The sequence below is a fragment of the Cucurbita pepo genome, chromosome 3 (genome assembly GCF_057944985.1).
Source record: "Cucurbita pepo subsp. pepo isolate OVF chromosome 3, ASM5794498v1, whole genome shotgun sequence".
NCBI classification, from domain to species: Eukaryota; Viridiplantae; Streptophyta; class Magnoliopsida; order Cucurbitales; family Cucurbitaceae; genus Cucurbita; species Cucurbita pepo.
The window spans coordinates 9,032,115-9,104,203 of NC_141800.1; the positions used below are offsets into that span (position 1 = coordinate 9,032,115).

General features: G+C 34.3%; 1 protein-coding gene and 3 non-coding genes across 4 annotated transcripts; all 4 read left to right on the forward strand.

Moving 5' to 3' along the window:
* The first annotated feature begins 11,423 nt into the window (after positions 1-11,423).
* Positions 11,424-11,495, forward strand: TRNAL-UAG (transfer RNA leucine (anticodon UAG)). Its single transcript has one exon. It is a non-coding gene; the product is annotated as a tRNA-Leu (tRNA).
* A 14,113-nt stretch (positions 11,496-25,608) lies between these two features.
* TRNAP-UGG (transfer RNA proline (anticodon UGG)) lies at positions 25,609-25,680 on the forward strand. Its single transcript has one exon. It is a non-coding gene; the product is annotated as a tRNA-Pro (tRNA).
* A 19,149-nt stretch (positions 25,681-44,829) lies between these two features.
* LOC147793193 (uncharacterized) lies at positions 44,830-46,130 on the forward strand. Its single transcript, XM_087121877.1, has 3 exons — positions 44,830-45,273; positions 45,706-45,775; positions 46,096-46,130. The coding sequence occupies exons 1-3, from the start codon at positions 44,830-44,832 to the stop codon at positions 46,128-46,130; spliced, it is 549 nt and encodes a 182-aa protein (XP_086978003.1).
* A 6,778-nt stretch (positions 46,131-52,908) lies between these two features.
* On the forward strand, positions 52,909-52,980 carry TRNAP-CGG (transfer RNA proline (anticodon CGG)). Its single transcript has one exon. It is a non-coding gene; the product is annotated as a tRNA-Pro (tRNA).
* The last annotated feature ends 19,109 nt before the right edge of the window (positions 52,981-72,089 follow it).

Sequence of the window (72,089 nt, forward strand, 5' to 3'; positions counted from 1 at the left end):
ACTTTATTTATTTTTAATTCATAAAGTATGTAATGGTCAAATTGACCTGGTCTTTGGTGGAGATTCAAGTGGATTGAGATTAAATCCAGGCCACTAACTTCTTTTGTGGGGAGACTATATATATCCTCAAATTATTATCTACAAATCAGATTTTAGAGGAATGAAATTGATCTCTGAAGTTCAGATGTTCCCCTTAAAAATCAGCATTATCTCTCTCATTTCTTAGTTTCAAGCAATTGTTGGGGGTAGAATTGCGTTGCCGGTAGAATTGCACATGAGTCTATCAAGTTTGATTGCGTGGTTGAGTGAAATTCTCAACCTTCTACTTATTTTCGGGATTTCTTCTCTTCCTATTCATTGATAATACAAACAAATTTATTTTTTCGGGGAATGTATTAAGCACATGGGTTTATTAATTACTGTAAACTTTTATTTAAAATGAAGTAAATACAAATGGAGTAAGTATTTAAAATGTATTAAGCACCTGGGTTTATTAATTATATTTACTAGCACATTTTTTTTAAACATGAAATAGAAGTAAACTTAGTAATAAAAAGAAACTAAATAAACTTAAAAGCATATAAATATTGTTAAAGGGTAGCAAAGAAGTAGTTTTGACATATCTAGGTTTTGACAACTAAAATTAAAAACTAAAAAAATTAATAAATTAAAAATTAAAAAATAAATATAAAATAAAAGTCGTTTTCAAAAACTTAGTTTGTGGTGAAATTTTACTTAAAATTCAAATGTATTGTTTCAATATCTATCCCAAAGGAATGCATATGCTCTAGTGGCAATGCAACGGAATGCATATGCTCTAGTGACAATGCAACTTCAACCAAAATAATTTGAGTTGGGTCATTCATAATCGCAAAGGTACACGGTAGGAATTATAGGATATGAACTTTCTTTATGTCAATATTTCTTAATGATATTAATTGAACTACATCCAATTGATTTGAAGAACAAATTCTATTATGTGATGGACAATGTGAAATTAACGTGGCAATAATAGTAGGTTCTAAAGCGCAAAAAAAAAAAAATACATGGATAAATTTCAAATTTTGAGGCACACAAAATACATGGACTAGCAACTAAAAATGATTGATCCACGTCAAAGGCATTTGGTTTAGTGGTATGATTCTTATTTTGGGTGCGAGAGGTCTTGAGTTCACAATTATATCAAATTAAATAGTTTGTTGGTTTCTTTGTTGGGTTGTTGGTTTATTTGATAACTCCTTGAATATTAGAATAATTCAATATTAACATGTCTTACTTACCATCTTAGGAAACAAAAATTAAGGCGAGCAACCTAGTGCTTTAATAAATACTCTTCCTTATGATTACATATTAATGGTTAGATTCTTCCTTATGATTACATATTAATGGTTAGATTATCTAATCTGGACAATGAATTTCATTGGATTGGGGGACAGATAGGTGGCACCAATGTTGTCACGCCACATGCTATAGGCGATCAGGGACAGATTGGTGGCACTAATGTTGTCACGCCACAGGCTAGGCGATCGTGCTTGCGAAATCCCGAGCTCACGCAAGAGGACTTGGATCCAGGTTATGGATCCAGGTTAATTTGGCAGTGGCATAAGCAACCGCCTTGCGAGAAACAATCGATTATTTCCTTGAACTCTTGGAGATAAGATTGCCACCAAAGAAGAGCGGGACAATAAATCTTGAATGTATTTATGTTGTGTTAGAACAAGTCCATTGGAAGTATGGTAGATCTCAATCCCAAGAAAATAACTCAAAATGCCAAGATCCTTGATGGCATAATCATCCTGAAGCTCTGTAAGAAGTTTCTTAGTAGCCGTAGAAGATAAGCTGATGATAATCTTTTTCAACTGTGTTCATTAACTTAGTAGCCGTAGCAGATAAGCTGATGATAATCTTTTTCAACTGTGTTTATTAACTTACCCTACAGCTAATTGTGTAAGACCCATTAAACGTAACATACCTTATAGCTAATTGTATAAGACCCATTAAACGTATGTATCAAATAAACATACCTTAACATACCTTAGTAGCCGTACCAGATAAGCTGATGATAATCTTTTTCAACTGTGTTTATTAACTTACCCTACAGCTAATTGTGTAAGACCCATTAAACGTAACATACCTTATAGCTAATTGTATAAGACCCATTAAACGTATGTATCAAATAAACATACCTTAACATTCCTTAGTAGCCGTACCAGATAAGCTGATGATAATCTTTTTCAACTGTGTTTATTAACTTACCCTACAGCTAATTGTGTAAGACCCATTAAACGTAACATACCTTATAGCTAATTGTATAAGACCCATTAAACGAATCAATCTCTAGATGAAGAATTTTGTACTCAAAGTTCTAAATTTGAAACTTAAAATGTTTACAGAAAGTAAACCGATGGGTTCCAATGTTCTGAGCCTCCATTTGCTTATTTTTCTTTAAACTCTCCTAGAAAAACTACTTAATGAATCAATCTCTAGATGAAGAATTTTGGACGCAAAGTTCTAAATTTGAAACTTAAAACGTTTACATAAAGTAAACAGATGGGTTCCAACGTTCCGAGCCTCCATTTGCTTATTTTTCTTTAAACTCTCTTAGAAAACTAACTATTTGGGCTCTTGAATGTTGGATATGGAGGCTGACTATTTGCAGTAAAAATCTGATAGAGTAGGCGATCCATTTGCCTAATATATATAAATATATATACTAAATATTTATATATAGTAGGCGGTTATATCTGTTAAATCTATATATATATAATAAATTGAAATCATATATATACCCATTAGTCGATGCTTTCAAAATGTACATTTCTCATTCTTCATACCCTCTCTTTGCATACTTCATTAATACAAAACTTTTAGTCAATATATCTCCTTACATTTTCTCTATCATGTTTTTTGTGTTCATTTAGATCGAGTGTGTGTGTTGTTGTGTGATCCTAAGAATGGGCATTAGAGCGAGGCGAGATTCACCGCAATCTATGAGGATGGAAAGTTCAAAGACAATAATTGAAAAGTTTGATGGATTCTATATCAGTTTCTAGAAGATGTAGATTGAAGATTATATGTACCATAAAAATCTTTAGAAACCCCTTTTGGGGGTGAAGCCAGATACCATAACCGCGGAGGAGTGGAAACTCAAGGATCGTCACACCTTACGGTTGATCTGGTTGATGCTGTCCAGGAACACGACGTTCAACATCATCAAAGAGAAGATGACATCGGGCCTATTGAAGGTGTTGTCGAATATGTACGAAAATTCGTCGGCTATGAAGAAGATGTTGTCAAATATATACAAATGTCTGAAGGTAGATTTGTTGCAGATCATATAAATTAGTTCAACGTGATTGTCAGTCAATTGAGCTCAGTGGAAATTATGTTTAAAAAATGAAATTAAAGCTTTAATTTTGATGTCATCTTTACCCGAGACGTGGTATACTGTTGTTGCTGCAATCAACAGTTCACGAGAATCTAATAAACTTAAGTTTGATGAAATTCGAGATGTCGGTAGTATTCCCAAATGGGAAATTAGAGATTCATCTGGCAATACTCTTAGTGTTGATCGAAGGGAAAGAAGTAAATCAAAGAGCCGAAGGGAAAGAAGTAAATCAAAGAGCCCAAACAAACATGGGCGATCAAAATAAAGGGATCGAGAAAATTCTCCAAACAAACCAAACATAAAGTGTTAAAAATGTGGAGAAAAATGACACTTTCGGACAAATTGTACAAGATTGAAGAAAAGAAAAATCACAATATATTATTTCTTTTCAATTTTTTCTTATTTACGACATAATGAGCCCGGATAATTGTGTGGATGTACCCCAGATGGTAGAGCAATTATTTTGCATGCGAGAGGTGCAGGGATCGTTACCATGCATCTCCAAAGAATACTATCAATTGTTAAATATATTATTCTTTTCAATTTTTTCTTATTTATGACATAATGAGGAGAGATAGTTTTTCATTTTCACTATTTAGTTTTTCATTTTCACTATTATTGATGACGGGACCTATGAGTTTTGTGATGTAACAATTGTGAGGATGTAGCTAAGATGGTAGTGCTCTCTTTGCATGCGAGAGGTACGGGGATCGATTGCCCACATCTTCATTAGTCTTCTTTTACCCGCATCTCCATTAGTCTTCTTTTATTAATGATCAATCAGTAGAATTGATTGTATTTGTTGGGTTTTATGTCCTAAAACTCATAGTTTGAATTTATTGAATAAAGTGAATGTTACGATGATTAATCTAAATCCAATAAACTAAGAACACTCGAGCTATAGTATGATTACTTGAACTATATGTAGATACACCAGAGTGGATGAAGTTCAAGTATATAGTCAAATCCAATAAACTAAGAACACTCTGGCTATTGTATGATTACTTGAACTATATGTAGATACATCAGAGTGGATCAAGTTCAAGTATATAGTCAAAATGATCTATAGTACAGGGATAAAGTTGAGTACTTTATTCTAGGGACACTATGGATGCGGCCCACTTTTGTATATGATATAAACAATGTGATCACTAAATTGTACATGTGGAGACATGTGAGTGGGGGCGTCCTATGCAATGAGTATTGCATAAGATCGGACCATGAAGAAAACCACTCACAACTTTATAATGTCGTTTATTGTTGAGACTAATTTTTTCATTCGATAACCTAGGTAACTCGATCTTAATCCTAAGCTAACTATGAACTCCTGTTTATTCGGAATTATCCTTAGATTTGCATGGGTGAGAGTGGCCCGAGTTCGCCGACTCAATAAGCCTCCCATTTCAGGGGTAAGACTGGTGAATAGTTGGGGACATAGAGTGTAAGATGAAATTCACTCCTACCCGCCTTTAGGGATAATAGAGAGGTTGTTCACTCAAGTACTGACTCCAAGTCTTGAATAAGGGGCCCCACCCTCTCACTGGCCCAAGAGGGGTTTGGTTTGGTGGTTGGACCACAAACCAATTGTTCATTAGATGATCAGTGGGACTCAAGGAACAAGAAGTAACTTTAGGGGTAAAATAGTAAATTGACCCAGCTCTAGTTACGAACAACCTGTGAAGGATCGACTTACTAATCATGGAAATATCAATTGGACAGAAATATATATAGTGAGGGGAGTGCAACTACTAGGCTATAGTGGAGTGTCCTAGTAGTTAACGAATGTTGGTTAACAAGGTTAATGAGTTTAGCCAGTTAATCTCGGATCGTTAGAGCCCATGATCTGTAGGTCCATTAGGTCCCCCTGCTAGCTCATATCGGACTGAACCTTAGAACAGTGTGACGAGTGAGTTCGAAGTGTTTGAATTCAAATTAGGGAATATACGCTAAATATATACGATATATTTAATCGCATTTTGTTTTATTTATGAATTAAACAAAAAGAGAATTAGAGATTTTTAAATAAGATTTAAATATTTTAATTATGAATAGGGATTCATAATCAATATAATGAATATGTGCTGGAATTGATTGGGATTGACATTTTATTTAATGTAAATTTTAATTAAATTGTTTAATTAATCATTTATTATTATTTTTATTTGAAATTAATTATTTAAATTAATTGTTGAATTAAAATAAAGAAAGTCAAAATGTTGACTTCACCCAATGGAAAAATCCATGTTTGAGTTAGTGGAATATCGAGTATCAATATATGGTTTAACTAAACTTGCATGTTTGCCACATAATCCCACAAATTTGAGTGGAATTTTTTGTGTCAAAATTTGGTTAAATCAAACTTGCATGCTTGCGGTGATCCCACAAATTTGAGTGGAATTTTGAGTGTCAAATTTAGTAATCTCAAATTTGCATGAACATGCAAATATGACTCTATAAATTGATTAAGGTACATGGAAAGTTTGCTTGAAAAACTTTGAGAAAATCTCTCAAAACTCTCTCTTTACATATACTAAATTCCTATCAAGTTTAGTCACTCACCGGATTGCACAATCTCGTTCTAAGGCCGAAGAATAGTAGGGAAGACATTAGTGGTGGTTCGAAACCGGTTCGTGAGGAAAAAGAAATTTGAACTACAAAAGGTTAGTATTCAAACTCATTGAGTTTTAATGCTTTTGAACATGCTAGCTAATTTACTATAATTGTTGTACTTAGAGTGCCTAAGATCCAAATTTCTTCCGCACGTGTTATAGCAACACCATCAATTGGTATCAGAGCAAGTTTTAGGCACTTCATTTACATTAATTTGAACATGGTGGGTACCATTTCATGAATGAAATTTTGTGGTTGCTAAAGTGGATGTTTTTTTTTTTTTTTTTTTGCTTGCATGGTATTCAATTATAGTAATTGGCCTAATGTATATGGGGTTAATGAGTGAAGAAAGGTCTGTAATTTTTATGGAGTCATTAGAATCCATTTTAGGTTGATCGAAAATGGAAGAGATAGCAAGCTGAACTGAAGAAGATGGAAGAGGTGGTTCGGGTGTTTTTTTCTGCTAGTTAGGGTCCGGTTCAACGTTTGTAAGGGTTGGTTTGGCCTGTTCCTGATCCTTGGGAGCGGTTCAAGTTATTATTAATTATTAATGTAATAATTTAGTTAATTGCTTGCTTTAAAATGCCAAAACCAATCCACTTTAGTGTGTTTAATTAATTATGCATTATGAATGTATGTTTTAATTAATAGAAAATGTATGTGCATAAAGTATGTCATATAGATTTAAAATCCCACCATAGGCTAAGCATGTTTCATGCATTCCAAGTATGTTGTAAGTGTTATAATGTATAGTATGCATGTTTAGGGTTCCATGAGATAGATATAAATTGTTATATTATTGCATGGAATGGATGATTATATAATTGTTATATAAAGCATGTTGGAAGAATGTTATAGGTTATTTTCAACGTCATAAAACGAGATAGACGTTAAAATCTATAACAAAGATAAATGCATACTCACTTAAGGTTAACAACCAAGCATGATGAATTTTAATAGTTAAAATAGGTCGATATCTTGTAAAACTGTGGGTACAAGAAAGCTCACCTGACATGATCTTGTCTAAGGCTGGAGGTACTTAAGTTGACGGTTTACGGAACACCTGCTACCTGGAGATCGGGTCAATACTTGAGCTTAGTTAGTCCAGTTTTAATAGCATGCGTGAGTGATGTAAGGATTTAAAAAAAAAATGAAAAATTACCTAGACATCATAGGTAAAAATCGAGTATAAATGTTATATTTGGAAAAATCACCTAGACTTAAGTTATATTTAATTAGCCGGAATATACTAAGTAATAAGTATACCCAACCGTCTAAAATACTTAGTGGGAGGAAAAAGGTATATGAGATATATCTTTTTCTTTTTACGCTCTCTGGATAATTCACACCGTGAGATTCATGCTCGGCCTCGTGTCACCCGAGGAGCGTCTCCATTCCGAAGGTATTTGCATGAGTCAATAACAAGGTGAATAGAGAAAGTATTTATAGTAAGTGGGAGAAGGAAGTATATCAACACATCCTATGGTCTCCACCACTAGGTTGCATCGTGAAATTCCCATGTTCCGCCTGCATGTTGCCCTAGAGCAACTACCCATTCAGAGGGTCGTAACATGGGAGTCGGAACAACGCAAACTCTAGAAATTGATAGGATTTCTTAGGTCCATTCCTAACTTTGGCTTTTTAATTTGATAGCATTGTTGGGGCCGATCTCTGAGGTCTGAAAATGGTGGGTCACACTTACGAAGAATTACTAAGAGTTAGTATATTCTTAACCAAAGTAGCGATAACTAAAATACTATAGGAATAAGAGTTATTCAGGGATTAGTGTTTAAGTCAAGAATGTCTTGGTTTAGTGAAGGAGTGATTGAGTGCCCCTCGGTAGCAATTGCTCTAACTCACTAAAGTATCGTTGTAAATTAATAGTTTTTGGGTATATTATTACATTTGTTAAACTTGATTGGATTAAAAAGGATTAAGTCAATTCGCTAATAGAATTTGTTTTAAATAGAATTTGTTTTAAATCTCAGCATGTCAAGCTCAATAGTACAATTACTCGCTTCTGAGAAATTAAAAACAATTACGCAACAAGGAAATCAAACCTAAACACAATACTTGCAAATGATGATTTTGATGGTATTAATATAACACATGCGGAAGCAATTTGGATCTTAGGCACTTTTAGAACATCAATTATAGTAAATAACTAGCATGTTCATAAGTATTAAAACTTAATGAGTTTAGATACTAACCTTTTGTAGTTCAAACTCTTTTTTCCTCACGAACCGGTTTCGAACCACCACTAGTGTCTTCTCCATTATCCTCCGGCCTTAGAACGGGATTGTGGAATCCGGTGAGTGACTAAACTTGGGAGGGATTTTGTATATGTGAGAAGTTTTTCTCAAGGTTTTTCACCAGGAAGAAGAAGACCTTCCATGTACCATGATCACTCTATTTAAAGAGTCATGTTTGCATGTTCATGCAAATTTGAGATCACCAAATTTTGACACTTAAAATTCCACTCAAATGTTTGGGATTATGTGGCAAGCATGCATGTTTGAGTTAACCAAATTTTGACACTTAAAATTCCACTCAAACTTGTGGGATTTATTTGGCAAGCATGCAAGTTTGGTTAAACCAAATTTTGACACCTCAAAATTTCACTAACATGGAATTTTTCATTAAATGGAGTCAACATTTTGACTTTCTTCATTTTAATTCAACAATTAATTTGAATATGAATTTCAAATTAAAGTAACATTAAATGATTAATTGAACTATTTAATTAATATTTAATATTAATTCAAATGCCAATCCCAATCAATTTGAACACATAATTGATTAAGATTTTAAATCTTATTTACATATCTCAGATTCTCTCTTTTTGTTTAATTCGTAAATAAAACAAAAATGCGGTTAAATATATCGTATATGTAGCGCATATTTCCTAATTTGAATTTGAACACTTCGAACTCACTCGTCACACTGTTCTATGGTTTAGTCCGATATGAGCTAGCAGAGGGACCTAATGGACCTATAGATCTTGGGCTCCAACGATCCAAGATTAACCGGTTAAACTCATTAACCTTGTTAACCAACATTCGTTAACTACTAGGACACTCCACTATAACCTAGTAGTTGCACTCCCCTCACTATAGATATATTTCTATCCATTTGATATAACCATGATTAGTAAGTCGATCCTTCACAGGTTGTTCGTAACTAGAGCTGGGTCAATTTACCATTTTACCCCTAAAGTTACTTCTTCTTTCTTATGTCTCACTGATCCTCTAATGAACAATTGGTTTGTGGTCCAACCAGTAAACCGAATCCCTCTCAGGCTAATGAGAGGGTGGGTTCCTTGTTCAAGACCTGGAGTCAGTGCTTAAGGGAACTACCACTCTTCTATCCCTAAAAGTGGGTAGGAGTGAATTCCATCTTGCACCCCACGTCTCAGCCATTCACCCTGTCTTACCCCTGAAATGGGAGGCCTATTGAGTCGGCGAACTAGAGCCACTCTCACCCATGCAAATCTAAGGATAATTCCGAATAAACAGGAGTTCATGGTTAGCTCAGGATTAAAACCGAGTTACCTAGGTTATCAAATGAAAAGAAAATCTGTCTCAACAGTAAACGACATTATAAAGTGAGAGTGGTTTTCTTCATGGTCCGATCTTATGCAATACTCATTGCATAGGATGCCCCCACTCACATGTCTCCACATGTACAATTTAGTGATCACATTGTTTATATCATATACAAAAGTGGGCCGCATCCATAGTGTCCCTAGAATAAGGTACTCAGCCTTATCCTTATACTATAGATCATTTTGACTATATATACTTGAACTTGATCCACTCTTATTTCTCTACATATAGTTCAAGTAATCATACTATAGCTAGAGTGTTCTTAGTTTATTGGATTTAGATTAATCTTCGTAAAGTTCACTTTATTCAATAACAATCTTTACTGAATAAACAACAATAATAACTTTATTGAAAATAGAATATGTTTTTGTTTACAAACTATGAGTTTTAGGACATAAAACCCAACAGATTTGAGGTTTGTTTTAACTACGGAATGTCCCCTAGACCCCTGCTGAAATGCAAACCGAATAGTTTGGGTTGCATTTGACAAAAAGGGTAAGGGGAAAGATAAGATTCCTACTGACCACAAACTTAAGGTTCAAAATGCAGATAATGGAAAATGTTTCCATTGCAATAAAAACGGGCACAAGAAAAGTCACTGCCCAAATTACCTTGCAGAGAATAAAGCCGAAAAGGCACAACAAGGTAAATATGATTTACTAGTTGTAGAAATACGTTTAGTAGAGTATGATCACTTAACTTGGATACTGGATTCAGGGGCCACTAATCATATTTGTGCTGTTTTTTCAAGAAACTAGTTCCTGGAGAGTGTTTGCAGAAGGCGAGATAACACTCAGGGTTGGAATAGAAGAAGTTGTCTCAGCAAGATCAGTAGGAAATTTAAATTTTTTTTCGGAGATAGATTCATTATATTAGATAATATACTTTGAAAACTACCTAAATTATGTCCTAAAAATTTGAAAACATAAGTTGTAATTGATAATTACACAAAAATTTCCCTAAATCCATGAACTCGTGTCCAAGTAGTCAATCCTAAAGATTGTAACTAGCATAGAGTAATTGAAGCTCCACATGAAGTAATTTAAAGTTCCCGTTACTTAACTAAAGTATATTCAGCTTTAAAGAAGCATGAGTTGCACTTAAGTTCATGAAATGCTTATAGACTCTAACTCTTAGTACTATTATTGCCAGTACGTTTCATATGAGTCTTTCATAAATGAAACTAGGTGCATTCAATACAACTTTATTTTCTTGTCATACGAGGCAAAATGGAAGAATTAAATCAAACAAACTGATGTACTGAACCGAATCAATCCAACCCAAATTGATTAGTTTGTTTCCTTTGTTGGGTTGTTGATTTATTTGATAACCCTGGTATATTATAACAATTCAACTTTTCATTTTATAGCCGTCCAACCACTCGGAGAAAAATATATTTGAATAGAAGCTAATAATATTTGTTTTGGTGGTATGATTCTCACTTAGAGTGCAAGAGGTTTTGAGTTCAATTCTTGTAATGCCCTATGTCTAAATTTTTTACTTATCAAAGGACTTCATATTAATATAAACCTTTTGTTCCTATTATCAAACATACCTCTTAACTTTTGTACACCAATTGTTGGGCAACCAATAGTAAAAAGTCTTTATTTACATCCCAAGACTTTATACTTACCATTTTAGGAAACAAAGAAAAAAAAAAAAAAGAAGAAGAAGAAAGCTATCTGTTCTTATTATGTTCTTGTTTTGTTCTAAACGACATATTCTCATCAAGGACTTCATGTGTTTCCTACAATACAACAAAATACGACCTTAATACCTAGGCTCAAGAATTCATATATACGTTTCAAAGTGCATAACAAGGGCATTTGGTCTAGTGGTATGATTCTCGCTTTAGGTGCGAGAGGTCTCGAGTTCAATTCTCAGAATGCCCCTTTAAGAGATTGTAGAATTAAAGATATTTACGAAGTAAATAAATACACATTAAAATAACATAAGTTAAATACAGAGGTACGGGGATTGTTACCATGCATCTCCACTTCAAAAATGATTAATGATCGTTACCATGCATCTCCATTAGTCTTACTTCAAAATGATTAATGATCAACAAGTACAATTTATTAATTAAGAATTCCGTGTATTGGTTGTAAAGGGTTGATGATAGTATTCTATAAGTTATTCATGATTGAAATGCTCAACAAAATGCTTTTAGCCACTCCCAACAAATATATCAAGTGAGAGCTAAAAATGATAGATGTTCAAGAAGGGAAATTTCGTCTAGTGGTATTATTCTTGCTTAGGGTGTGAGAGGTCATATGACAATAGTGAGATTGTTCATATCATTATGATTCTAATTTGAGATTACATTTACTCGCGTTTTTTCTAGCATGAGATTGCAATCCCATTATAAATATTGTTAAATGGTAGCATTTTTCTAACATGAGATAGCAATCTCATTATAACTATTGTTAAATGGTCGCAAAGAATGCACAACGTAGTAAAATTGTGAAAGGGACGAAGTAAATCCCAAAGGAATGCACATATGTTTTAGTGGCAATGCAGCTTCAACCAAAATAATTTGAGCGGAGTCATTCATAATCTCAAACGTACAAGTAGGTTCTAAAGCACAAAAACATGTGGATAAATTTTAAATATAGAGGCGCATAAAACATATGTTCTAGCAACTAAAAATGAAAGATTCTTTACAAGGGCATTTGGTTTAGTGGTATGATTCTCGCTTCGGGTGCGAGAGGTCTCGAGTTCGATCCTTGAAATGCCCCCTTCAATTATATCAAGTTGTACAAAGAAATAAAGATGTTTGAAAAAGGAAGAAGAAGAAGCTATATTTAATCTTTTTAATTATAATTTATAGGAGGGTTTGAGAAAGTCTTGCAAAAGAAGATGATGGCAGTACTATTTATTTTCTATTGCAGAATTTTGATAGAGCATCGACCCTAACTTCAAAGGCATTACACCCTTGACCCTAACTACAAGGGCATTTGGTCTAGTGGTATGATTCTCACTTTGGGTGCGAGAGGTTTCGAGTTCGATTTTTGAAATGCTCCCAACAATTATATCAAATTGAATAAAGAAATAATTCACATGGATGTTTGAAAAAAAAAAAAAAAAGAAGAAGAATAGAAGACTTGAGATTCTCTTCCAATCATTTCATGAGGACTTGAGATTCTTTCAGCAGTGAGACAATGATTATGCGCCTCAACGAACAAGTCAACTGTGCAAAATTCAGATATGAAATGAGCATGCCAAGACATGCAGCCATAGACAACACGCCATGGGCAATCATGACCGTGACTTCTGTCCCCACACAATTTATTGATAACCAACTCTTCATATACTCAGCATTGTAGGACGAGGCTGATTTTAGGTCTCTCGATGCGCTTCCAGCTGATCTCAGAATGAGGAGTCTTTTCCAATCTACTAGGAGCTGTTGAAAATCACTTCTCGGTTCGTTGACTCTTCATGTCTTCTCTATTGGTGTCTTCCCTACTTTCTTCTCATGAAAATCTTTCTTCTTTGCATGACGTCATACCAACTGCTTCTACTTGATGTCTTCTTGGTCAGAATAATAACGTTTCAAGTTACTGACGTGGACAACAAGGTTAGTCCGCATCCATAAGAGCAATTGGATCCTATATGAGGTCTTCATAATCTTATGGATAACTTTGACTAGTCCATAGTATTTTTGCACTAGTCTTTGGTTCTTGTTGCTTTGAACTCAAATTTGATATGACGTTAACTTATATAAACTCTCTATTTTTCTTGAAATTGTTATTGTTGACGCTTCCGACTGACCCTTCTCTTCATCCATCTGGTATTTTTGTGTGAACATGTGTTGCTTCCGTGACTTGTTTTTTTTCTTCCTTCTCCAATAAAGGCGTTGGCTTGGTGTCTTTGCCGAGCATTTGAGTGATCATTGACAAGAGCCTCTGCGGGTCTAATAAACTTGACTGTTAACAAGTCATTTAGCTTTTCATAGAACTTAGCTAGCTCAGGCTCAACCGCATGACATTTGTTTGTGGCAGGCGATCTTGACTGCAACATAAAACTAATCTTGTGATTTATCTCTCCTGGTGGGGATAAATCCATTATCTGACCTTCTTGTTTTGCGTTGTGGTGTTCATGTAGTGGCAACAAGGTTGCTATTGAGGTTTGCTCACTCGAGCTCCCCTTTCAATTACAACAATAGCAGCAAACGTAGATTCATCGTGGCTAAGATTCTTTCTCAACTGTAGTATCGACATCATTTTCACCCCTCTTGGTTGATGGATGTTTTTCTGAATTATCGTCGAATTAGACTCCATTACAACTAGGCATTTTGCTAGGGACATGTAAATGACTTTGTGTTCCAGTAGGACGTTCATCCCTAACACGACGTCGAAGTCATCCATTTCAACTATCACAAAATGATTTGCCTAGTCCAAGGTTCCAGCTTGATTAGAGTTCTCATTGTGACTCTTAAAACAGGTAAAGCTTCCAATTTGACGGCGTTCATCTTTCCTGTATCTCGATGCTGAAGGATGTTAAAATATTTTGCATTGGTCTCGATAATGAGTTGTGGGTGGTTCTAGAGTCGACAATGGTGTTCCTTGCTACTTTGTGCTTTATCCAGACCTTGACATACATAATAATATATATATATATATATATATATATTCTTTTAACTATAGCACATATGGTCCATGAAAGAATTGTAACTCTTATGCTCATTAATATTATAATGGTTACCACCTAAATTATAACGTAAAGTTAGAGAATTGATGTCCAATTAGCCAACCCTAAATTTGTAATCTTGGTAGAGTGATTGAAATTACAATGGAAGTAGTTTAAACTCCTAGTACCTTAAATGAAGTTGATCTCTTCTAATAAAACATGAATTTCTCTTTAATATCGTTAATACAATTATGCTTCATCTTGAACCTTTCAAACAGGAAACTAAAAGTAAGTTCAATTGAACTCCATTTTATTGTCATCTTGAATGATGTGTAGGATATATTCTTGATTTACCTTGATATTTCATATTAGTTAAGCTTTTTGCAAAATCACAAGTAGACCACAACAACAACGAGCTTGGGTCTGTTTATTATTTTAAAGAAATTTTTATTCTCCATTCATCTGTAATAACTCTCCAACTAAATTCATATTATGCAACGAAACAAATTTTTTACTCCTAAGAAATAAAATATGCACTTTAACTAAAATTTCAACAATCTTATTGCGATACAACATAGATGACAACTATAGCCTTCAAATAAATACAACATAGATAGAAACTCTAGTGTTCATCCATAATATAACACCTACTACCTAAATTATGACCTAAAAATTTGAAAACATAAGTTGTAGTTGAAAATTACACAAAACAATCCCCTAAATCTAAGAATTCCTGTCCAATTAGTCAATCCTAAAGATTGTAACTAGCATAGAGCAATTAAAGCTCCACATGAAGTAATTTAAAGTTCCAGTTACTTAACTAAAGTTTATCTCCTCTTTAATGAAGCATGAGTTGTACTTAAGTTCATGAAATTCTTATAGACTCCAACTCTTAGTGCTATTGATGCAATTATATTTTATATGAGTTTGTCATAAATGAAACTCAAGTGCCTTCAATACAACTTTATTTTCTTGCCATACGAGGCAAAATAGAAGAACTAAATCAAACAAACTAATGAACTGAACCGAAAATCTAACCAAACTGATTAGTTTGTTTCCTTTGTTGGTTGGTTGGTTTATTTGATACCCCTTATAAATTAGAATAATTCAATATTACATGCCTCCTTACAAACGAGTAAAATACTAGACCATCAACTTTTTGTTTTATAGTCAACAACCCCCAGGAAAATAGATTTCAAACTTGAGAGAAAAAAACATATTGAGTAGGAGCTAAAAATGTTGTGTTTTCTAGTAAGGGCATTTGGTCTAGTGATATGATTCTCGCTTAGGGTATGAGAGGTCCCAAGTTCAATTCTCAAAATGCCCTTATTTCTTAATCTTTTTTTAGTATGAGAATTTATACTTACCATTTTACCATCTTAATAAACCATGAAAAAAAGAGGAAAAACAAAAGTTAAGGCAATTAAAACTATTATGATAATGCTCTTAATATCGCAATCCTGTAAATAATTTCATAATTAATCAAACCCTAGATCTAGAAGATATCGTAACAAAAGAAAATAAATGAAACCCTAGATCTAAAAGATATCATAACAAAAGAAAATAAATGAAACCCTAGATCTAAAAGATATCATATAATCTTTTTTTAGTATGAGAATTTATACTTACCATTTTACCATCTTAATAAACCATGAAAAAAAGAGGAAAAACAAAAGTTAAGGCAATTAAAACTATTATGATAATGCTCTTAATATCGCAATCCTGTAAATAATTTCATAATTAATCAAACCCTAGATCTAGAAGATATCGTAACAAAAGAAAATAAATGAAACCCTAGATCTAAAAGATATCATAACAAAAGAAAATAAATGAAACCCTAGATCTAAAAGATATCATAACAAAAGAAAATAAATGAGACCGAGTAAATAATTTCTAATAACAAAAGAAAATAAATTAAATAACGATGATACATTCAATAAACAACTTAATATAAAGTCCATAATAAGGGCATTTGATTTAGTGGTATGATTCTTGCTTTTGGTGCAAGAGGTCTCGAGTTTGATAACCAAGAGTGACCCAATTCACTCCTCTCGGAAGAGAATGTTTGCTCTTAACATCATTTTGTGTTTCTCACTTTCAATTGACATACCTATCTAGATTTAAAACTAATCTTGTGATTTATCTCTCCGGGTGAGAATAAACCCATTATCTGACCTTCTTGTTTTGCGTCGTGGTATTCATGTAGTGGGTTGGTTCACTCGAGCTCCCCTTTTCAAATACAACAATGGCAGCAAGCATAGATTCATCATGGCTAAGATTCTTTCTCAATTGTACTATCGTCATCATTTTCACCCCTCTTGGTTGGTGGATGTTTGTCTGAATAATCGTCATGTTAGACTCCGTTATTACTAGGCATGTAACTTACCAAGAAAATTAATTCTAAGAAAATTTACCAAGTCGGGTTAGACTCCATTACTACTAGGCATGTAACTTACCAAGTCTCTAGCTTGATAATGAACTTACCAAGAAAATTAATTCCAAGATGCTTGTAGTTTGAACGATTGAGAGCTCATCTCCTCTTGATTTCTTCTTCAATTGTGTTCCTTAACTTACCCTACAGCTAATTGTATAAGGCTCATTAAATGAATCAATCTCTAGACGAAGAATTTTGGACTCAAATTTCTAAATTTCAAACTTAAAACGTTTACCGAAAGTAAACTGATGGGTTCCAACGCTCCAATATCTTTTAGCCTTTGATTTCTTAACGAAAGTGTTTCCTCTCATAGCCATAAAGTTGTACAAATTGGTTTAAAAGGATGATATTCATTATGGATGAGTAATTTCGCGATTTTTAAGAATTCTTGGCTAAAAGTTGCATAAAGAAATTGAGAGCCTCCATTGGCTTATTTTTCTTCCCACCCTCCTTACAAACTTACTATTTGTGCAAGTTAGATATGGAGGCTGATTATTTATAGTAAAAATATATACTAAATATTTATATATAGTAAGTGGTTATATGTATTAAAGCTATATATATAATAAACTAAAATAATATATTTACCCATCAGTCAATTCTTTCAAAATGTATATTTCTCATTCTTCATATCCTTTATTTGCATACCTGAAGTCATTAATACAAAACTTTTAGTCAATATTTCTCCTTACATTTTCTCTATCATGTTTTTCTTGTTCATTTCGATCGAGTGTGTGATCCTAATAACTGGTGTCAGAGCGAGGCAAGATTCACCATGATCTGTGAATATGGAAAGTTCAAAGACTGGAATTGAAAAGTTTGATGGATTCGATATAAGTTTCTAGAAGATGCAGATTGAAGATTCACCATGATCTGTACCAGAAAGATCTTCAGAAACTTCTTTTGGGGGTGAAGCCGGATACCATGATCACAGAGGGTTGATTTGGTTGACGCTGTCCAGAAACATGATGTTCAACCTCATCAAAGAGAAGACAACATTAGGCCTATTGAAGGTGTTGTAAAATATGTACGAAAATCTGTCGGCTATGAACAAGATGTATGTAAGGACCGTGCTGACACGATGACTCAAAAAGGCGGGTAAAATTTTCCTTCTTGATAAAACCATTAAAATTTAAAACATAATTTTCATTATACCAAAGTAGTGTGCGCACATTACTAATTTAAAATACGACGTAATGATTAAAACACAAAATAAGAAACAGACACAAAACATTTTAAAACAAAGGGTTGAAGACGACGGGTGAGGTTTGTCTATGGCACCTCCTCCAGACTCCGCTTCCGTTCTTGACCAGCTCCTTATCACCTGGAAAAAAAAATGGAGAATAAGGAATGAGTACAAGACCCAGTAAGTAGCCTACTTGTAGGCTCTTAATCGTGTCCTTGATATGCTAGGGTACCACATTCTTTGTTCTTGCTTGTTCTTGATCTTTTTCTTGTTGTAAGTACTTAGGCCCTCTAATTTTTGTTCTTGACTTGGGGTTCTTATCTTGATCTTTCTCGAGGACCTTGGTCCTTGAATCCTAAAACCATGGTTTTCCTTTAAGGGCCTTAGTACTATGGTTTCTGGTTCTTTGTCCTTTGTTCCTGATTCTTGTCCTTAGAACTAGGATCTTGATCCTTGTTCTATTCCTTGATCTTTCTCTTGTTCTTGGTACTTCTTGGTTCTTATTTTGTTCTTGATTCATTCTCCAAGACACTCCCCCTAGGATTTATGGCATTAGACATGCACCTGAAAATCCTGTGTCCAAGGCTTCATGCGTTTCAAGTGACACAGCCTTAACCTACGTCCAAGGCTTCATGCATTCCAGGCGACGTAGTCTTACCGAATCTTAGGGCTTGCCCTTCGATACGATCTGCTTAATCCTATGCCCAAGGCTTCAAGTGTTCCAAGCGGCATAGTCTGAAAACCTACATCCAAGGCTTCTTACGTTCCAAGCGATGTAGTCTTAATACTGCATCAAGGGCTTGCCCTATAATAGAGTCTGTTTAACCTACGCTCAAGGCTTCATACGTTCCAAGCAACATAGTCTAAGTCATGAGCATGATGTACCGTGGGAGGTCTTAGGAGGTTCTTGATTCGTGGCTAAGGTAACGTACACTCTTCTTGTTCCTCTGTGACTTTAGAGTACTCCCCTTAATAGACCGTAAAGGTCACTTGCTCGGTGCATACTTAAACATGGCATCCTACAAGTCTGCAGGGCATCTCTTCTAGGTGAGAGAAACTTGAGGCATGACATCCTGCAAAGGAAACATGGTGCAGGGCATCCCAACTAGAAGAAGAATTCTTGGGCATTGCTTGGTGGGAGGTCATGGGTCACTTTGGACATGATTAGAGTATTACCTAGCATTTTTAAGTTTCTGTTTCTGAGTTTGGGGACCTTAGTCCCTCGTCCTTGAGTGGTACCTAGCATTCTTCTTACTTGGGCATTGCTTGGTGGGAGGTCATGGGTCACTTTGGACATGATTAGAGTATTTCCTAGCATTCTTAAGTTTCTGTTTCTGAGTTTGGGGACCTTAGTCCCTCGTCCTTGAGTGGTACCTAGCATTCTTCTTACTTGGGTAGTTGTAAAGCTTGTATGTTGTTGTTCTTGGTTCTTAATCTTTTAACTTTCTAAGGTCCTTAATTTCTTGAGGCATAAGTTGTAACTTGTATTTGTAACCATATGAACCCATCTTAGTGTAAGTTTTTCTAGAAGGCCATAGATTCCTAGGGAGTTCTTTAGAGGGTTCTAGAAGAGTCTAAAGTCTTGTGGTGTTTCCTATAGGTGTTTCTTGGATCCTAACTTGGTTTAGGTTCCAAACTTACTCCAATCAACTTGAAACCTTAAAATTATCTTCATGTCCTTCATAATCGACCTTATAAGAAGTAGCAAATCATTTGAAGCACGTATAGACCTTGAAATCTCTTAAGTAGTTCTAGGGGCATTTTGGTCATTTTACACCCAATTCTTGGTTTTGCTACTTAACGTGTTCCAATGGCTTTTCAAACTTCACCAAGTCATCAAACATCATAAAATAAGATCTACTTCAGGGTTTCATAGCATTTGGATGTCATCTAGGTCATGAACCGTAGGTAGATGTCCTTAGGGGCATTATGGTCATTTTGCACCATTTCTTGGTTTACCTACTTATCCTTATCCAATGACTACCAAACTTCGTATATAACCTCAACATGCTATAGTATCCTCAGCCTTAAAATTTCATAGGCAGCAGATTTCATCTAGTGGGTTATTTTAACATTACGTAAATCCCGAGCAATTTGTTCGGTTCAAGGTCTTAACTTACGGTTCCTAGGGTTTTTCTTTCATAGATCCTAATTTCATACTTGGTTTGGGGTTTCATATTAAAATTCAAGCGATCCCTACAAGTATTTCTTAACAAAAAGTCCAAGGTGGCTACTTCCCTCATTGTCGACATTCGGGACCTTCGTTCTTGAGCTTCCGGTACCCAAATTACCTCAAATTTTCTTTCATAGACTCCTTATTGTGTCTACTTTCTGGAACCATAAGGTTTTTCATGAGAGCCAGTCTGGAAGGGGGATAAAATTGAGAAAATCCGAGTGAAGGTCGAGTTTTGGGTTGACATGGTCGGTTCAACTGAACCGGCCACGTCATCGTCTTCTTCCTCCAAACGGGAAGAAGACGCGCGCGACCGTTCGCGCCGCCGTCTGAAACTCGCCCTCCCCAGCTCCTATCATGTCGTTTCTCCTCTCGATTCCTTCATAAAACTTAATGACGATATTACAAGGAAGATCTAGAGATTGATTTCATACCTTTTCATGGATCGTAGCCTAAGATATTTGCTTCCAAAGTTCATCAAAAATATGATTTCTCGTCCGAGTAAAAAACAGAGAATTTCTTATTGGGTAGCTGATTCTAGGGGTTTTCGAGGCTCGATTTCTTCACGAAATCTCTTCCTTATTATTCCCTCAAGATAAAGGAATTGGTTTGGAGGAACGACTTTGAGTGTGGGATATTAATTTTGAGAAACCACTCTCGGTCTGCAAGTTACCCGACACCTCCGATTTTCAATCTCTTGGGTATCTTGTTCTACGACGTTTCAGCTCTCCATTCCTTCAGAAAAGTTACTCGAATTCTTCCTATGAAGCTAGAGGAATCCTTACCCCCAATTTGAAGGAAAAGAGGTTGTAGATAGGAATTCGACACTTACCCCCAATTTGAACCTGGAACAGATTTTCTTCAATTGGGAACGTTCCTGAGGTTATTTCTCTTCGTGGTCTTCTACTGAAACATTCTCTGGAGGTGCAGAAACCTATTGGGGTTGTCCTTTCTTGAAGAATACTTGTACATCCTTGGATTGGAATTTTGAGTTTTCCTTGAAGCTCTTTAATGGCAGATTGGATTGGGGGAATTGTTTCTAGGCACTTTCAGGACTCTATTCCTTCATAAAACTTGTGGGTAATCTTGTTTAGAAGCTATAGGAACAAGTTTGAAAGGAAATGGTGGAGAACTTCTCTCGAATTTAGAAGAAACCCGAGAGTAGGAGACCGAAAATCTAAACACTTATTGCCAATGACTGGGAGCTCGAACTTGCTCGATTCTTGTTCCAAACGATTGCCCCAACTTCATAATTTATAGGGAAAACATAAACAGACATTGGGAGCTCCAGAATCGTCGTGAATTATCAGTTGGATTTTCTGGAAAATTCGTCGAAAATTTCTACTTCGATCAGAGACTCACCGACTTTCGTTTTGAATCCTAGCCGTTGGATGTGATGATCCGTGAGTGTTCTAGAATGTATCAACGTTTGGAGTAGATCCAACGGCTGAGAGTCGAGATTCGAAGAATTTTGTGCAGAAGGTACTGTGAAGGTTCTAATTTTTTAGCAGAATGACAAATCCATAATTATCCTTAACTTCAAGGGTATTTTGTAATTTGCCACTTTCATAATATTTTATTATTATTTTCTCGAATAATCCATAATTTTTCCTAAAAATTCTTCATCCCTCGTTCGTCATTTTTCCCTTCTTGACCATCTTGAAATTCCTTCTAGATAAGGAATTAAAAATCTACAAAGATCCTTGATAATTGGAAAAATGACATTTCCGTCTTTTTCGCTTACGATTTCATTCTCAATCCTTCTCCAAAGGTCTTAAGTCCTTAAGATTACTTCCTAAGGTCTAGAAATGACTTACTAAGACCCCTTTCCTTGCTTAATCCAAAACAATTTCTTTCCTTGGATCCTTTGGGTCTTGCATAGGTGCCTTTCCTTCATTTTTGGGGTGTTAAAGAGTATTTGATGCAGAGGTTGTTTAATCTACAAATGTCGTAAGGTAGCTTTGTTGCAAATCATATCAATTACTTCAACGTGATTGAAAGTCAATTGAGTCGGTGGAAATTATGTTCAAAAATGAAATTAAAGCATTGATTTTGATGTCATCTTTACCCGAGTAGTGGTATACTGTTGTTGCTACAATCAACAGTTCACGAGGATTTGATAAACTGAAGTTTGATGAAATTCGAGAGTTAGCGAAAGTATTCCCAAATGGAAAATGGAGATTCATTAGGCAATGTTCCCAGTGTTGATCGAAGCGAAAGAAGTAAATCAAAGAGCCCAAACAAACATGGGCGATCAAAATCAAGGAACCGAAAAAAATCGCCAAACAAACCAAATATGGAGAAAAATGACACTTACGGACATATGGTACAAAATTGAAGAAAAACAAAATCACAAATTTGAAGATGACAATGATTCTATCTATTCAGCAAAAGATACTAAGGATGCTCTAATTCTTAGCGTGAACAGCCCAATTGAATTCTGGATTTTAGATTCAGTTGCTTCGTTTATTTATCTTCATGTAAGGAATTGTTTCAAAATTTCAAATAAGGAAATTTTGGGAAGGTGTATCTTGCCGACAACAAAACGTTGGAGATTGAAGGGAAGAGAGATGTCTGCATACTAACTCTAGCAGGAAATGAGTGGACATTATAGGATATCAAATATATTCCTGATCTCAAGAAGAATTTGATCTCTATTGGTCAGTTGGATAGCACAGGTTTTGGAGCCAAGTTTCGAAAGAGTTTGGGGAAGATTGTGAAAGGTGTCATGGTGGTAGCATGACACAAAATCTGGAACCCAATACACCACTGTAGGGTGAACCCTATACACAACTCGTAGTAACAGCAACCATGTTTATACATCCTATAGTAATGTCAATAGACTTGCACATATGAGCGTCAAAGAAATGAAGATGATGGCTGCTAATGAAGTTTTAGAAGGCTTAAAATATATTGATATGGGTGTTTCGTAGAGCTGCCTTATGGAAAAATATAGACGAGTTAGCTTCACAAAGGCTACTAGAGAACTAAAGAAAGTGCGATTGGGAATGGTCCATATAGACGTTTGGGGACCATCTCGAGTTTCATCATTTCTAGTACCAAAATTCCATTGGTTAAATGTATCGCACTCTGCAGCGACAACTCTCTGTTGTCCTAAGGCTAGTGAGATATCTCACGACCACTCTTTTCCTCCTCAGCATATCTTGACACTATAACTGTGATCCATTATTCTCTTATATGGTTAACATTCACTCTTTAATGTCCGAGGACATTTTATAACTATCACAAAACTCAAAACATACAATAAATTCATATAAGTTTTACAACATATCATATACTTTAAAATAGGGTTAGACTGCTTACTTGATCACGGCGAGACGTGTCATTGAGCTGAGTCATAGAGATATACGACTCTTTATCTTAAGAAAAAATATGTATAATCTAAAATTCGGCTGCTTTGATATCAAACAACTCTTTATTGAACTCTAGTTATATTCTTCTTTTTCGCCCTTTTTTTTTTCTTTCTTTATTTTTCCTCTTTATTGAACTCTAATTAGCGATCTTACTATCCCCTACCTAGGAAAGATGGATCAAAATGAAAAATTTACCCTAGCATTAATTTCGACGGATTTTTCTATTTTTTATTATTTTCTTTTATACTTTTAATGAGTTTTTTTTTTAATATTTGTAACTATTTTTTTCTTCCATATCATATTTAAATTTGGTCTAATCTCTCAATAAATTCCTAAAAATTTGAACTTAAAAAAAAAAAGTTGAGAAATTAATCTTCATTTGAACTCGTGTTACAGCATAACAGAACATAATATATGTCAAACACTCACAAAGTACGACACGTGGAGGGGCTACGGAGCACGCGTTGTTAATACCTCATACAATTCATCCAACCAAGCCAATAGTAACACCACTTACCTAGTTGGTCCAAAGAAAAGTCACTAAATTTTTTGTATTGATGTTCGTTAGATCATACTCATCGATTTCTAGTTCCAAAGCTAAATCCATACCGACTTACTTCACTCTCTTTCTTTTTCTCCTTCTTTATTCAAATCGGCATTGGTTAGGGATGAAGAAAGAATGAGTTGGAGATTGAGAAATGGGAAGAGAAATAAAGAATGTGATGGAGGAAGAGGAGGAAATCGGAGGAAGTGGAGAACATGGATAAAATGAGCACCCACGCAACTCTTAAGCCATGTTGAACTCCTAGTACCTTAAATAAATTTGGTCTCCTCTAATAAGACAGGAATTTCTCTTATGATCATTAAATTCTTATAGACCCCAAGCTCAATATCATAAATACAATTATGCTTTATCTTGAACACACCAAACATGAAACTAAAGTGGGTTCAATTTAACTCCATTTTATTGCCATCTTGAATGATGTGTAGGGTATATTCTTGATTTACCTTAAAGATCTTGTCGGATGATAGTTTATATTAGTTAAGCTTTTTGCAAAATCACAGTTAGAAGACAACAACGATGAACCTAGGTCTATTAGTCATTTCAAAGACAATTTTTTTGTCCATCTCATCGGAATAACAGTTCAACTAAATCCATATTATGTAAAAAACAAGTTTACGACTCATAACACCAACTACCTAAATTATGACCTAAAAATTTGAAAACATAAGTTGTAGTTGATAATTGCACAAAAATTTTCCTAAATCCATGAACTTGTGTCCAATTAGTCAATCCTAAAGATTGTAACTAGCATAGAGTAATTGAAGCTCCACGTGAAGTAATTTAAAGTTTCCATTACTTAACTAAAGTTCTTCTCATCTTTAAAGAAGCATGGTTTGCTCTTAAGTTCATGAAATGCTTATAGATTCCAACTCTTAGTACTACTAATGCCAGTATGTTTCATATGAGTTTGTCATAAATGAAACTAAGGTGCATTCAATACAACTTTATTCTGTTGTCATACGAGGCAAAATAGAAGAATTAAATCAAATAAACTGATGAACTGAACCGAATCAATCAAACCCAAATTGATTAGTTTGTTTCCTTTGTTGGGTTGTTGGTTTATTTTATAACCCTTCTATATTATAACAATTCAATATAACATGCCTTACTTACAAGTAAAATATTAGACCATTAACTTTTCATTTTATAGCCGTCCAACCACTCAGAAAAATATATCTGAGTAGAAGCTAAATATTAGGTATTTAATAAAAGGCATTTGGTTTAGTGGTACGACCCTCACTTATGGTGCAACCTCAAATGCCCCTATGTCTAAATCTTTTCATATTGAAAGACTTCATATTTATATAAACTTGTTGTTCGTATTATACTTACCATCTTAGGAAATAAAGAAAAAAAAAAAGAAGAAAAACAAAAATTAAGGCGATTAAAATTATAATGATAATGCTCTTAATATCATTTCATGTTTTCCACTTTTGGTAAGTATGCCTATCCAAATCTTAAGCAGATCTAGTAGAAAGCTCTTTGTTCTTATTATGTTCTTGTTTTGTTTTCCAAGACACATTCTACATCCAAGGCTTCAGTTCAAGTACATCGAGAACTTCATGTGTTTCCTGCAATACGACAAAATATGACCTTAATACCTAGGCCCAAGGATTTATACATACGTTTTAAGTGGCATAACAAGGGCATTTGGTCTAGTGGTATGATTCTCGCTTTGGGTGCGAGAGGTCTCGAGTTCGATTCTCGAAATGCCCCTTCAAGAGAGATTGTAGAATTAAACGAAGTAAATAAATACAATAAAATGACACAAGTTATAAATTGTGAATGATAAGCTTAAAATAATCTAAATAATAACAATGCATTCTATGTCGAAATGATTCATAAATTATACCTAATTTTTCTAATTTTGGACATGTTATTGATGACGAGACGTTTAGGGTTTTGTGACATGAGAATTGTGGGGATGTAGCTCAGATGGTAGAGTGCTTGCTTTGCATGTGAGAGGTACGGAGATCGACACCCCGCATCTCCAAAATAATACTATCCATTATTAAGTATGTTATTTCTTTTCAATTTTTCCTTAGTCATGACATGTTGAGTAGCCATATTTCTTCTTTTTTCACTATTATTAAGTATGTTATTTCTTTTCAATTTTTCCTTAGTCATGACAGGTTGAGTAGCGATATTTCTTCTTTTTTCACTATTATTGATGACGGAAAATTTAGGGTTTTGTAACATAAGAATTGTGGGGATGTAGCTTAGATGGTAAAGCGCTTGCTTTGTATGCAAAAGGTATAGGGATCGATACCTTACATCTCTAAAATAAACTATCCATTATTAGATATATTTTTTACTTTCAATTTTCCCTTATTCATGACATGTTGAGTAGCGATATTTCTTTCATTTTCACTATTATTGATGACGGAAAATTTAGGGAATTTAGCCCAGATGGTAGAGGCGAAAAACTATTTGTTATTAATATTTTATTTCTATTCAATCTTTCCTTATTTATGACATAATGAGCCGAGATATTTTTTCATTTACACAATTATTTATGACGGGACATTTAGAGTTTTCTGATGTAAGAATTGTGTGTATGTGGATCAAATGGTAGAGCGCTCGCTTCTCGTGTGGGTAGTACGGGGATCGATACCTTTCATCTCCAAATGAATGGATTATTAAATATATTATTTTTTTTCAAAATTTTCATATTTACGACATATAATGCGTAGGGATAGTTTTTCATTTTCACTATTATTAATAACGAGACATTTAGGGTGTTATGATGTAAGAATCATGGGGATGTAGCTCAGATGGTAGAGTTCTCTCGTTGCATGCAAGTGATACGTGGATCGATACCCTGCATCTCCAAAATAAACCTTGTTTATTATTAAATATGTTATTTCTTATCAATTTTTCTTTATTCATGACATGTTAAGTGTGATATTTCTTCATTTTCCCTATTATTGATGATGGAAAATTTAGGGGTTTTGTGATGCAAGAATTGTGGGGATGTAACTCAGATGCTAGAGCGCGCTTAGCATGCGAGAGGTATGGGGATCGGTACCTTGCATCTCCAAAAGAAACTCTATTCAATCTTTCCTTATTTGTGACATCATGAGCGGAAGTATTTTTTCATTTTCACTATTATTGAAGGAAACTATTTGTTATTACTACTTTATTTCTATTCAATTTTTCCTTATTTATGGCATAATGAGCGGCGATATTTTTTCATTTTCACTATTATTGATGACAAGACATTTAGGATTTTGTGACATAAGAATCGTGGGGATGTAGCTCAGATGGTAGAGCACTCACTTTGCATGCGAGAGGTACGGGGATCGATACTTTACATTTGCATCTCTAGAAGAAACTATATGTTATTAATATTTTATTTTTATTCAATATTTCCTTTATTATGACATAATGAGCAGAGATATTTTTTCGTTTTCACTATTATTGATGAATTTAAAGTTTTGTGGATTCAGATGGTATAGCGATCACTTTGCATGCGGGAATGTAGCTGATCACTTTGCATGCGGGAATGTAGCTGATCACTTTGCATGCGGGAATGTAGCTGATCACTTTGCATGCGGGAATGTAGCTCAGATTGTTTTATTTCTATTCAATCTTTTCTTATTTTGACATATTGAGCAGAGATATTTTTTTATTTTCACTATTATTGGTGATGGTAGGTTTAGGATTTTATGACATAAGAATTATGGGGACGTAGCTCCGATGGTAGTGCACTCGCTTCGCATGTGAGAAGTTCGAGAATCGATACCATGCATCTCCAAAGGAATCCTACTACCAAATATTCTATTTCTATTTCAAATTTTTCTTATTTATGACATAATGAGTAGATATATTTTTCATTTTCACTATTATTGATGATGGGTCGTTTAGGGTTTTGTCATGTAAGAATTGTTGGGATGTAGCTAAGATGGTAAAGTGCACTCTTTGCATGCAAGATCCACGAGGATCAATACTCTGCATCTCCAAAAGTAACTATTTGTTATTAATATTTTATTTTTATTCAATCTTTCCTTATTTACAACATAATGAGTAGATATATTTTTTCATTTTCACTATTATTGATGATGGGAAGTTTAAAGGTTTTGTGATGTAAGAATTGTATGGATGTAGCTTAAATGGTAGAGTGCTTGCTTTGGATGCGAGAGGTACAAGGATCGCTATCATGCATCTCCAAATGAAAACAATCAATTATTAATCTTATTTATGACATAACGAGCAAAGGTAGTTTTTCATTTTAACTATTATTGATGACGAGAGGATTAGGGTTTTGTGGTGTAAGAATTGTGGGGATGTAGGTAAGATTATTTAGTGCACTAAAAGGTATATGGGTCAATACCCCACAACTCCAAAAAAAAAAATTATTTGTTATTAATATTTTATTTCTATTAAATCTTTCCTTATTTATAACCTAATGAGCAGAGATAGTTTTTCATTTTCACTTTTATTGATGACGTGACGTTTAGGGTTTTGTGATGTAATAATTTTCGGGATGTAGTTCAGATGGTAGAATGCTTTCTTTGCATGCAAGAGGTACGGGAATCGATACCCCACATCTAAAAAAGAAACTAATTGTTATTAATATTATATTTCTACTCAATCTTTCCTTATTTATGACATAATGAGCGGAGATATTTTTTCATTTTCACAATTATTGATGACGGGGCGTTTTGGATTTTCTGATGTAAGAATCGTGGGGATGTAGCTCAGATGGTAGAGTTTCCCATGTGAGAAGTACGGGATCGATACCTTCTGCAAATGAATTGATTACTAAATATATTATTTCTTTTTAATTTTTTCTTATTTCGACATAATGAGCAAGGATAATTGTGCGGATATAGCTCATATAGTAGAGCGCTCGCTTAACATGTGAGAGGTGCGGGGATTAATACCCCGCACTCTAAAGGAAGACTATTGATTATTAAACGTATTATTTCTTTTCAATATTTTCATATTTATGACAGAATGATATGGTAGAGAGCTCGCTTAGCATGTGAGAGGTGCCGGGATTGATACCCCGCATCTCTAAAGGAAGACTATCGATTATTAAATGTATTATTTCTTTTCAATATTTTCTTATTTATGACATAATGAGCAAAAATAGCTTTTCATTTTCACTATTATTGATGGCGAGACGTTTAGAATTTTGTGATGTAAGAATCATTGGGATACAGCTCATATGGTAGAGCGTTCGCTTAGCATATGAGAGGTATGGGGAATGATACCCTGCATCTCCTAAAGAAACTATAGGTTATTAATATTTTATTTCTATTCAAGTTTCCTTATTTTTGACATAATGAGCCGAAATTTCATTTTCACTATTATTGATGACGGGCAGTTTTGGGTTTTGTTATGTAAGAATTGTGGGGACGTAGCTAAGATGGTAGAGTGCTCTCTTTGCATGCGATTGGTACAGGGATCGATACCCCGAATACCCGGCTCTATATTCTTAAATGCTCTATAATATGGTGGTGCCTTAATGAGATATTTTAAATGGATTGTATACGCGTTTAAATGTGGTTTGCTACACACAAAAAGATAGGGATACTTAAATTTTTAAGTCACTCTTGAAAAGTATGGTGTGGGATAAATTAGATTATTGCCTATTATTTCTAAGAATATATTAAGTCTTGGGACTAATGTTTGTCATTTGTAGAGATGGCATATAATAGACCAATTCATTAAAACGTTCTCATTTAGAGCAATTCATACAGTACCACTCGTTGTTCTCAATATGTTTATGTAATTAATCTTCCTATTATTTGTAAGAATAATTCATATAGTACCACTCATTGTTCTCAATATGTTTATGTATTTAATCTTCCTATTATTTGTAAGAATATTAAGTCTTGGGACGAATGTTTGCCATTTGTAGCCGTTCTCGTTTAGAGCAATTCATAGTACCACTCATTGTTCTCCTTCTGAATATGTTTATGTATTTAATCTGCCTATTATTTGTATGAATATTAAGTTCTGGGACGAATGTTTGCCATTTGTAGAGATGGCATATAATAGAACAATTCATAGTACTCTTCTCCTTTATAGCAATTCATAGTACCACTCATTGTTCTCGTTTTGAAGATGTTTATGGATTTAATCCACCTATATCTCTTGATTTGCTTCCTATTCATTCTAATATTTTTTTGAGTAAAACAACCACAATTAAGGCAGATATGATCAAAACATTGCACAAACAGGTGAAAGGAGACAATTGAGAAACAAAAAGTTACTTTAAGAATTAAATATTTTTGTGAGTAAAGCCACCACAAGTAAGGTCTGATCAAAACATTGCATAAAGAGGTGAAAGAGACAATTGAGAAACAAAATTTCAAAGTTGCTTAAAGAATTAACAAAGGACGGAAGGAAATCATTTTTCAACCCAATAACTGGGTTTGGATACATTTTCGCAAGGAGCGATTTCCATCTCAAAGGAAGACAAAGTTACATCCAAGAGTGGATAACCCTTATCAAGTCCTTAACAATGCATATAAAATGATGTTCCTTGAGAATTTTCAGCACATTCTACTTTCAATTTTCAATGTTGCAGACTTAGTTCTTTTGCTTAGGCCCCTTCTTCCCTTCCCTAATGAAAGAGTCCACCGCCTGCCTTAGTAGTCAGTCTCAGCGTGCAGGCCTGCCTTTTAGTGGGTGATTAAGCAAGCGAAGAAAAGGCTGGATCAAGAAAGGTCCCATTCATTCTTCCTTCTAGCCTTTCTTAGGTGATGATTTTTCTGATTCGAGGACGAATCCTTTTGACGAGGGGGAAGATAATAAGGATCACGGTGATCCCAATGTTCCAACTGGACCAGCCAAGAAGATTCAACAAGCATTCATTCTTTATCTATAAAATTGGATAGGCTTTGTTCAACTCTCATTTCATGTGTTACAAGCTTATTCGATTGAGGAAGAACCATTTGGAGCTTCAGAAGTGAATATTTACACAGTTAAAGTAGAGGATGAAGTTGCAAGCATCATTAGATGAGTTGTTAGAAAACTTTATTTATCTTTAATTCATAAAGTATGTAATGGTGAAATTGACCTTGTCTTCGGTGGAGATTCAAGGGGATTGAGATTAAATCCCGGCCACTAACTTCTTTTGTGCGGAGACTATAAATATCGTCAAATTATTATGTAAAAATAAGATTTTAGAGGAATGAAATTGATCTCTCAAGTTGAGAAGTTCTCTTAAAAAGAAACTACATAAACTTAAAAGATGTTAATTCCATTTTACAATATTTAAAGGGTAGCAAAGAAGTAGTTTTGACATATCAAAGTAGGTTTTGAAAACTAAAATTTAAAAATTTAAAAATTTAAAAAAATTAAAAAATAAATATAAAATAAAAGTCGTTTTCAAAAAACTTAGTTTGTGGTGAAATTTTGCTTAAAATTCAAATGTATTGTTTCAATATCTATCCCAAAGGAATGCATATGCTTTAGTGGCAATGCAGCTTCAACCAAAATAATTTGAGCGGGATCATTCATAATCTTAAAGGTAGGAAATATAGGATATGAACTTTATTTATGTCCATATTTTTTAATAATATTAATTGAAATACATCCAATTGATTTGAAGAATAAATTCTATTATGTTATGGACAATGTGAAATTAACGTGACAATAATAGTAGGTTCTAAAGCACAAAAAAATACGTGGATAAATTTCAAATGTTGTGGCACACAAAACACATGGACTAGCAACTAAAAATGATTGTTTCACTACAAGGGCATTTGGTCTAGTGGTATGATTTTCGCTTCGGGTGTGAGAGGTCTTGAGTTTGATTCATGAAATGCCCCCACAATTATATCAATTTAAATAGTTTGTTGTTTCTTTGTTGGGTTGTAGAATTGGCATAAGCAACTGCCCGATTATTTCTTTGAACTCCTAGAGATAAGATTGCCATCAAAGCAATTTGCTTATTTTTCTTTAATTAAATTCTCCTAGAAAAACCAATTTGCCTATTTGGGTTCCAACTCAAGGAATAAGATTGCCATCAAAGCAATTTGCTTATTTTTCTTTAATTAAACTCTAGCCTGATTATGAGTGTCAAAATTTGGTTTAACCATGTTTGTCAAATAAAACCCACAAGTTTGAGTGGAATTTTGAGTGTCAAAATTTGGTTCACTCAAACTTGCATGCTTGCCGCATAATCCCACAAATTTGAGTGGAATTTTGAGTGTCAAAAATTTGGTAATCTCAAATTTGCATAAACATGTAAATATGACTTTATAAATAGAGTGATTAAGGAAAATGGAAAGTTTGCTCGAAAAACTTTGAGAAAGTCTCTCAAAGCTCTCTCTTTACATATACTAAATTCCTTTCACGTTTAGTCATTCACTGGATTCCACAATCCCGTTCTAAGGCTGGAGAATAGTTGGGAAGACACTAGTTGTGGTTTGAAACCAGTTCGTTAAGAAAAAGAAATTTGAACTACAAAAGGTTAGTATTCAAACTCATTGAGTTTTAATGCTTTTGAACATGCTAGCTAATTTACTATAATTGATGTACTTAGAGTGCCTAAGATCCAAATTGCTTCTGCACGTGTTATTGTAACACCATCAGTATTAATAAATTTATATGAACATCAAATAAAGTAAATGAAATAACGATGATATGTTCAATGCATAATTGAATACGAAGTCCACAACAAGGATATTTGGTTTAGTGGTATGATTCTTGGTTTAGTGGTATGATTCTTGCTTTTGGTGTGAGAGGTTTTGAGATCAACTCTTGGATTTTCCCTTTAATATAAAAGACCTAAATAATGAAATCCAATGCACTTAATTTGTTTCACTTTGTGTTTTTGTAGGTAAAACAATTTATTAATTAAGAATGTCATGTATGGATTGAAAAGTTAAAATGGTTGATGATTTTCTTTTCTTTAAATCCTTGAACTTCCTCTTATACAAAAAGACCTACCTCACCTTGTTGAACTTCCTTTTAGCCCCTCAACTCCAAACAAATATAGATTTCAAACTTGAGAGAAAAAATCATATCGAGTGAGAGCTAAAAATGATAGATGTTCAAGAAGAAAAATTTGGTCTAGTGGTATTATTCTTTCTTAGGGTGTGAGAGGTCCTAAGTTCACATCTTAGAATAGAGGGATTCATAGTACCGTTCTCCTTTAGAGCATAGTACCACCACTCATTGTTCTCCTTCTGAACATGTTTAAAAAGTTACTTTAAGAATTAAATATTTTTGTCAGTAAAGCAACCACAAGTAAGGTCTGATCAAAACATTGCATAAAGAGGTGAAGGAGACAATTGAGAAACACAATTTCAAAATTGCTCCAAGACTTAACAAATGACGAAAGGAAATCATTTTTAAACTCGATAACTGAGTTTGGATATATTTTCACAAGGAGCGATACCCATATCAAAGTCAAAGGAAGACAAAGTTACATCCAAGAGGGGATGCCCCTTATCAAATCATTGAAATAATTAATAACAATGCATATAAAATGATCTTCGTGGAGAATTTTCAGCACATGAGAATGGTGGGGATTAATATAATATCAATGCATTCTATGTCGAAATGATTCATAAATTATACCTAATTTTCCCAATTTTGAAATTCCTATTTTGGACCTATTATTAATGACGAGACGTTTAGGTCTTTGTGACATGAGAATCGTGGGGATGTAGCTCAGATGGTATTGCGCTCGCTTTGTATGCGAGAGGTACGGGGATTGATACCCTACATATCTCCAAAATAAAACTATCAATTATTAAATATGTTATTTCTTTGGAATTTTTCCTTAGTCATGACATGTTGAGTAGCGATATTTCTTCATTTCTCACTATTATTGATGACAGAAAATTTAGGGTTTTGTGGTGCAAGTATTGTGGGGATGTAGCTCAGATGGTAGAGGCACTCACTTAGCATGCGAGAGGTATGGGGATTGAGATACCCTGCATCTCCAAAAGAAACTATTTGTTATTAATATTTTATTTCTGTTCAATCTTTCCTTATTTATGACATAATGAGCGGAAATATTTTTTTCATTTTCACAATTATTGATGACGGGACATTTAGGATTTTCTGATGTAAGAATCGTTCGGATGTAGCTCAGATGGTAGAGCTTCCCATGTGGGAAGTATGGGATCGATACCTTGCTTCTCCAAATGAATCGATTACTAAATATATTATTTCTTTTCAAATTTTTCATATTTACTACATAATGAGTAGAGATAGTTTTTCATTTACACTATTATTGATGACAATATGTCTAGGGTTTTGTAACATAAAAATTGTGGGGATGTAGCTCAAATGGTAAAGTGCTCGCTTTGTATGCGAGACGTATGGGCTTCGATACCTTTTATCTCTGAAATAAAACTATCTATTATAAAATATATTTTTTACTTTCAATTTTCCCTTATTCATGACATGTTGAGTAGCGATATTTCTTCATTTTTACTATTATTGATGACGAAAAATTTAGGGTTTTGTGATTCAAGAATTGTGGGTATTTAGGATGGTAGAGCGCTCGCGTAGCATACGAAAGGTATGGGGATGTATACCCTGCATCTCCGAAAGAAACTATTTGTTATTAATACTTTAGTTCTATTCAATCTTTCCTTATTTATGACATAATGAGCCGAGATATTTTTTCATTTACACAATTATTGATGACGGGACGTTTATGATTTTCTAATGTAAGAGTTGTACGGATGTAGATCAAATGGTAGAGCGCTCACTTCTCGTGTGGGTAGTACGGGGGTCAATACCTTGCATCTCCAAATGAATGGATTATTAAATATATTATTTCTTTTCAAAATTTTCATATTTATGACATAATGAGTACGGATATTTTTTCATTTTCACTATTATTGATGACGAGACGTTTAGGGTTTTGTGATGTAAGAATCGTGGGGATGTAGCTCAAATGGTAGAGTGCTTGCTTTGCATGCAAGAGGTATGTGGATTGATACCTCGCATCTCCAAAATAAAACTATTTATTATTAAAAGAGGTATGGGGACTGGTACCCCGCATCTCTAAAGGATAACTAACAATTATTAAATATATTAATTATTTTCAATTTATTTTTATTTATGACATAATGTGCAGAGATAGTTTTTCATTTTCACTATTATTGATGACGAGACATTTAGGGTTTTGTGATATGAGAATTTTGGGGATGTAGCTCAGATGGTAGAGTGCACGCTTAGCATGCGAGAGGCATGGGGATTAATACCTCTTATCTCCGAAAGAATCTATTCATAGCGACTCTTATCTCCGAAAGAATCTATTCATAGCGATATTTCTTATGACAGAAAATTTAGAGTTTTGTGACATAAGAGTTGTGGGGATGTAGCTTAGATGGTAGAGCGTTCGCTTAGCATGCAAGAGGTACGGGGATGGATACTTTTCATTTGCATCTCTCGAAGAAACTTTTTGTTATTAATATTTTATTTTTATTCAATATTTCCTTATTTATGACATAATGTGCAGAGATATTTTTTTTCGTTTTCACTATTTTTGATGAATTTAAAGTTTTGTGATGTAAGAATCGTGGGAATGTAGCTCAGATGCAAGAGCGATCACTTTGCAGCGAGGATGTAGCTCAGATGGTTTTATTTCTATTCAATCTTTTCTTATTTTGACATATTGAGCAGAGATATTTTTTTTATTTTCACTATTATTGGTGATTGTAGGTTTAGGATTTTATGACGTAGGAATTGTGGGGACGTAGCTCAGATGGTAGTGCACTCACTTCGCATGTGAGAAGTTCGGTGCGACACCCTGCATCTACAAAGGAATCCTACTATCAAATATTCTATTTCTATTTCAAATTTTTCTTATTTATGACATAATGAGGAGGGATAGTTTTCATTTTCACTATTGTTGATGATGGGATGTTTATGATTTTGTCCTGTAAGAATTGTTGGGATATAGCTAAGACGGTAGAGTGCACTCTTTGCATGCAAGAGCCACGAGGATTGATACCCAGCATCTCTAAGAGTAACTAATTGTTATTAATATTTTATGTTTATTTCGTGTTTCTTTATTTATGATATAAGGAGTAGAGATATTTTTTTCATTTTCACTATTATTGATGATGGGAAGTTTAAAGGTTTTGTGATGTAAGAATTGTAGGGATGTAGCTTAAATGGTAGAGCACTTGCTTTGCATGCGAGAGGTACGGGGATCATTTTATTTTTATTTCATGTTTCTTTATTTATGATATAAGGAGTAGAGATATTTTTTTCATTTTCACTATTATTGATGATGGGAAGTTTAAAGGTTTTGTGATGTAAGAATTGTAGGGATGTAGCTTAAATGGTAGAGCACTTGCTTTGCATGCGAGAGGTACGGGGATCGCTATCATGCATCCAAAGGAAAACTATCAATTATTAATCTTATTTATGACATAATGATCAAAGCGAGTTTTTCGTTTTCACTATTATTGATGACGGGACGTTTAGGGTTTTGTGATGTAAGAATTGTGGGGATGTAGGTAAGATGGTTGAGTGCACTCTTTGCATGCGAGAGGTACGAGGATTTTGGGTTTTGTTATGTAAGAGCTGTGGGGATGTAGCTAAGATGGTAGAGTGCATCTCTTGAAAAAACTCATTAATATTTTATTTCTATTCAATTTTTCCTTATTTTTGACATAATTAGGAGAAATATTTTTTCATTTTCACTATTATTGATGACGTGCAGTTTTGGGTTTTGTCATGTAAGAATTATGGGGATGTAGCTAAAATGGTACAGTGCATCTCCTAAATAAACTATTGGTTATTAATATTTTATTTCTATTCAATTTTTCCTTATTTTTGACAAGCGGAAATATTTTTTCATTTTCACTATTATTGATGGCGCTCAGTTTTGTGTTTTGTTATGCAAGAATTGTGGGAATGTAGATAAGATGGTAGAGTGCTGTGTTTGCATAAGATTGGTATGGGGATCGATACCCCGAACACCCAGCTCTATATTCCTAAATGCTCTATAATATGATGGTGCCTTAATGGGATAGATATTTTATATGGATTGTATACGACTTTAAATGTGGTTTGCTACACGCAAAAAAGATAGGGATGGTTAAATTTTTAAGTCACTTTTGAAAAGTATGGTGTGGGATAAGTTGGATTATTGCCAATTATTTCTAAGAATATATTAAGTCTTGTGACTAATGTTTGCAATTTGTAGAGATGACATATAATAGAGGAATTCATAGTATCGTTCTCCTTTAGAGCAATTCATAGTACCATTCATTGTTCTCCCTCTAAAAATCTTTATGGATTTAATCTGCCTATTATTTCTAAGAATATTAAGTCTTGGGACGAATGTTTGCTATCTGTAGAGATGACATATAATAGAGCAATACTTCATAGTAGTGTTCTCCTTTAGAGCAATTCATAGTACCACTCATTGTTCTCCTTTTGAGGATGTTTATGGATTTAATCCACTTACACTTCTTGATTTGCTTCCTATTCATTCTATTATTTTTGTGAGTAAAGCAACCACAAGTAAGGCAGATCTGATCAAAACTGTAACTACCCAAAATTTTCTACAGGTCGCTACTGTATACGTAGCATAAACATTGAATGCAGAAGACTTCATTTAAATTCCATAAAACATAACTTTTATCTTAAAACACCGCTATGGACTTACGTGTTTCGAAAACATTTTTAAAAAAACAAAAGAAAAGAAAAATAAAATAAATAAGCGTTTTAAGTTAAAAACATCCTATTCTAGCCTAAGTCTAAGAAAATAAATACCACTATCCTGCATGTGCCATGGTCTCGAGTGGTGATGTCGTCGTCAGTCGTACAGGAATGTCTTGCCTTTACCTGAAAAATGTAGTAGCACATGGCTTGAGTATTTAAAGAAATACTCGGTAAGTGACCCCACTATTGGGGTTAAATGCAACAATCACATGCAATGAGATGATGGGACCTATCTTTCATTCTGTTTTCCCTACGGTGCTGTCCTAACGGGTAATTTTGGACATGTACATATACTCTACACACAGCCCATACGTGCGAGTAAGGGCTCACTAGCTAGTTCGCACACCGCTGGGCCTCTTTTCTTATCTGGTGGGCATACTCTAGGAGCCCCTTAGGCCAAACACCCGCTAGAACTAGTAACCGTCACGACAGTGCTATGCAAAGCATAACGATCGTTGTCCTGCCATTGGATGTACGAGTCCGTACCCTCGTGATGGGATAGGGGTACCCCCCCAAATGCACGAGCACACATAATGCATGAGGTCCCATGTTTCCATTTTCATTATCCTTTAATACAACCCTGCTAGCATTGTGTACATATCATATCATTTTTCATATCGTTTCAGATATCGTTCATCATTCATGCCATATCGTTTCTCATTCTTCAGTTCTCAAATCATACATAATTCTAACGGGGTTATATTTCATGCCATTTATCGTAATTTCATGTCATTCATATCATGCTGTATACACACAATTTAAGAGACCTAACATAACGTTCTATGCTTTTAACATATCATTTCATCATATACACATCATACCATGACATATTGCATCACAATGTATCATATCATAAACAAGTCATAACGTAAACACTTCGTAATCATATCGTTCTCTAACTTATCATAGCCTTAACGTTCTTAGACCTATCACAGACATATCATTACGTGAACGTACCTTAGTCATCTCATTACAAGAACTTAACCTAACGCTATCATTCTATCAATCAATCACAAACCTATCCCTTTCTACCCAGAACCTAACCGTATTCTTCCATCAATCTCTCTTATCCATATCACTCCGGTATGCAACCTAACCTTAACGTTTCATGAACGTAATTTACTCCTATCGTTACATTTCGTTTTGTGCATCATTTTTGTATCCTATCTCAAACATATCCTTGAACACATCGTACGTAATTATTATCATACAATTCACATATTATGACATATACATAACATATAGGAAGCATATCGATCCACAGAAAATTCACACATATCAATATATATGACACGTGCAGAACCACAAGGAACGTGTCAACATCAAATATAACCATGCTGATAGTAAGGTCACTTACCTGGTTAGCTTAAGTCGTTGTCACGTATATATCTTTAATGAAAGTTCGATTCTGTCCTTTGAAATCCAAGTCAACCTATGTGAGCCCATGACATCAGTTTCAAGTTTGAATTCTATAAAATTATTTCTATAATTTACATTGTTAAAATTCTGATATTTTGTGTTAGACAAAATTGAATGGAGTTCCATGCCCTCTGATATTTTCGGTTTTATTTTTAAATTCTGTTCAACAAGTCTTCCCTCAATCTTCCCTCCTCCCCTTTGTAATTATTTTCATTCTGTAAATAGATTGTGAATTGTGTAAATAAGATATTACTCTAACTCTATATTTATTTTCAGTAAACCGATATTATTGGCCAATTTTAATCCGTAGATTTATGTATCTGCCAACTAAATTTATTTTAATTCCAACCTTATTTTCTATTGTTGGATCGGTATGGTATGGCAACCCTAGAGGGGTGAATAGGGTTTTAACCACACAAGTGTTTAAACGTGATTAATTTTTCTAATGATGAAACTTTTTACAAATAAGTAGAAGATGATAATTACCATAACAAAATAATTCAAGTCAAAACAACAATCAAGTAGAACATACAATAAATCACAATAATAATTTTGAAATTAAATAGGAAAGAGTTAGAAAGATGACACCGTAGTTTTATAGTGGTTCGGTCAAACTCGACCTACTCCACTCCCCAAACGCCTCTTGGAAATTTGAATAAACAACTTTCTCGACTCTTTCCGCTGATCAGAGCCAAACCGCTACACTGCTCTTTTTACGAGTTCAAGAGCAAATTCAATCCTTTCCACAGCACAAGATCAAACCGGTACAAGTATTTGAATTTGATAGTAACACACCACAACTCTTTCAAAGAGTAGATTTACAATTTGGAGCACTCACAACTATCTTCTCACATTACAATAAAAAAATCTCTCTCAAGAATAAAATGAATAAAAATAAAATTGGAAGCTTGGAGAGAGCAACAAACAAGGGAGACTTTGAACAAATAAGGATTGGAGAATGTATGGAAGTTGTGTGTATGAAATGTGGGGAAGTTGATGAGTTTATATAGAGAATAAAAGTGGCAAAATGTAGGAATTAATATCGACCACTGGATTGTGTTAGGAAGAATGGAAGGTGGAGATTAAAAGTAAATAAATAAGAAAATTTTCTAAATCCATTTATTTAAAATTTTTAAGATAATAATAATAAAAAGTTATGTGAGTAACCGTCAAATGAAAATTCAAAATTTATTATAAATATAATAATATAATAATAATAAAAACTATGTGAGTAACTACCAAAATTTTAAAATATAATAATATAATAATATAATATAGTAATAATAAAAATCGATGTGAGTAACGGTTAGATTCAAATTTATATTTTGTAAAAATAATTTTATTTAGAAATATAATAATAGGAAAAACTCCGTCCTTTGTTACTCTTGTAAAATTATAAATGTCATACTTTGATATATTTTTATTTTTCCATCATTTTGATTTTGCTGCCACATCATCACGTCGGGTATGTTGTCTCGACTCTAATTTCTTAGTTTTAGCTCTTATTTGAGTAATTGAAAAGTGTTGAAATCGTTATTCCTGACCTTATATTGTGGACCGTTCAAAACACTGAAAATAGTTAATAATCAAAACATCAATCAATTAATTGATTGAAATTAATTAAAGTGAGATCAATGGCGAAAAGGTCAACATCTATAACTTCCAATGCTAACAAAAAATCTAATTAATTGAATATGGGATCCCATTACTATAGGATTGGTAAAATATCAAATATGAAAGAAATTTGATCCTAAATTAATTTCTTATAACCATAACTATAGAAGAAGGAAATCTGAGATAGGATTTTACCTAATAACAGACCAAAATCTCCACACATAAATGTGCATCATATTCTTCTGTTGAAACACCATTTCTTTTTCTCAAATCTGACTTTTTTTTTCTGTTTATTTTTTGGATGAACTGTGATATTGTGGGGTTGAGGAAAGAGGATGCCGATGAGAGGTTAGTGGAAAGAGGCGGGTAAATTTTATTTTTATTTTTATTTTTATTTTTATTTTTAAGTAATCGTTTTTAGTTATTTATTTATGAATTATTATTATTTTGACGTATATATTTTTTTATAATTATTTTTATTTGTTTATTTATTTTTATTATATATATATATATTTTTTGCTATTACAAAAACATTTGTTGAGAGGAGACAATTGAGAAACAAAAAGTTACTTTAAGAATTAAATATTTTTGTGAGTAAAGCAACCACAAGTAAGGTCTGATCAAAACATTGCACAAAGAGGTGAAGGAGACAATTGAGAAACAAAATTTTAAAGTTACTTCAAGAATTAACAAAGGACGGAAGGAAATCATTTTTCAACTCGATAACTGGGTTTGGATACATTTTCACAAGGAGCGATACCCATCTCAAACGAAGACAAAGTTACATCCAAGAGGGGATTACCCTTATCAAGTCCTTGAAATAATTAATAACAATGCATATAAAATGATCTTCCTAGAGAATTTTCAGCACATTCTACTTTCAATGTTGCTGACTCGAGTCCTTTTGATACTAAATATTTATATATAGTAAGAGTAGAAAAACGAAGCAGGCGTAGAAGAAAAACTAAGCAAGCTACTAAATATTGGGAACTATAACGTTGGATACGGAGGATGGAGGCGTAGAAAAACTAACTATATATATAGTACGAGTAGAAAAACTAAGCAAGCGTCGAAGAAAAACTAAGCAAGCTACTAAATATTTATATACAGTAGGCGTAGAAAAACTAACTATTTGGACTCTAGAACGTTGGATACGGAGGATGGAGGCTAACTATTTATAGTAAAAATGTGATAGAGATATATATACTAAATATTTATATAGAGTAAAAGTAGAAAAACTAAGCAGGCTACTAAATATTTATATATAGTAGGCGTAGAAGAAAAACTAAGAAAGCGACTAATATTTATATACTGTAGGCGTAGAAAAACTAACTATTTGGGCTCGAACGTTGGATACGGAGGCTGACTATTTATAGTAAAGATCTGATACAGATATATATACTAAATATTTATATATAGTAGGCCTAGACAAACTAAGCAGGCTACTAAATATTTACATATAGTAGGCTAAAAACTAACTATTTGACTCTAGAATGTTGGATATGGAGGCTGACTATTTATAGTAAAAATTTGATCGAGATATATATATTAAATATTTACATACAGTAGGCGTGGAAAAATTAAGAGGCTATTCAATATTTATATATAGTAGGCGTGGAAAAACTAAGAGGCTATTCAATATTTATATATAGTAGGCGTGGAAAAACTAAGAGGCTATTAAATATTTATATATAGGCATGGAAAAACTAAGAGGCTATTAAATATTTATATATAGTACGCGTGAAAAAACTAACTGGATATAGAGGCTGACTATTTAGAGTAAAAATCTAATAGAGATATATATACTAAATATGGGCGGGAAGCGGATACCTAACTATTTATAAAAAACTGATAGAGATATATATACTAAATATTTATATATATTTGACGGTTATATTGTTAAAGTTATATATATATATAATAAACTGAAATCATATATATACCCATTAGTCAGTGCTATATTTCTCATACTTCACCAATCATATATATACCCATTAGTCAATGCTATATTTCTCATACTTCACCTCCTCTCTTTGCATACCTTGAAGTCATTAATACAAAACTTTTAGTCAATATTTCTCCTTACATTTTCTCTATCAAGTTCTTTGTGTTCATTTAGATCGAGTGTCTGCGTTGTTGTATGATCCTAATAACTGGTATAGAGCGAAGTGAGATTATCACGGTATGTGAAGATGGAAAGTTCAAAGACAAGAATTGAAAAGTTTGATGGATTCGATATCAGTTTCTAGAAGATGCAGATTGAAGATTATATGACCAAAAAGATCTTCAGAAACCCCTTTTGGGGGTGAAGTAGAATATCATGACCACGGAGGACTGGAAGCTCAAGGATCGTCACGCCTTAGGGTTGATTTGGTTGACGCTGTCTAGAAACATGACGTTCAACATCATTAAAGAGAAGACGACATCGGGCCTATGGAAGGTGTTGTCAAATATGTACGAAAATCCGTCGGCTATGGACAAGGTGTATTTGATGCAAAGGTTGTTTAATCTACAAATGTCTGAAGGTAGCTTTGTTGCAGATCATATAAATTAGTTGAACGTGATTGTGAGCATTTGAGCTTAGTGGAAATTATGTTCAAAAATGAAATTAAAGCATTGATTTTGATGTCATCTTTACCTGAGTCGTGGTATACTGTTGTTGCTGCAATCAACAGTTCATGAGGATCTGATAAACTGAAGTTTGATGAAATTCGAGATGTCAGCAAAAGTATTCCCAAACGAGAAGTAAATTAATGAGACCAAACAAACATGAGCGATCAAATCAAGAAATCGAGAAAAATCTCTAAATAAACCGAACGTAAAATGTTGAAATTGTGGAGAAAAATGACACTTTTGGACAGATTGTACAAAATTGAACAAAAGAAAAATCACAAATTTGAAAATGACATTGATTCTATATATTCAACCGAAGATACAGAGGATGCTCTAATTTGTAGCATGAATAGCCCAACTGAATTCTGGATTTTAGATTCAGTTCCATCGTTTCATTTGTCTTCAAGTAAGGAATTGTTTCAAAATTTCAAAAAAGGAAATTTTGGGAAGGTGTATCTTGCCGACAATAAAACGTTGGAGATTGAAGGGAAGAGAGATGTCTGCATACAAATTCTAGCAGGAAATTGGTGGACGTTATAGGATGTTAGATATATTCCTGATCTCAAGAAGAATCTGATCTCTATTGGTCAATTGGATAGCACAGGTTATGCAGCCGAGTTTGGAAAGAGTTTGGGGAAGATTGTGAAGGGTGTCATGGTGGTAGCATGACACAAAATCTGGAACCGTATACCCCACTGTAGGGTGTATAAACATGGTTGCTATTGCTAAGAGTGCTTTCAATTAAAGTCTACTTGAATTGGAAGCACTCTGAGTAACAACAATCATGTTTATACACCTTACAGTAGTGTCAATAGACTTGCACATATGAGATTCAAAAAAATGAGATGATGGCTGTGAATGAAGTTTTATAAGGCCTAAAATCGATTGATATGGGTGTTTGTGCGAGCTGCGTTATGGAAAAATATAAACGAGTTAGCTTCACAAAAGTTGCCAAAGAACCGTAGAAAGTGCGATTGGAAATGGTTCATACAGACGTTTGGGGACCATCTCCAGTTTCATCATTTCTAGTACCAAAATTTCATTGGTTAGATGTCTCGCACTCTACAGCAACAACTCTCTGTTGTCCTAAGGCTATTCAGATATCTCACTGCCACTCTATTAAGAGGATATTTTGGAGATATATTTTAATAATTAGTTAGAATATATCTGAGATATTTAGGGAGTTGTTAGTATAGATTTGATTAACGTATATTTTATTTATTTACAAGATTTAGTTAGTTATATTTTTTTTTTCTATTTTTAGGTATTAGTTGATAGTTTGTATCCTATTTAAACGTGGTAAACCTGAATGAAGATCATACTTTCGATCCCAATTCTATTTCTATTTCTCATTCTTAACATGGTATCAGAGCACCGATCTTGGTGTTCTTAAATATCAAAATTTCCTTTATGGCGGAATCAGCCAAATCCAGCTTCAAAATTTCGGATGTTGATTTAACACATCCTTACTATATTCATCACTCTGATCAGCCAGGATATTCACTTGTTCCAATCAAATTAAATGGAGCAAATTACCAATCCTGGAGTAAATCAGTTATGCATGCTCTTATTGCCAAGAAGAAAATTGGCTTCATTGATGGCACAATTGAGGAACCGTCCCAAGATGCAAATTCAACTGAATTCGAACTCTGGAATCAGTGCAACAGTATGATAATATCTTGGTTAACTCATTCCGTTGAAGCAGATATCGCTAAAGGCACTATTCACGCCAAGATAGCTCATCAAGTGTGGGTTGATCTTCACGATCAATTCTCACAAAAGAATGCTCCAGCAATTTTTCAAATACAAAACTCGATAGCAACGATGTCACAAGGAACCATGGCACTGTCAACATATTTCACCAAGCTCAAAGCACTCTGGGATGAGCTGGAAGCGTACCGCACACCATTTACCTGTAATCAACGTCAAATACATATTGATCAACGCGAAGAAGACAAGTTGATGCAATTTCTCATGGGGCTTAATGAGTCTTATAAAATGGTGAGATCTAACATATTGATGATGTCTCCATTACCTAATGTGAGGCAAGCCTATTCATTACTTGTACAAGAAGAGATGCAGCGTCAGGTAACTTCTGAACCTACTGAGAGTTTCTCGATTGCATCAGCAGTGTAGAAGAAAACAATATATTCAAAATTTACCAAGGAAAAATCGTGTGAACACTGCAATAAAAGTGGTCATACAAGCAATGAGTGTCGAATTCTTAAGTTTCACTGTAAGTTTTGTGATAGAAGGGGCCATACAGAAGATTGGTGTTGACAGAAAAATAACTTTGGAAGGACAAGACAAGTCAATCAACACAATAATCATGGATATTGATCATCTGCAAATATGACCGATATTTCACAATTGAATACAGAAGAATAGTCACCTAATTCCATTCCAAATTTTTTTTCTGGGCAATTACGACAGATAGCACAAGCCTTATCTACAATCAATCATCACCCTTCTGGTAATTCTGACAATCACATCAATGTTGCAGGTTTGTTTCCCATATCTACATTATCTATTAACTCTGCGAGTTCTAATTCATGGATTCTCGATAGTGGAGCTACAAATCATGTAGTATCAAAATCTTATGTTATGACTGAACCAAAAGCTGCCATCATGTCTACAATAAATTTGCCTAATGGAGAGACAGCACGTGTGTCACATACTGGCAATATTTCCCTTAACCCTAACCTTAAATTAAACAACGTTTTATGTGTGCCTTCATTCAATTTAAACCTAATGTCGATCAGCAAACTTACCAATAACTTGAAATGTTATGTCACCTTCTATCCTAATTCTTGTGTTATGCAGGACTTGGCGACGGAGAAGATGATTGGCTCGGGTAAACAATTTGGAGGTCTCTATCATATTTCTTCATCTCCAATCAAATCTTCAGGTCATCAAGTATCTCAGTCATCTGATTTGTGGCATTTACGCCTAGGTCATCCTTCTTTTTCTAGTTTTAAATTTCTAGCTAATCAATTGCATCTTAATAATGCTCTCATAATTGTAGTATCTGCTCGTTAGCAAAACAAACTAGGTTGTCTTTCCCAAGAAGTTCAATAACAACTCATTCTGCCTTTGATCTGATACATTGTGCTGTTTGGGGACCACATAAAATTCCTACCCATTCTTGTTTGCGTTTTTTTCTCACTATTGTTGATGATTTTACTCGATGTACTTGGGTTTTTCTAATGCAACATAAGTCAGAAGTACATTATTTGTTAATAAACTTTGTTAAATTCGTTCAAACTCAATTTCATACTACTATCAAGATAGTTCGATCAGACAATGGGACTGAGTTCCTATCTTTGCAACCATTCTTTACTTCTTGTGGTATTGAATTTCAGTGCACTTGTGTCTATACTCCACAACAAAATGGAGTCGTAGAACGTAAGCATCGCCATATCCTAAATGTAGCTAGGTCTCTTCTTTTTCAGTCACAGGTTCCACTTAATTTTTGGGGAGAGTGCATTTGAACGGCTGTTTATCTTATAAATAGAACGCCATCACCATTGTTATCTAACAAGACACCCTTTGAAGCACTCTACAAACGACCACTTACATTTCATCATCTTAAAGTTTTTGGTTGTAAATGTTATGCAACTATAGTACATCCTAAGCAAAAATTTGAACCTCGGGCAATTCCTTGTGTTTTCGTAGGATATCCTTGTGGTCATAAAGGTTACAAGTTGTATGACATGCAATCTCACAAATTCATTATCAGTCGTGATGTTAAATTTTGTGAAGATAATTTTTCTTTTTCATTAGCTTCACAAACTTCGACATTAGCTCCTTCGACTCCTGTTGTACCACTTCATGATCCATCCTCCACCTTCTATTTCTTCACCTCTTATTCCTCCTTCACCTCCTATCCCTTCACCTACTACTTCGTCGTCTCCTCCACCTTCTCCAGATTCGCCCACTAATTCCAATCCTATCCCACCTGATACATCAGCTCCACTCCGACATTCTACTCGTACTAAACAGCCTCCAGCTTGGCATAAGAATTATGAGATGTCTTCTGGAGCCAATCATTTAACCTCTAGCTCGAGTCCCGGCACTGGCACCAGGTATCCCCTTCATCATTACCTTTCATTCTCTCATTTTTCTCCTACTCAACGTGCTTTTCTAGCTCTTATTACATCCCAGACAGAACCTAAAACCTACGACGAGGCAGTTGGCGACCCGTTATGGCAGCAGGCTATGAATGATGAAATTGCAGCTTTGAAACGTAATCATACATGGTCTCTCGTTCCTCTACCACCTGGTTATAAAGCTATTGGTTGTCGTTGGGTGTACAAAATTAAATACAACTCTGATGGTTCTGTTGAACGTTATAAAGCTCGACTTGTAGCAAAGGGATACACTCAGGTTGAAGGTATTGATTACACAGAAACATTTTCCCCTTCAACGAAACTTACTACACTTCGTTGCTTACTCACTGTTGTTGCTGCCCGAAAATGGTTCACCCATCAGTTGGATGTTCAAAATGCCTTTCTCCATGGTAATCTAGACGAGGAAGTTTATATGTCTTTACCACCAGGTCTTCGCCGACAGGGGGAGAATACAGTATGTCGGCTCCATAAATCTCTTTATGGATTAAAACAGGCTTCTCGCAATTGGTTCTCCATATTTTCTACAGCTATACAAAATGCAGGCTACACTCAGTCTAAAGCAAATTACTCTTTGTTTACTAAGAGTAAAGGTACTTCTTTCACTGCAGTTCTAATCTATGTGGATGATATTCTGTTGACAGGCAATGATCTCAAAGAAATTCAATATCTCAAGACTAGTTTACTCCAGAAATTTCTTATCAAAGATTTAGGAAATTTGAAATATTTTCTAGGCATTGAATTTTCTCGATCTAGAAAAGGAATTTTTATGTCTCAAATGAAGTATGCTCTAGACATCCTTCAAGACAAAAGTCTTACAGGAGCACGTCCAAACAAATTTCCTATGGATCAAAATCTGAAACTTTCTTTAACTGAAGGAGAGAAGTTGAATGATCCAAGTAAATACAGACGGTTGATTGGCAGATTAATATATTTGACCGTCACTAGGCCTGACATAGCTTATTCAGTTCGTATGCTTAGCCAATTTATGCATGAACCAAGAAAACCACATTGGGAGGCAGCTCTTCGAGTTCTGAGGTACATCAAAGGCACTCCTGGTCAAGGACTCCTACTGCCATCTGAAAACAATTTAAGATTACAAGCATATTGCGATTCTAACTAGGGTGGTGAACTTCCAGACGGTCTATTTTTGGGTTTTGCATTTTCCTCGAAAATTCAATTATTTCTTGGAAGTCTAAAAAGTAGTCTAATGTGTCCAGATCATCAGCAGAAACTGAGTATCGAGCTATGACAAATACTTGTTTAGAGTTAACTTGGTTAAGATACATTCTTCAAGACTTGAATGTTCCACTGTCCGAACCAGCATTATTATATTGTGATAATCAAGCAGCATTACATATAGCATCCAATCCAGTTTTTCACGAACGTACAAAACACATTGAAATAGATTGTCATATAGTTCGAGAAAAGTTACAAGCTGGAATCATCAAACCGTGTTATGTTTCGACCAAAATGCAATTGGCAGATGTTTTTACTAAAGCTTTGGGAAGACAGCAGTTTGACTTTTTGAAGGACAAGTTGGGTGTGATCGACATACACTCTCCAACTTGAGGGGGAGTATTAAGAGGATATTTTGGACATATATTTTAATAATTAGTTAGAATATATCTGAGATATTTAGGGAGTTTATAGATTTGATTAACCCTATATTTTATTTATTTACAAGATTTAGTTAGTTATATATTTTTTTTCTATTTTTAGGTTTTAGTTGATAGTTTGTATCCTATTTAAACGTGGTAAACCTGAATGAAGATCATACTTTCGATTCCAATTCTATTTCTATTTCTCATTCTTAACACACTCTTTTCCTCCTCACCATATCTAAACACTATAACTTTGATCCAGTATTGTCTTATATGGTTAACATTCCCTCTTTAATGTACAAGGACATTTTATAACTACCACGAAACTCAAAACATACAATAAATTCATACCAGTTTTAAAACATATCATATACTTCGAAATAGGGTTAGACTGCTTACTTGATCGTGGCGAGACGTGTCATCCAACTAAGTCATAGAGATATACGACTCTTTATTCTAAGAAAAATCTATATAATCTAAAATTCGACTACTCTAATATTAATCTATCACAACCCAAATTTGGAGGGTTCATGTAATAGCCCAAAAATAAATAAAGAAATAAACAAATAAAAATAATTATAAAAATAGTTAAAATAATAATAATAATACATTAATTAATTAATTAATTAATTAAAATAAAATAAATAAATAAATAAATAAAACCCACAGAAATAGTGAGGTAGTATTTCTTTAAAGCCATCTGCTACTACATTTTTCAGGTTAAGGCAAGACATTCCTTTACTAACCTTTTGTAGTTCAAACTCCTTTTTCCTCACGGACCGGTTTCGAACCACCACTAGTGTCTTCTCCATTATCCTCAAGCCTTAGAACGGGATTGTGGAATCCGGTGAGTGACTAAACTTGGGAGGGATTTTGTATATGTGAAGAGAGTGTTTGTGAAAGGTTTTTCTCAAGGTTTTTCTCAAGGTTTTTCACCAGGAAGAAGAAGACCTTCCATATACAGTGATCACTCTATTTAAAGAGTCATGTTTGCATGTTCATGCAAATTTGAGATCACCAAATTTTGACACTTAAAATTCCACTCAAATGTTTGGGATTATGTGGCAAGCATGCATGTTTGAGTTAACCAAATTTTGACACTTAAAATTCCACTCAAACTTGTGGGGTTTATTTGGGAAGCATGCAAGTTTGGTTAAACCAAATTTTGACACCTCAAAATTCCACTAACATGGAATTTTCCATTAAATGGAGTAACATTTTGACTTTCTTCATTTTAATTCAACAATTAATTTGAATAATGAATTTCAAATTAAAGTAACATTAAATGATTAATTGAACTATTTAATTAATATTTAATATTAATTCAAATGTCAATCCCAATCAATTCCGATACATAATTGATTAAGATATTTAAATCTTATTTACATATCTCAAATTCTCTCTTTTTGTTTAATTCGTAAATAAAACAAAAATGCGGTTAAATATATTGTATATATGTAGCGCATATTCCCTAATTTGAATTCGAACACTTCGAACTCACTCGTCACACTGTTCTATGGTTTAGTCCGATATGAGCTAGCAGAGGGACTTAATGGACCTATAGATCATGGGCTCCAACGATCCAAGATTAACCGGTTAAACTCATTAACCTTGTTAACCAACATTCGTTAACTACTAGGACACTCCACTATAGCCTAGTAGTTGCACTCCCCTCACTATAGATATATTTCTGTCCATTTGATATAACCATGATTAGTAAGTTGATCCTTCACAGGTTGTTTGTAACTAGAGCTGGGTCAATTTACCGTTTTACCCCTAAAGTTACTTCTTGTTCCTTATGTCTCACTGATCCTCTAATGAACAATTTGTTTGTGGTCCAACCAGTAAACCGAATCCCTCTCAAGCTAATGAGAGGGTGGGGCCCCTCGTTCAAGACCTGGAGTCGGTGCTTAAGGGAACTAACTCTCTTCTATCCCTAAAAGTGGGTAGGAGTGAATTCCATCTTGCACCCCACGTCCCTAGCCATTCACCCAGTCTTACCCCTGAAATGGGAGGCCTATTGAGTCGGCGAACTAGAGCCATTCTCACCCATGCAAATCTAAGGATAATTCCGAATAAAAAGAAGTTCATGGTTAGCTCAGGATTAAAACCGAGTTACCTAGGTTATCGAATGAAAAGAAAATCAGTCTCAACAGTAAACGACATTATAAAGTGAGAGTGGTTTTCTTCATGGTCCGATCTTATGCAATACTCATTGAATAGAACGCCCCCACTCACATGTCTCCACATGTACAATTTAGTGATCACATTGTTTATATCATATACAAAAGTGGGCCGCATCCATAGTGTCCCCAGAATAAGGTACTCAGCCTTATCCTTATACTATAGATCATTTTGACTATATCTACTTGAACTTGATCCACTCTTATGTCTCTACATATAGTTCAAGTAATCATACTATAGCCAGAGTGTTCTTAGTTTATTGGATTTAGATTAATGATCGTAAAGTTCACTTTATTCAATAACAATCTTTACTGAATAAACAACAATAATAACATTATTGAAAATAGAATATGTTTTTGTTTACAAACTATGAGTTTTAGGACATAAAACCCAACAGATTTGAGGTTTGTTTTAACTACGGAATGTCCCCTAGACCCCTGCTGAAATGCAAACCGAATAGTTTGGGTTGCATTTGACAAAAAGGGTAAGGGGAAAGATAAGATTCCTACCGACCACAAACTTAAGGTTCAAAATGCAGATAATGGAAAATGTTTCCATTGCAATAAAAACGGGCACGAGAAAAGTCACTGCCCAAAATACCTTGCAGAGAAGAAAGCCAAAAAGGCACAACAAGGTAAATATGATTTACTAGTTGTAGAAATACATTTAGTAGAGTATGATCACTTAACCTGGATACTGGATTCAGGGGCCACTAATCATATTTGTTCTGTTTTTTCAAGAAACTAGTTCCTGGAGAGTGTTTGCAGAAGGCGAGATAACACTCAGGGTTGGAACAGAAGAAGTTGTCTCAGCAAGATCAGTAGAAAATTTAAAGTTGTTTTTCAGAGATAAATTCATTATATTAGATAATGTACTTTTTGGTCTAGTGGTATGATTCTCGCTTTGGGTGCGAGAGGTCTCGAGTTCAATTCTCGGGATCGTTACCATGCATCTCCATTAGTCTTACTTTATATGATTGATTATATTAACAATTTATATGAAGATCAAATAAAGTTTATTAATTAAGAATTCCGTGTATTGATTGTAAAGGGTTGATGATTTTCTTTCCGTTAAATCCTTGAACTTCCACCTATACAAAAAGACGGACCTCAACAAAATGCTTTGAGCCCCTCAGCTCCCAAGAAATATAGATTTCAAACTTGAGAGAAAAAATCATATCAAGTGAGAGCTAAAAATGATAGATGAAAAAATCATATCAAGCTAAAAATGATAGATGAAAAAATCATATCAAGTGAGAGCTAAAAATGATAGATGTTCGAATTTCGTCCAGTGGTATTATTCTTGCTTAGGGTGTGAGAGGTCATATGACAATAGTGAGATTGGTCATATCATTATGATTCTAATTTGAGATTACATTTACTGGCATGTTTTTTCTAGCATGAGATAGCAATCCCATTATAAATATTGTTAAATGGTAGGGTTTTTCTAACATGAGATAGCAATCCCATTATAACTATTGTTAAATGGTCGCAAAGAATTCTCAACGTAGTAAAATTGTGAAAGGGACGAAGTAAATCCCAAAGGAATGCACATATGCTTTAGTGGCAATGCAGCTTCAACCAAAATAATTTGAGCGGAGTCATTCATAATCTCAAACGTACAAGGTAGGTTCTAAAGCACAAAAACATGTGGATAAATTTTAAATATAGAGGCGCATAAAACATATGGACTAGCAACTAAAAATGATAGATTCACTACAAGGGCATTTGGTCTAGTGGTATGATTCTCGCTTCGGGTGCGAGAGGTCTCGAGTTTGATTCTCGAAATGCCCCTTTTCAATTATATCAAGTTGAACAAAGAAATAAAGATGTTTGAAAAAAAAAAAGGAAGAAGAAGCTATATATATATATCTTTTTAATTATAATTTATAATTGTGTAGGTAAGATTCTCTTCCAATCTTGGAAACGATATCACTTTCAAATTATTCCATGAGGGCTTGAGAAAGTCTTGCAAAAGAAGATGATGGTAGTACCATTTATTTTTGCAGAATTTTGATAGAGCCTCGACCCTAACTTCAAAGGCATTACACCCTTGACCCTAACTACAAGGGCATTTGGTCTAGTGGTATGATTCACGCTTCGGGTGCGAGAGGTTTCGAGTTCGATTTTCGAAATGCTCCCAACAATTATATCAAATTGAATAAAGAAATAATTCACATGGATGTTTATAAAAAAAAAAAAAAAAGAAGAAGAAGAATAGAAGACTCGAAACCTCTTCCAATCATTCCATGAGGACTATGAGGACTTGAGATTCTTTCAGCAGTGAGACAATGATTATGCGACTCGACGAACAAGTCAACTATGCAAAATTCAAACTGCATGGACAACAGCAGTGTATGCTCGAGTCACGTTTGGAAGAAACTAGTCACATTCTCCTATAATACATTTTGGGAAATTTTAGTCCGGGAGGGTGTAGATATGATTTTGATGACTAGTCATACACCCTAGTGGCACAACAATAATGGTAAAGACCTATAATACATTTTGGAAAATTTTAGTCCGGGAGGGTGTAGATATGATTTTGGTGACTAGTCATACACCCTAGTGGCACAACAATAATGGTAAAGACCTATCTAACATGAAAGCAAGTAAAAGGGGTTTGGAATGAGCATGCCGCCTTGGACAACAAATTATTTACAAAAATTGCTGAGACATGCAGCCATAGACAACACGCCATGGGCAATCGTGATCGTGACATCTGTCCCCACACAATTTATTGATATCTACATCAACCAACTCTTCATATACTCAGCATTGTAGGACGAGGCTGACTTTAGGTCTCTCAATGCGCTTCCAGCTGATCTCAGAATGAGGAGTCTCTTCCAATCTACTAGGAGCTGTTGAAAATCACTTCTCGGTTCGTTGACTCTTCATGTCTTCTCTGTTGGTGTCTTCCCTACTTTCTTCGCATGAAAATCTTTCTTCTTTGCATGACGTCATACCACCTGCTTCTGCTTGATGTCTTCTTGGTCAAAATAATAACGTTTCAAGTTACTGACGTGGACAACAAGGTTAGTCCGCATCCATAAGAGCAATTGGATCCTATATGATGTCTTCATAATCTTGTGGATAACTTCGACTAGTCCATAGTATTTTTGCACCAGTCTTTGGTTCTTGTTGCTTTGAACTTGAAGTTGATATGACGTTAACTTATATAAACTCTCTATTTTTCTTGAAATTGTTGTTGTTGACGCTTCCGACTGACCCTTCTCTTCATCCATCTGGTATTTCTGTGTGAACATGTGTTGCTTCAGTGACTTGTTTTTTTTCTTCCTTCTCCAATAGAGGCGTTGGCTTGGTGTCTTTGCCCAGCATTTGAGTGATCATTGCAAGAGCCTCTGCAGGTCTAATAAACTTGACTGTTAACAAGTCATTTAGCTTTTCATAGAATTTAGCTAGCTATCCAGATTTCGTGGTATGATTCTTGCTTTTGGTGCTAGAGGTCTCGAGTTTGATAACCAAGAATGACCCAATTCACTCCTCTCGGAAGAGAATGTTTGCTCTTAACATCATTTTGTGTTTCACTTTCAATTGACATACCTATCCAGATTTAAAACTAATCTTGTGATTTATCTCTCCGGGTGAGAATAAACCCATTATCTAACCTTCTTGTTTTGCGTCGTGGTATTCCATGTAGTGGGTTGGTTCACTCGAGCTCCCCTTTTCAAATACAACAATGGCAGCAAGCGTAGATTCATCATGGCTAAGATTCTTTCTCAATTGTACTATCGTCATCATTTTCACCCCTCTTGGTTGGTGGATGTTTGTCTGAATGATCGTCATGTTAGACTCCGTTATTACTAGGCATGTAACTTACCTAGAAAATTAATTCCAAGAAAATTTACCAAGTCGGGTTAGACTCCATTACTACTAGGCATGTAACTTACCAAGTCTCCAGCTTGATAATGAACTTACCAAGAAAATTAATTCTAAGATGCTTGTAGTTTGAACGATTGAGAGATCATCTCCTCTTGATTTCTTCTTCAATTGTGTTCCTTAACTTACCCTACAGCTAATTGTATAAGGCTCATTAAATGAATCAATCTCTAGACCAAGAATTTTGGACTCAAATTTCTAAATTTCAAACTTAAAACATTTACAGAAAGTAAACTGATGGGTTCCAACGTTCCAATATCTTTTAGCCTTTGATTTCTTAACCAAAGTGTTTCCTCTCATAGCCATAAAGTTGTACAAATTGGTTTAAAAGGATGATATTCATTATGGATGAGTAATTTCGCGATTTTCAGAATTCTTGGCTAAAAGTTGCATTAAGAAATTGAAAGCCTCCATTGGCTTATTTTTCTTCCCACCCTCCTTACAAACTTAGTATTTGTGCAAGTTAGATATGGAGGCTGACTATTTATAGTAAAAATATATACTAAATATTTATATATAGTAGGCGGTTATATCTATTAAAGCTATATGTAATAAACTGAAATCATATATTTACCCATCAGTCAATTCTTTCAAAATGTACATTTCTCATTCTTCATATCCTTTATTTGCATACCTGAAGTCATTAATACAAAACTTTTAGTCAATATTTCTCCTTACATTTTCACTATCATATTTTTCTTGTTCATTTCGATCGAGTGTGTGCGTTGTTGTGTGATCCTAACAACTGGTGTCAGAGCGAGGCAAGATTCGCCATGATCTGTGAATATGGAAAGTTCAAAGACTGGAATTGAAAAGTTTGATGGATTCGATATAAGTTTCTAGAAGATGCAGATTGAAGATTATCTGTACCAGAAAGATCTTCAGAAACCTCTTTTGGGGGTGAAGCCGGATACCATGATCACAGAGGGTTGATTTAGTTGAAGCTGTCCACAAACATGACGTTCAACCTCATCAAAGAGAAGACGACATCAGGCCTATTAAAGGTGTTGTAAAATATGTACGAAAATTCGTCGGCTATGAACAAGGTGTATGTAAGGACCGTGCTGACACGATGACTCAAAAAGGTGGGTAAATTTTTCCTTCTTGATAAAACCATTAAAATTTATAACATAATTTTCATTATACCAAAATAGTGCGCGCACATTACTAATTTAAAATACGACGTAATGATTAAAACACAAAATAAGGAACAGAAACAAAACATTTTAAAACAAAGGGTTGAAGACGATGGGTGAGGTTTGTCTATGGCACCTGCTCCAGAATCCGCTTCCGTTCTCGACCAGCTCCTTATCACCTGGAAAAAAAATGGAGAATAAGGAATGAGTACAAGACTCAGTAAGTAGCCTACTTGTAGGCTCTTAATCGTGTCCTTGATATGCTAGGGTACCACATTCTTTATTCTTGCTTGTTCTTGATCTTTTTCTTGTTGTAAGTACTTAAGCCCTCTAATTTTTGTTCTTGACTTGGGTTTCTTATCTTGATCTTTCTTGAGAACCTTGGTCCTTGAATCCTAAAACCATGGTTTTCCTTTAAGGGTCTTAGTACTATGGTTTCTGGTTCTTGGTTCTTTGTTCCTGATTCTTGTCCTTAGAACTAGGATTTTGATCCTTGTTCTATTCCTTGATCTTTCTCTTGTTCTTGGTACTTTCTTGGTTCTTGTTTTGTTCTTGATTCGTTCTCCAAGACACTCCCCCTAGGATTTACGGCACTAGACATGCAACTGACAATCCTGTGTCCAAGGCTTCATGCGTTTCAAGCGACATAGCCTTAACCTACGTCCAAGGCTTCATGCGTTCCAGGCGACGTAGTCTTACTGAATCTTAGGGCTTGCCCTTCGATACGATCTGCTTAATCATATGCCCAAGGCTTCATGTGTTCCAAGCGGCATAGTCTAAAAACCTACATCCAAAGCTTCTTACGTGCCAAGCGATGTAGTCTTAATACTGCATCAAGGGCTTGCCCCATAATACAGTCTACTTAACCTATGCCCAAGGCTTCATGCGTTCCATGCGGCATAGTCTGAAAACCTACATCCAAGGCTTCTTACGTTCAAAGCGATGTAGTCTTAATACTGCATCAAGGGCTTGCCCTATAATATAGTTTGTTTAAGCTACGCTCAAGGCTTCATGCGTTCCAAGCAACATAGTCTAAGTCATGAGCATGATGTACCGTGGGAGGTCTTAGGAGGTTCTTGATTTGTGGCTAAGGTAACGTACTCTCTTCTTGTTCCTCTATAACTTTAGACTACTCCCCTTAATAGACTGTAAAGGTCACTTGCTCGGTGCATACTTAAACATGGCATCCTACAAGTCTGTAGGGCATCTCTTCTAGGTGAAGGAAACTTGAGGCATGACATCCTGCAAAGGAAACATGGTGCAGGGCATCCCACCTAGAAGAAGAATTCTTGGGCATTGCTTGGTGGGAGGTCATGGGTCACTTTGGACATGATTAGAGTATTACCTAGCATTCTTAAGTTTCTGTTTCTGAGTTTGGGGACCTTAGTCCCTCGTCCTTGAGTGGTACCTAGCATTCTTCTTACTTGGGTAGTTGTAAAGCTTGTGTGTTGTTGTTCTTGGTTCTTAATCTTTTAACTTTCTAAGGTCCTTAATTTCTTGAGGCATAAGTTGTAACTTGTATTTGTAACCATATGAACCCATCTTAGTGTAAGTTTTTCTGGAAGGCCATAGATTCCTAGGGAGTTCTTTAGAGGTTTCTAGAAGAGTCTAAAGTCTTGTGGTGTTTCCTTTATGTGTTTCTTGGATCCTAACTTGGTTTAGGTTCCAAACTTACTCCAATCAACTTGAAACCTTAAACTTATCTTCATGTCCTTCATAATCGACCTTATAAGAAGTAGCAAATCATTTGAAGCACGTATAGACCTTGAAATCTCTTAAGTAGTCCTAGGGGCATTTTGGTCATTTTACACCTAATTCTTGGTTTTGCTACTTAACGTGTTCCAATCGCTTTTCAAACTTCACTAAATCATCAAACATCATAAAATAAGATCTACTTAAGGGTTTCATAGCGTTTGGATGTCATCTAGGTCATGAACCGTAGGTAGATGTCCTTAGGGGCATTATGGTCATTTTGCACCATTTCTTGGTTTACCTACTTATCCTTATCCAATGACTAACAAACTTCATATATAACCTCAACATGCTATAGTATCCTCAGCCTTAAAATTTCATAGGCAGCAGAGTTCATTTAGTGGGTTATTTTAACGTTACGTAAATCTCGAGCAATTTATTCGGTTCAAGATCTTAACTTACGGTTCCTAGGGTTTTTCTTTCATAGATCCTAATTTCATACTTGGTTTAGGGTTCATATTAAAATCCAAGGGATCCCTACAAGTATTTCTTAACAAAAAGTCCAAGGTGGCTACTTAGACGCGCCCTCCCCAACTCCTATCACGCTGTTTCTCCCCTCGATTACTTCATAAAACTTAATGACGGTATTACAAAGAAGAGCTAGAGATTGATTTCATACCTTTTCATGGATCATAGCCTAAGATATTTGCTTCCAAAGTTCATCCAAAATATGATTTCTCGCCCGAGTAAAAAACATAGAATTTCTTATTGGGTAGCTGATTCTTGGGGTTTTCGAACCTCGATTTCTTCACGAAACCTCTTCCTTATTATTCCCTCAAGATAAAGGAATTGGTTTGGAGGAATGACTTTGAGTGTGGGATATTAATTTTGAGAAACCACTCTCGATCTGCAAGTTACCCGACACCTCCAATTTTCAATCTCTTGGGTATCTTATTCTACGACATTTCAGCTCTCCATTCCTTCAGAAAAGTTACTCGAATTCTTCCTATGAAGCTAGAGGAATCCTTAATTTGAAGGAAAAGAGGCTGTAGATAGGAATTCGACACTTACCCCCAATTTGAACCTGGAACAAATTTTCTTTAATTGGGAACAGTCCTGAGGTTATTTCTCTTCGTGGTCTTCTATAGAAACATTCTCTGGAGGTGCAGAAACCTATTGGGGTCATCCTTTCTTGAAGAATACTTGTACATCCTTGGATTGGAATTTTGAGTTTTCCTTGAAGCTCTTTAATGGCAGATTGGATTGGGAGAATTGTTTCTAGGCACTTTCAGGACTCTATTCCTTCATAAAACTTGTGGGTAATCTTATTTAGAAGTTATAGGAACAAGTTTGAAAGGAAATGGTGGAGAATTTCTCTCGAATTTAGAAGAAACCCGAGAGTAGGAGACCGAAAATCTAAACACTTATTGCCAATGATTGGGAGCTCGAACTTGCTCGATTCTTGTTCCAAACGATTGCCCCAACTTCATAATTTATAGGGAAAACTTAAACAGACATTGGGAGCTCCAGAATCGTCGTGAATTATCAATTAGACTTTCTGAAAAATTCGTCGAAAATATCTACTCCGATCAGAGACTCGCCAACTTTCGTTTTGAATCCTAGCCGTTGGATGTTATGATCCGTGAGTTCTAAAACATATCTAGGTTTGGAGGAGATCCAACGGCTGAGAGTCGAGATTCGAAGAATTTTGTGCAGAAGGTACTGTGAAGGTTCTAATTTTTTAGCAGAATGGCAAATCCATAATTATCCTTAACTTCAAGGGTATTTTGTAATTTGCCACTTTCAGAATATTTTATTATTATTTTCTCTAATAATCCATAATTTTTCCTAAAAATTCTTCATCCCTGTTGGCCATTTTTCCCTTCTTGACCATCTTGAAATTCCTTCTAGATAAGGAATTAAAAATCTACAAAGATCCTTGATAATTGGAAAAATGACCTTTCCGTCCTTCTCGCTTACGATTTCATTCTCAATCCTTCTCCAAAAGTCTTAAGTCCTTAATAATACTTCCTAAGGTCTAGAAATGACTTACAAAGACCCCTTTCCTTGCTTAATCCAAAACAATTTCTTTCCATGGATCCTTTGGGTCTTGCATAGGTGTCTTTCCTTCATTTTTGGGGTGTTATAGTGTATTTGATGCAGAGGTTGTTTAATCTACAAATGTCGTAAGGTAGCTTTGTTGCAAATCATATAAATTAGTTCAACGTGATTGAAAGTCAATTGAGCTCGGTGGAAATTATGTTCAAAAATGAAATTAAAGCATTGATTTTGATGTCATCTTTACCCGAGTCGTGGTATACTGTTGTTGCTGCAATCAACAGTTCACGAGGATCTGATAAACTGAAGTTTGATGAAATTCGAGATGTCAGCAAAAATATTCCCAAATGGAAAATGGAGATTCATCAGGCAATGCTCTTAGTGTTGATCGAAGCGAACGAAGTAAATCAAAGAGCCCAAACAAACATGGGCGATCAAAATCAAGGAACCGAAAAAAAACTCCAAACAAACCAAACGTGGAGAAAAATGACACTTTCGGACATATAGTACAAAATTGAAGAAAAACAAAATCACAAATTTGAAGATGACAATGATTCTATCTATTCAGCAAAAGATATAAGGATGCTCTACTTCCTAGCGTGAACAGCCCAATTGAATTATGGATTTTAGATTTAGTTGCTTCGTTTCATTTATCTTCATGTAAGGAATTGTTTCAAAATTTCAAATAAGGAAATTTTGGGAAGGTGTATCTTGCCGACAACAAAACGTTGGAGATTGAAGGGAAGAGAGATGTCTGCATACAAACTCTAGCAGGAAATGAGTGGACATTATAGGATATCAAATATATTCCTGATCTCAAGAAGAATTTGATCTCTATTGGTTAGTTGGATAGCACAGGTTTTGCAGCCAAGTTTCGAAAGAGTTTAGGGAAGATTGTGAAGGGTGTCACGGTGGTAGCATGACACAAAATCTGGAACCCTATACACCACTGTAGGGTGAACTCTATACACGAGTATAATATATTGATATGGGTGTTTCTGAGAGCTGCCTTATGGAAAAATATAACCGAGTTAGCTTCACAAAGGCTACCAGAGAACCAAAGAAAGTGCGATTGAAAATGATCCATATAGACGTTTGGGAACCATCTCCAGTTTCATCATTTCTATTACCAAAATTCCATTGATTAGATTGCTTAGGGTTAGATTGCTTACTTGATCACGGCGAGACGTGTCATTGAGCTGAGTCATAGAGATATACGACTCTTTATCCTAAGAAAAAATCTGTATAATATAAAATCTGGCTGCTCTGATATCAAACCTAATTAGCGATTTCTAATTAGCGATTTTACTGTCCCCTACGTAGGAAAGATGGGTTAAAATGAAAATTTTACCCTAGATTTTCCTATTTTTTTTTACTATTTTCTTTTATACTTTTAATTAGTTTTTAAAATTTTTGTAACTATTTTTTTCTTCCATATCATATTTAAATTCGGTCTCTAAATCTCTCAATAAATTCCTAAAAATTTGAACTTAAAAAAAAATTGAGAAATTAATCCTCATTTGAACTCGTGTTACAACATAACATAACATAATACATGTCAAACACTCACAAAATCCGACACGTGGAGGGGCTACGGAGCACGCATGTTTAATACCTCATACAATTCATCCAACCAAGCCAATAGTAACACCACTTACCTGGTTGGTCCAAAGAGAAGTCACTAAATTTTTTGTATTGATGTTCGTTAGATCATACCCATCGATGTCTAGTTCCAAAGCTAAATCCATACCGACTTCCTTCTCTCTCTTTCTTTTTCTCCTTCTTTATTCAAATCCGCATTGGTTAGGGATTAGAAAGAATGAGTTGGAGATTGAGAAATGGGGAGAGAAATAAAGAATGTGATGGAGGAAGAGGAGGAAATGGGAGGAAGTGGAGAACATGGATAAAATGAGCAGGCAGGCAACTCTTAAGCAAGTTTGAACTCCTAGTACCTTAAATAAAGTTGGTCTCCTCTAATAAAACAGGAATTTCTCTTAAGATCATTAAAATCTTATAGACTCGAAGCTCAATATCATAAATACAATTATGCTTTATCTTGAACACACCAACCATGAAACTAAAGTCGGTTCAATTTAACTCCATTTTATTGCCATCTTGAATGATGTATAAGGTATATTCTTGGTTTACCTTAAAGTTGTTGTGGCATGATAGTTTATATTAGTTAAGCTTTTTGCAAAATCACAGTTAAAAGGCAACAACGATGAACCTAGTTCTATTAGTCATTTCAAAGACAATTTCTTTCTCCATCTTATCCGTAATAACAGTTCAACAAAATCCATCTTATGGAAAGAAACAAGTTTACAACTCATAACACCAACTACCTAAATTATGGCCTAAAAAATTGAAAACATAAGTTGTAGTTGATAATTACTCAAAAATTTCCCTAAATCAATGAACTCGTATCCAATTAGTCAATCCTAAAGATTGTAACTAGCATAGAGTAATTGAAGCTCCACATGAAGTAATTTAAAGTTCCGTTACTTAACTGAAGTTTATCTCATCTTTAATGAAGCATAATTTGCACTTAGGTTCATGAAATACTTATAGACTCCAACTCTGAGTACTATTAATGCAATTATGTTTCATATGAGTTTGTCAGGAATGGAACTAAGGTGAATTCAATACAACTTTATTTTGTTGTCATACAAGGCAAAATAGAAGAATTAAATCAAACAAACTAATGAACTGAACTGAATCAATGCAACCCAAATTGATTAGTCTGTTTCCTTTGTTGGGTTGTTGGTTTATTTGATAACCCTTGTATGTTATAACAATTCAATATAACATGCCTTACTTACATGTAAAATATTAGACCATCAACTTTTCATTTTATAGCCGTCCAACCACTCAGAGAAAAATATATGTGAGTAGAAACTAAAAATATTAGGTATTTAAGAAAAGACATTTGGTTTAGTGGTACGACCCTCGCTTAGGGTGCAACCTCAAATTCCCCTATGTCTAAATCTTTTCTTATCCAAGGACTTCATATTTATATAAACTTGTTGTTCCTATTATTTTAATTTTCAAACATACCTCTTAACTTCTCTACACCAATTGTTGGGCAACAAAGTTGACATAAAGGAATTAGAAAAGAGATATCAAAACTTAAGCATGTTCACAATGGCTTGGCCATTCAGCAATAACCTAAAGTCTTTCTTTACATCCCATGGTTTTATACTTACCATCTTAGGAAATAAAGAAAAGAAAAGAAGAAAAACAAAAATTAAGTCGATTAAAACTGTAATGATAATGCTCTTAATATCATTTCATGTTTCCCACTTTCAGTAAGTATGCCTATCCAAATCTTAATTAGGTCTAGTAGAAAGTTCTTTGTTCTTATTATGTTATTGTTTTGTTCTCCAAGACACATTCTACATCCAAGGATTCAGTTCAAGCACATCGAGGACTTCTTGTGTTTTCTGCAATACGACAAAATACGACCTTAATACCTAGGCCCAAGGATTCATACATATGTTTTAAATGACATAACAAGGGCATTTGGTCTAGTGGTATGATTCTCTCTTTGGGTGCGAGAGGTCTTGAGTTCGATTCTTGGATGCCCCTTCAAGAGAGATTGTAGAATAAAATGAATTAAATAAATATAATGCTAAGCATGCGTGAGTTATGGAGATAGATAGCGATATTTCTTGGTTTTCCTATATTGATGACAGGAAATTATATTATTTTGTGGTGCAGGTATGGGGGATCCCCCACATCTCTGAAAGAAACTATTTGTTATATATTCTTTTTTTTCAAATTTTTCATTTTTACGACATAATGAGTAGGGATAATTTTTCATTTTTACTATTATTGATGACGAGACATATAGGATTTTGTAACATAAGAATCATGAGGATGTATCTCATATTGTAAAGTGCTTGCTTTGTATGCAAGAGGTATAGGGATCGATACCTTGCATCTCCAAAATAAAACTATCTATTATTATTTATATTTTTTACTTTCAATTTTCCATTATTCATGACATGTTGAGTAGCGATATTTCTTCATTTTCACTATTATTTATGATGGAAAATTTAGGGTTTTGTGATAAAAGAATTGTGGGTATTTTGCCCAAATTGTAGAACACTCGCGTAGCATGCGAAAGGTACATAGATCTATATCCTGCATCTCCAAAAGGAACTATTTGTTATTAATATTTTATTTCTATTAAATCTTTCCTTATTTATGACATAATGAACCAAGATATTTTTTCATTTATGCAATTATTGATGACGGAACATTTAGGATTTTCTGATGTAAGAATTGAGTGGGATGTAGATCAAATGGTAGAGCGCTCGCTTCCCGTGTGGGTAGTACAGGGATCGATACCTTGCATCTCCAAATGAATGTATTACTAAATATATTATTTCTTTTCAAAATTTTCATATTTATGACATAATGATCAGGGATAGTTTTTCATTTTCACTATTATTGATGACGAGACGTTTAGGGTTTTGTGATGTAAGAATTGTGGGGATGTAGCTCAGATGGTAGAGTGCTTACTTTGCCTACGTGAGGTAAGGGGATTGATACCCCGCATCTCCAAAATAAAACTATTTATTATTAAATTTTCCTTAGTCATGACATTTTGAGTAGTGATATTTCTTCATTTTCACTATTATTGATGACGAGACGATTTAGGGTTTTGTGATGTAAGAATTGTGGGGATGTAGCTCAGATGGTAGAGTGCTTACTTTGCCTACGTGAGGTAAGGGGATTGATACCCCGCATCTCCAAAATAAAACTATTTATTATTAAATTTTCCTTAGTCATGACATTTTGAGTAGTGATATTTCTTCATTTTCACTATTATTGATGACGGAAAATTTAGGATTTTGTGGTGTAAGTAATGTGGGAATGTAGCTTAGATGGTAGAGCCTTGCTTAGCATGCAAGAGGTATGGGGATCAATACCCCACATCTTCAAAAGAAACTATTTTTTATTAATAATTTAGTTCTATTCAATTTTTCCTTATTTATGACATAACGAGTAGATATATTTTTTCATTTTCACTTTTATTGATGACCTAAAATTTAATATTTTGTGAATTAAGAATCATGGGGATATAGCTTAGATGGTAGAGCACTCGCTTTGCATGCCAGAGGTATGGGGACTGGTACCCGCATCTCTAAAGGATAACTATCAATTATTAAATATATTAATTATTTTCAATTTATTTTTATTTATGACATAATGTGCAGAGATAGTTTTTCATTTTCACTATTATTGATGACGAGACATTTAGGGTTTTGTGATATGAGAATTTTGGTGATGTAGCTCAGATGGTAGAGTGCTCGCTTAGCATGCGAGAGGCACGGGGATCATACCTCTTATCTCCGAAAGAATCTATTCGTAGCGATATTTCTTATGATAGAAAATTTAGAGTTTTGTGATATAAGAGTTGTGGGGATGTAGCTTAGATGGTAGAGCATTCACTTAGCATGCAAGAGGTACGGGGATTCATACTTTGCATTTGCATCTCTCAAAGAAACTATTTGTTATTAATGTTTTATTTTTATTCAATATTTCCTTATTTATGACATAATGTGCAGAGATATTTTTTTCGTTTTCACTATTTTTGATGAATTTAAAGTTTTGTGATGTAAAAATCGTGGAGATGTAGCTCAGATGGTTTTATTTCTATTCAATCTTTTCTTATTTTGACATATTGAGCAGAGATATTTTTCTATTTTCACTATTATTGGTGATGGTAGGTTTAGGATTTTATGACGTAAGAATTGTGGGGATGTAGCTCAGATAGTAGAGCGTTCACTTCGCATGTGAGAAGTACGGTGCGATACCCTGCATCTCCAAAGGAATCCTACTACCAAATATTCTATTTCTATTTCAAATTTTTCTTATTTATGACATAATGAGCACGGATAGTTTTCATTTTCACTATTGTTGATGATGGGACGTTTAGGATTTTGTCTTGTAAGAATTGTTGAGATGTAGCTAAGATGGTAGAGTGCACTCTTTGCATGCAAGAGCCACGGGGATCGATACCCAGCATCTCCAAAAGTAACTATGTATTATTAATATTTTATTTTTATTTAATCTTTCCTTATTTATGATATAATGAACAGAGATATTTTTTTCATTTTCACCATTATTGATGACGGGAAGTTTAAAGGTTTTGTGATGTAAGAATTGTAGGGATGTAGCTTAAATGGTAGAGCACTTGCTTTGCATGCGAGAGGTACGGGGATCGCTATCATGCATCTCCAAAGGAAAACTATCAATTATTAATCTTATTTATGACATAATGATCATAGGGAGTTTTTCGTTTTCACTGTTATTGATGACGGGACGTTTAGGGTTCTGTGATGTAAGAATTGAGGGGATGTAGGTAAGATGGTTGAGTGCACTCTTTGCATGTGAGAGATACGAGGATTTTGGGTTTTGTTATGTAAGAGCTGTGGGGATGTAGCTAAGATGGTAGAGTGCATCTCGTGAAGAAACTCATTAATATTTTATTTCTATTCAATTTTTCCTTATTTTTGATATAATGAGCAGAAATATTTTTTCATTTTCACTATTATTGATGACGTGTAGTTTTGGGTTTTGTCATGTAAGAATCATGGGGATGTAGCTAAAATGGTAGAGTGCATCTCCTAAAGAAACTATTCGTTATTAATATTTTATTTCTATTCAATTTTTTCTTATTTTTGACATAAGGAGCAGAAATATTTTTTCATTTTCACTATTATTGATGGCGCACAATTTTGTGTTTTGTTATGCAAGAATTGTAGGAATGTAGATAAGATGGTAGAGTGCTCTGTTTGCATGCGATTGGTATGGGGAACGATACCCCCAATACCCCGCTCTATATTCCTAAATGCTCTATAATATGATGTTGCCTTAATGGGATAGATATTTTATATGGATTGTATACGACTTTAAATAAGGATAGATATTTTATATGGATTGTATACGGCTTTAAATGTGGTTTGCTACACGCAAAAAAAGATAGGGCTGGTTAAATTTTTAAGTCACTCTTGAAAAGTATGGTGTGGGATAAGTTGGATTATTGCCAATTATTTCTAAGAATATTAAGTCTTGGGACGAATGTTTGTCATCTATAGAGATGACATATAATAGAGTAGTCACTCTTGAAAAGTATGGTGTGGGATAAGTTGGATTATTGCCAATTATTTCTAAGAATATTAAGTCTTGGGACGAATGTTTGTCATCTGTAGAGATGACATATAATAGAGTAATACTTCATAGTACTGTTCTCCTTTAGAGCAATTCATAGTACCACTCATTGTTCTCCTTTTGATGTTTATGGATTTAATCCACTTACACCTCTTGATTTGCTTCTTATTCATTCTATTATTTTTGTGAGTAAAGCAACCACAAGTAAGGCAGATCTGATCAAAACTGTAACTACCCAAAATTTTTTACTAATTTCAGGTCGCTACTGTATACGTAGCATAAACATTGAATGCGGAAGACTTCATTTAAATTCGATAAAACATAACCTTTATCTTAAAACACATCTAGGACTTACGTGTTTCAAAAACATCTTTAAAACAACAAAACAAAAGACTAAATAAAATAAATAAGCGTTTTAAGTTAAAAACATCCTATTCTAGCCTAAGTCTAAGAAAATAAATACCACTATCCTGCATGTGCTATGGTCTCGAGTTGTGATGTCGTCAGCCGTACAGGAATGCCTTGCCTTAACCTGAAAAATGTAGTAGCACATGGCTTGAGTATTTGAAGAAATATTCGGTAAGTGACCCCACTATTGGGGTTAAATGCAACAATCACATGCAATGAGATGATGGGACTTATCTTTCATTCTGTTTTCCCTACGGTGTTGTCCTAACGGGTAATTTTTAACGTGTACCATATACTCTACACACAACCCATACGTGCGAGTATGGGCTCACCAGCTAGTTCGCACACAGCTGGGCCACATTCCTTATTTGGCGGGCATACTCTGGGAGCCCCTTGGGCCGGACACCCGCTAGAACTAGTAACCGTCACGACAGTGCTATGCAAAGTATAACGATCGTTGTCCTGCCATTGGATGTACGAGTCCGTACCCTCGTGATGGGATAGGGGTACCCCTCCAAATGCACGAGCACACATAATGCATGAGGTCCCAAAACTTTTTCATTTTCATTATCCTTTAATACAACACTTCTAGCATTGTGTACATATCATATCATTTTTCATATCGTTTCAGATATCGTTCATCATTCATGCCATATGGTTTCTCATTCTTCAATTCTCAAATTATACATAATTCTAACGGGGTTATATTTCATGCCATTTATCGTAATTTCTTGTCATTCATATCATGCTGTATACACACAATTTAAGAGACCTAACATAACGTTCTATGCTTTTCACATATCATTTCATCATATACACATCATACCATGACATATTGCATCACAATGTATCATATCATAAACAAGTCATAACGTAAACACTTCGTAATCATATCGTTCTCTAACTTATCATAGCCTTAACGTTCTTAGACCTATCACAGACATATCATTACGTGAACGTACCTTAGTCATCTCATCACAAGAACTTAACCTAACGCTATCGTTCTATCAATCTATCACAAACCTATCCCTTTCTACCCGGAACCTAACCGTATTCTTCCATCAATCTCTCTTATCCATATCACTCCGGTATGCAACCTAACCTTAACGTTTCATGAACGTAATTTACTACAATCGTTACATTTTGTTTTGTGCATCATTCTTGTATCCTATCTCAAATATATCCTTGAACACATCGTACCGTAATTATTATCATACAATTCACATATTATAACATATACATAACATATAGGAAGCATATCGATCCACAGACAATTCACACATATCAATATATATGACACGTGCAGAACCAAAGGGCACGTGTCAACATCAAATATAACCATGTCAACATCAAATCGATTCTGTCCTTTGAAATCCAAGACAACCTATGTGAGCCCATGACATCAGTTTCAAGTTTGAATTCTATAAAATTATCTCTCTAATCTACGTTGTTAAAATTTTGATAGTTTGTGTTAGACAAAATTTGATGGAGTTACATGCTCTCTCATATTTCTGGTTTTATTTTTAAATTCTGTTCAACAAGACTTCCCTCACTCTTCCCTCCTCCCCTTTGTAATTATTTTCATTCTGCAAATAGATTGTCAATTCTGTAAACATTTTCAATTATTACTCTAACTCTATATTTATTTTCATAAACTGATATTATTGGCCAATTTTAATCCATTGTTGGGCTACTATTAATAGATTTATGGATCTGCGTATGGCAACTGTAGAGGGGTGAATAGGGTTTTAACCATAAAAGTGTTTAAACGGAATTAATTTTTCTAATGATGAAACTCTTTACAAATAAGTAGAAGATGATAACTACAAGAACAAAATAATTCAAGTCAAAACAACAATCAAGTAGAACATACAATAAATCACAATAATAATTTTGAAATTAAATAGGAAAGAGTTAGAAAAGATGACACCATAGTTTTATAGTGGTTCGGTCAAACTCGACCTACTCCACTCCCCAAATGCCTCTTGGGAATTTGAATAAACAACTTTCTCGACTCTTTCCGTGGATCAGAGCCAAACCGCTACACCGCTCTTTTTACGAGTTCAAGAGCAAACTCAATCCTTTCCACGGCACAGGATCAAACCGGTACAAGTATGTGAATTTGATAGTAACACACCGCAACTCTTTCAAACAGTAGATTTACAATTTGGAGCACTCACAACTATCTTCTCACGTTACAATAAAAAAATCTCTCTCAAGAATAAAATGAATAAAAATAAAATTGGAAGCTTGGAGAGAGCAACAAACAATGGAGACTTTGAACAAATGAGGATTGGAGAATGTATGGAAGTTGTGTATATGAAATGTGGGGAAGTTGATGAGTTTATATAGAGAAGAAAAGTGGCAAAATGTAGGAATTAATATCGACCACTGGATTGTGTTAGGAAGAATGGAAGGTGGAGATTAAAAGTAAATAAATAAGAAAATTTTCTAAATTCATTTATTTAAAATTTTTAATATAATAATAATAAAAAGTTATGTGAGTAACGTTCAAATGAAAATTCAAAATTTATTATAAATATAATAATATAATAATAATAAAACTATGTGAGTAACTACCAAAATTTTAAAATATAACAATATAATATAGTAATAATAAAAATCGATGTGAGTAATGATTAGATTCAAATTTATATTTTGTAAAAATAATTTTATTTAGAAATATAATAATAGGAAAAACTCTGCCCTTTGTTACTCTTCCAAAATTATAAATGTCATACTTTGATATATTTTGATTTGTTCATCATTTTGATTTTGTTGCCACATCATCACGTCGGGTATGTTGTCTCGACTGTAATTTCTTCGTTTTAGCTCTGATTTGAGTAATTGAAAAGTCGTCGAAATCGTTATTCCCAACCTTATACTGTGGACAGTTCAAAACACTGAAAATAGTTAATCATTAAGAGTAGGTTTGTTATCATCAAAACATCAATCAATTAATTGATTGAAATTAATTAGAGTGAGATCAAGGGCCTGCCAATATCTATAACTTCCAATGCTAACAAAAAAATATAATTAATTGAATATGAGATCTGATTATACTAGTAAAATATGAAAGAAATTTGATCCTAAATTAATTTCTTATAACCATAACTATAGAAAAAGAAAATGTGAGATAGGATTTTACCTAATAACAGACCAAAATCTTCCTAGATAAATAAATGTGCATCATATTCTTTGGTTGAAACACCATTTTACTTTTTCTCAAATCTGACCTTTTTTTTTTTCTGTTTATTTTTTTTGGATGAACTGTGATGTTTATTTTTGGATGAACTGTGATATGGGGTTGAGAAAGAGGATGCAGATGAGAGGTCAGTGGGTAAATTTTATTTTTAATTTTAAGTAATGGTTTTTAGTTATTTATTTATGAATTATTATTATTATTATTATTTTGACGTATATATTTTTTTATAATTATTTTTATTTGTTTATTTATTTTTATTATATATATCCAAGAGGGGATGACCCTTATCAAGTCTTGAAATAATTAATAACAATGCATATAAAATGATCTTCCTATAGAATTTTCAGCACATTCTACTTTCAATGTTGCTGACTCGAGTCCTTTTGATGTAAGTGATGATTTTTCTTATTCGAGGATGAATTCTTTTGAAGAGGGGGAAGATGATAAGGATCACAGTGTTCCAAATGTTCCAACTGGACTAGTCAAGAAGATTGAACAAGCATTCACTCTTCATCTATAAAGTTGGATAGACTTGGTTCAACTCTCATTTCATGTGTTACAAGCTTATTTGATTGAGGAAGAACCATTTGGAGCTTTAGAAGTGAATATTTACACCATTCAAGTAGAGGATGAAGTTGCAAGCATCATTAGATGAGTTCTTAGAAAACTTTATTTATTTTTAATTGATAAAGTATGTAATGGTCAAATTGTCAAATTGACCTCATTTTTTGTTGAGATTCAAGGGGATTGAGATTAAATCCAGACCACTAACTTCTTGTGTGGAAGACTATAAATATCCACAAATTATTATGTAAAAATCAGATTTAAGAGGAATGAAATTGATCTCTGAACTTGAGAAGTTTCCCTTAAAAATTCTAGCATCATCTCTGCACTTTCTAAGTTTGAAGCAATTGTTGGGGTAGAATTGCATCTGAGCCATTCAGTCTTTCAAGTTCGATTGTGTGGTTGAGTGAAATTCTCAACTTCTACTTATTTCCCGTGTTTCTTCTCTTCCTATTCGTGATAATTTATCCTAATACAAACAAGTTTGTTTTTTCCTACAAAAATTAAGGCGAACAACCTAGTGCTTTAATAAATACTCTTGCTTATGATTACATATTAATGGTGTTGTTAGGTTGAATGGGAGTAAATCAATAGATTATCTAATCTGGACGATGTACTACTAAGTTCAGATTACGCCTAATACTCCTTCACGAATGAAATAATAATCAACCTCAATCGATGAAAGATTGGATTGGCGGACAGATAGGTGGCACCAATGTTGTCACACCACAGGCTAGACACTCGTGCTTGCGACATCCCGAGCT

Bases quoted from the DNA above. Each gene is read 5' to 3' on its own strand.
- LOC147793193 (XM_087121877.1), top strand. From the start codon at position 44,830: ATGCATGCTCTTATTGCCAAGAAGAAAATTGGCTTCATTGATGGCACA. The intron at 45,274-45,705 runs GTGAGATCTAAC...CAATTACGACAG, and splicing joins TTAATGAGTCTTATAAAATG to ATAGCACAAGCCTTATCTAC. The intron at 45,776-46,095 runs GTTTGTTTCCCA...TGTGTTATGCAG, and splicing joins CAATCACATCAATGTTGCAG to GACTTGGCGACGGAGAAGAT.